At 32.2% G+C, this 63,391-nt stretch overlaps 3 protein-coding genes across 3 annotated transcripts; 2 read left to right on the top strand and 1 right to left on the bottom strand.

Annotated features, from left to right (window-relative positions):
* Nucleotides 1-3,720: 3,720 nt before the first annotated feature.
* LOC134689871 (proton channel OtopLc-like) lies at nucleotides 3,721-23,031 on the top strand. The gene is made up of 9 exons (XM_063549840.1): nucleotides 3,721-3,811; nucleotides 6,541-6,693; nucleotides 12,148-12,256; nucleotides 15,032-15,149; nucleotides 16,023-16,293; nucleotides 17,232-17,395; nucleotides 18,966-19,125; nucleotides 21,770-21,928; nucleotides 22,241-23,031. Exons 1-9 carry the CDS (start codon nucleotides 3,721-3,723, stop codon nucleotides 23,029-23,031), a joined length of 2,016 nt encoding a protein of 671 aa, XP_063405910.1.
* A 1,964-nt stretch (nucleotides 23,032-24,995) lies between these two features.
* Nucleotides 24,996-33,065, bottom strand: LOC134690904 (uncharacterized). The gene is made up of 3 exons (XM_063551067.1): nucleotides 32,369-33,065; nucleotides 28,161-28,310; nucleotides 24,996-25,238 (listed from the first exon to the last, which is right to left on the bottom strand). The coding sequence occupies exons 1-3, from the start codon at nucleotides 32,592-32,594 to the stop codon at nucleotides 25,078-25,080; spliced, it is 537 nt and encodes a 178-aa protein (XP_063407137.1). The 5' UTR covers nucleotides 32,595-33,065; the 3' UTR covers nucleotides 24,996-25,077.
* Nucleotides 33,066-37,196: 4,131 nt separating this feature from the next.
* Nucleotides 37,197-58,827, top strand: LOC134690903 (uncharacterized). Its single transcript, XM_063551066.1, has 4 exons — nucleotides 37,197-37,346; nucleotides 45,091-46,018; nucleotides 52,863-52,944; nucleotides 55,831-58,827. Exons 1-3 carry the CDS (start codon nucleotides 37,329-37,331, stop codon nucleotides 52,919-52,921), a joined length of 1,005 nt encoding a protein of 334 aa, XP_063407136.1. The 5' UTR covers nucleotides 37,197-37,328; the 3' UTR covers nucleotides 52,922-52,944; nucleotides 55,831-58,827.
* The last annotated feature ends 4,564 nt before the right edge of the window (nucleotides 58,828-63,391 follow it).

The following is a 63,391-nucleotide window of genomic DNA, read 5'->3' as shown; positions in this document are numbered from 1 at the left end:
GAAATATTATATACATAATGATAGTAGCAATAATTTATATATTTCAGAAACAAGGTAGATATCATTTACCCTTAATAGTTCATATGGTTCATACATGGGGATAACACAGGCTCAAGATCAGGGCAACCTCATTCATCCTAAATTCATCGTAAAGATTCTGGTGATTTTATGCCAAATTTTCGGGCTCTGTGTTTCCTTGAAAGGTTTGCGGGCACAACTGATAGGGCTCTCTATAGGCTTAAGCAGTGGTTTTCTCGCCCTTCGTTCCCATGGAAAATTTGAACTGCATCATACGTGTATTTACGTATACCGGCGTCACACATCAGCGTGTAGCACCGACATACGCCGAGCTTGCTTAAAACCATGTACGCTGCCAATAAGGTAGTAATTTTTAACGAATCCATTTTTTAATCCCGAGCTTTAAGCGTCTTTAGGGTGTACGAGAAACGTACATGTACATACACGTCTGTATTTCAGTTGTTGTATGTTGCTGCGTTACATATTCGTTTGATTTTTCGTTTGAATTGTTTTACATTTCTGGTATCTTGGCCTTTGATAGCTGCCTATATGAAGTATGGGCTTCATTCGTTGTTGAGGGCTGTACAGTGACCTACACGTATATGTATCATGAATATATCTATATTTGTTAATTTCTATGTCATTTTGGTCTCCTGTGGAGAATAGTTTTATTGGCAATCCCACCACATCTTCTTTTTTTATAATTATGGAAAGTTTCGCTGCCCTAAAATTGAGAAAGGAAATGGGGAATGTGTCAAAGCGACAACAACCGGACCATAGTATATATATACATTTTTTTGCAGTGGCCAGCTGAAGCCCACCTCCGGCTGTGGAATGATATCGCTACATTAAAGACCCATATATAGGTGGCCTCCGGCTATTGTCTGCTCTTTGATTGGTTGTTGTTTCTTTAACACATTTCTCTTTTCTGTTTTCAATTTTAGTGTTTTTACTACTTTTGGATATATATGGTCTTGTAAATTTACGGATATATCCCACTATATAAATATCAGAGCAAGTTTTGTTGAATATCAGAATTGATACTTTTTTCATACACCACGGGTGTGTTTTTCCTGCATGGAGTAAAATATTTCACCGATCGTTTACCTTTGCATTTCAACGTACAACGCGCGTCTAACGATTCTAGCGTTTCTCTTGCGTGCACATAATATACATACTTCAATTTTCTCTTTTCGTCTGGTGCATGTCGGCTTATACGTCAACGTGTGACGCCGGCATACACTTAATATGATAATATGTTGGAAAATCAGTCTAGAAGCGTTGCGATCCCGGTGGTTGTTTTTTTTTAATAAATATCACTGTTTAATCTGGTGTTGAATAACATTTATAGATGGTATAAAAGTAAATAATAACGTTCTAGATGAGGCCAACATGAGTCTTTTAGAAACTAGGCATATTTTACTGGCAAAAGAACAAAAAGCAAAAAGACATGCTACCTTGATGAATTTAGGTTCAAATATAATTGTTTTCATAATAGTGCTCTAAACTTTTACAATTTTGTCTTGTACTTCTTGTATCAGAAGTGACTATTCTTTTAATAAATGCCTAACCAGAATGAAAGTATTACTCCTGTGCGTCAATGTTATTTGCTTATTGGTAGCAAATGCGAACGCCTTGTATACGTCCAAGATCACCAACACATTGTAATAATTTCTGGAAAGTAAAGTAAAGATACATGTATTACTGTGAAATAGCGGGTAAATTTAAAATTGTTGACCACATTTGTTTATGTTATTTTGAATAGACGGAAAACATATTAAAGTCAAATTTTTAAAAGTTTAATTTTAAAAAGGAGTAAATAATGATTCAAACGTCGATGACGTCGCGGTCACATGAACAAATTGTGTCTATGAGCTGATAGAGAAAACACTTTCACCCAATCAGAAGACATGTTACATCCAATTATTTTGTTTTAGAGAAAACGAGGCGACTTTTTAATTAGGTTTCTACGCACAACGCACAGTGTTTTCCAAAGTCATACAAAAAGTGCTAATAAAAACTACACAATAAAACGCTCAAACGAAACTTGATTGATTGTTGGTTGGTTGCTTAACATCTACTGGTTAACTTCACATGCATGTTTTGAATTAAGAAAATAATGTTAAAATGTAAGGTCATGTAAAGTCATGTAGCATGTTTATGTGATTTTTTATTTCAAACACGTTATTCTAAATAGAAATGTTTATGTTTTATAAACAACACTTAAACATTTTTTGGGATTTGTTTCAACATCTTTTAACATGAATTTCTTCCCCGAAGACGATACAAAATATGTTGTTTTCATGTGTAAAAACTTGTTTTGAATACATAGAATACTAGTTCAGTTAAAAATGGGGGACGTCAAACTAAACTCCATATAAATGACCTAATTGAAAAACACAAAAAATACAATACTAACAAAGGACATATATATGCTCCTGACCTGTGACAGGCGCAAAAATTCGGACGCCGTGTTAAAAATTTAAACACAAGTAGCAATACGCATAGCTTTAGTAAAATACAGTTGAACAGAAAACCACCGAGTCGGAATAAGTAACTGAAGAAAATATGTATTACTAAAATGACATATATATACATGTAGGTCCAATGTGCTGGGCCTAGTATGTATACTTTCTTGTATAAATGTATGTACATATAATGATACACATGTTACGATTATAAATAGCTACTTACTTACTTTTTTACTTACATAGTCATATATAAAACTACCTGAAGGTCATTTTTTTTTAATTCTTTGTGGTATGAGGCAAAAAAAACACTATTAAGAAGGTTGTAACTTATAACACCTTAAAACTACATTTGTCTTGATGTTTGTGTGTTACAGTAAAATTAATGATTATGTTTACAACCTTAAGCGAATTGACACTCGTGACCTCGCTTTAATAACAAACTTGGTAAATTAACATAAAAACCAAAAATAATTGAGTGAAAGTAAGAAAAGTACATACAGGTTAAATTAACCGTGAAAAATTATGAGACTACGTCTTCATATAATTAAATTATCTCAGCAGGTTTGCAATACAAAAATGTTTCATAATTAGCTTTACAAGTGTAACTGCACATCCTATGACTTATCTTTTGACAAATATGCAAAAAGTGCAATTGCATAAAATATTTTATCATCCGTTTAAAAGCTTATGAAAAATATCTCTATATAATGAAATAATCCCAGCAGGTTTGCAATAAAATGAGATTCATTAATAATTTTAAAAGCCAACCTGCATTAGAAGATTTTACGTTTCATTTCTTTCTTCTTTTTTTTTTATAAATACCACTTGCATTTCTGTAAAATGTAAATATTAAATTTAACTCAAAAAATTTATTTTCAAGTTAAATTTCGAATAACATTCATATTTGCACATGATACGTTTTAAAGATTGAACAAACCAAGAAAACTAAATCATAGTAAGTATTTCATAAGTATTTGTTTTCAAGATATTTTTCAATCAAGTTTATATTTATTTAACATATACATCATATATGGGTCATTGGTCTTTTATTTTCATTTCTCCTCTCAAATATAATTTTACTGGATGTTTTCGTACTAGCATATTTTTGTTCAAGGTATTTTTCAGCTAAGTGTGTTTTGACATAATACTTCGGGTCATTGGTATTTGGACTATTCTTTTCATTTCTCCTTTCAAATTAGTATTGTACTGGATGTATTCCTTGCAGGATGACATGTCGTCGGAGGTAGAGGCTGACCAGATACCCATACGACGACAAGGACTTCGTCGATGCAGCAGTGCAACATGTCTTTCGGATGGAAACGGTAAGATTTCCAGATTTAGTTGAATGATAAGTTTTGCACTAAAATAAGGAGTAGAAAGGCATGGTATAATTACAAATTGGAGATATATCCTGATGGGAACAGTATAGTAAAATAATAAGTTGTGTACTAAAAACAACATAGAAAGACATGGTATTTTTGTCAATATATGAAATATCTGCCGAGACCAGAGGACGAGGATGTAAACGAATTAGATATTTGTGTCTACTTGAAACTGTATTTACTTTTAATGAAAAACGACAGTTTGAAACCTCAGTACTTTTGAGTGTTTTTCTTAACAAATAAGACCAAAATCTTTGGAAAAGTGAAAACCGATTTCAATGGAGGCTCACAAATTAGTGTCTCTGATGCATGATTTGTTATTGGAATTGTACGGAGCCCTGTTGGTCTCACACATATTATAAAGTGTCTTTTAAAGTCCTGTGATGACGATGTGTAAAGTCTAGCGCTGGAGATGCAAAGTCAAGCGCTAGAGATCTAAAGTCTAGCGCTGGAGATGTAAAGTCTAGCGCTGGAGATGTAACGTCTAGCGCTGGGGATGTAAAGTCTAGCGCTGGAGATGTGTAAAGTCTAGCGCTGGAGATGTAAAGTCAAGCGTTAAAGATGTAAAGTCAAGCGCTGGAGATATAAAGTCTAGCGCTTGAGATGTAAAGTCAAGCGATGGAAATGTAAATTCAAGCACTGGAGATGTAAAGTCAAGGGCTGAAGATGTAAAGTCTAGCGCTAGAAATGTAAAATTGTGTTTTATAGCGTGTTACAAATATAAGGATGTAAGAAAGGGATTTGATTTTACATCTCCAGTGCTAGACTTTACATCTCCAGCGCTTGAATTTACATCTCCAGCGCTTGACTTTACATCTCTAGCGCTAGACTTTGCATATCTCCAGCGCTAGATTTTACACATCTCAAACGCTAGACTTTACATCCCCAGCGCTAGACGTTACATCTTCAGCACTTGACTTTACATCTCCAGCGTTAGACTTTACATCTCTATCGCTAGACTTCACATCTCCAGCGCTAGACTTCAAATCTCTAGCGCTGGACTTTACATCTCCAGCGCTAGACTTCACATCTCCAGCGCTAGACTTTAAATCTCTAGCGCTGGACTTTACATCTCCAGCGCTCAGACTTTACATCTCTAGCGCTAGACTACATCTTCAGCGCAGGACTTTACATCTCCAGCGCTAGACTTTACATTTTCAGCGCTTGACTTTACATCTCCAGCGCTATACTTTACACATCTTCAGCGCAGGACTTTAAAAGACACTTTATAATCTGTGTGAGACCAACAGGGCTCCGTAGATTTGAACTAGCTGTCAGAAACTCCGATTACTCTCAAATATGCACTTACTGTATTTTAGTTGTTTGGCGTACAAGTACCCGACCATGTCCACTCTGTGTTTTTGTTAGGTGTATTTCCATTCAAATCGAGCCTTTTTTTATTTGTTTAGTTAAACCATTGTCACAGGTTAGGGGAGGGTAGATTCTGTATGTATGTGTCTGTCCTTTACCAAGGGCCTGTAATGGTTGTCGTATATTGCTGTGTTACATAATAGTACATCGTTTTTGTTCTTTGTGGATTTTTTTTGAACATAAATTAGGCCGTTAGTTTCTCGTTTTCGGATTGTTTTACATTTTTCATTTCGGAACCTTTTATAGCTGACTATGCGCCATGAGCTTTGCTCGTTGTTGGAGGCCGTACGGTGACCTATACAATATAGTTGTTAATTTTTGTGTCATATGGTCTTTTGTGAAGAGTTGTCTAATTGACAATCATACCACATCTTTTCTTTTATATTTATCAGTAAACCTGATACAAAACGTTGGGGAAAAGTATAAACAAATTTGGTTAAATTAATACTACAAAAAACCTTGACTACGTAATTGTCCATGAGCTAGTTGCAACCTCGGACTGTTATAATAGTATAATAGTCACAGTTGCAACTTCATTATAATTCAACACTTGAGCAATGTGTGTGTAAATCATCAGTTGATTCACGCAAAAACTATTTAGAAACTAAAGTTACAGCTCCTTCTGGAAAGGAAGATCATATAACATGTATAAATGATTTTGCAATGCTTTTGTGTCCCCCTTTTGTGTCGTATATAGCTCTACGGTTAATTATTCGTGTATTTATACATTCTTGCCCTAAATAACTTTTGGGTATGAACGTTCCTAGGCAGATAAACACAGAAAAGCTTTTCGGAAGCAGCATATTCATAAAGCGTAATTTTGGTATTCTAAATCTGTTTCTAGGTCACATGTCCGTCCATTTCGTCAACATCTTTCCCCAGTGGCACGCAAAACATCCGCTCTTCATTCCTGTCAACAAACTTTGCAGAACATTATTACCTAAGTTCATGATTGTAAATTGATCTCGGCGTAAAATGTATTGTAATGTCTGCAATTGGACGTTAGCAAACACTCAATTTTGTTTTCTTAAATCGATTTTTGGCTTTCTCTCAAAATATAGCTAGCACATTTAAATTAATCATAGGTTTTTAAATTAAAAAGATGGGGTTTTACATTAAAATGTGGGATCTAATATCGCCTTAAGCATTTTTTCTTCTTTTTTTTTTCTTTTTTTTTTTGGGGGGGGGGGTCTTGTTATCTTATGAGCGTGTTTTGCGTTAAAATAACACCTACATGTAGTATAGAAAATAATAACCAGTATCATATATATATAAACATATTTTTTTTTTTGCCTTAGCTTCTGATAAAACACCACTGGAACATCCCGATCTCATGAGAGTGAGACATCTGTCATTTATAAAGGGTACAATCAAACCTTGCTTAAAACCACCAGCTAAAAAACAGGACGGATCTGGAAGTATAGCATCACTGAGTTACTCACGAGGCCGAGGTAATTTATTATATTTTCAGTAAAAACTAAAAGTATAAAAGGGAGTATTTTTTTTAAAAATGGTTTCATATTTTGACTCGTATCGAGTGAGGGCATATTATTGTATGCAATTTGTCTTAATCAATATTTTTAAGGCAAGACTAGACATTTCCAATGACATGGCATTTTGGATTTTTTTTGTAGGCGCCGACAATTTTATCGTAAATTACAAAAGTGAGAAACCACAAGTATTGTTTAAATAAAGGAAAAACGTTATAAAAATTTTCTTAAAGAAAATCGAAACTCACAGTGAAACTACATTGTGAAAAAAAGAATAGTTGCTAGAACATATTATAAAACTTTGAAGTTATTTTTTCGATATTGGCATTATACATTTGGAAACGTCTACATTTTCTATTGTCATTTTAGTGCAAAGATTCGTTTCAAAAGGCTCAGGTAAATAAGCAAAACTGTTATGGTAATTTACATATACATGTAGGCTAGTTGTCTTGACAATGTTCAATAGTTCTTAGCATTCTAGATGTTACCGTAACTACATATGTATATGGTAATGTATTGCTTGCATGCATAATACTCCACTGTATCTGGTCAATCCCCAGTCTGATTAAAATATAACCTCTCAGCGCTCCCGTTTCCTGATGTCTTTCTTAAATTTAAAAAAAGAATGTTTTGATAATGGATATGTTTTATATTGTGATAACTATTGCAGCTATTTATTTCGAAAACCCATCATGCTAATGAACAACCTAGACAGCTGGTTCTTTAAAAAAGACATAGACAAAACACATAAAAAGCTAACTCACAAGACATATCAGAAAAGCGTTGAGAGGTTTGATTTTTACCAGACGGGTCTATCCCATTATATGTTTCTAGTAGTTATTTTACATTACACGTGCTTTGTTTTTTATTATATATCATCACGTTGTTTTATAAATGTTCCGTTTCATTTGTAAATTATGTGCTGTTTGCTATTGTTTTTGTTTTTTAAATAATACAAAACGGCTCTCAGAAAGCGGAAACTTTTGGTATGTTTGATAACTGTTTTATAAAAGTATATCCGAGGCAGTTCTTGTTCCTTATATACCTATATGGAGTTATTTTCTTTCAGAACGACAGGTCATTCTTTTTCAGAATCAACCCGGACGATACCATGTTTCAATGAAATATGCTCAAAGGCATAAAATAATAACCTGTGTGAGGTCATTATTTTCCTTGATAAAAATGCAATCTATAATTTACTTCAAATTTGCATTCGTCTGATAGTTTTTTGTTACCGGTTTGCATGGAAATTTATATTTTAAAGTTCAATCGATGATAGATGTAAAAGAAACCTGCATTGCCCGCATTATAATTTTAGAAACAAATAACGCGTGAAGTTTTGTTAATTTATCGCTACAATAAAGAAACATTTAATTATCATATATGTGCGATGAATATTAATATAGACTTTTATAAAGAAATAGCCAGATTTAACATATTGGTGTGTTAGATTTTGAGTCACACTCAATAGGTTGGTTGATTTTTGGTTGCTTGCTTAACGTCCAGTGGCATATATTTCATGCATATTCAGGACGATAAACGCTGAATAGGAAATCATACTGTGACCTACATGTATTTATTATCATCTTTGTGTCAGTTCTTAACTTTTTAAAATTTATGTATACCTTCTACTCTATCAAATGATCAACTAATAAGATAATCTTATATTCTATTGAATAACATTAACCTAACTCAGAAAAGGGTCGGGTGCGGAGGGTATATAATTATATCCTGATTATCTGTTAATAAATTGTATTGCTATTCAAAAGACTATTATCGAATGGTAACAATACATTTATGTCTTACTTCATGCAGTTACAGTAATATTTTTATTGTGTATGGGTAATATTTTTTAAAAGGTTTATATCTAGATTTACTAGTGAGTTTTATTTCACATTCTAAATGTGCCGTAGGGCGTAATAAAACCTGAACGCATTAGAAAGGAATATCCCACTTTAGTGTTGTCGGTAATATAGGATACTAAATTTTGCAAATCTTTATAAAAAATAATATTTTTTAACTGTATATAAGTCAGATAATGCATATTTTAAGGTTTTTCTTTTGGGGTGTTCTACGACAAGAAAAACCTTAACATATGCATTACCTATAACATATTCTCTTTGCCAGTTTATCTATTCTAATTCAATTACTATATGCAACAATAGTACAAGGGCAGAGTTGTTGTATACAAAATTGTATTTAGAGAAATGTAACTAAAGTCAAAATACAGACATTTTCTTCTGAACCAACTTGTGCATGTGTCAGATGCGAGTTTAGATATAGAGAATTATAAGATTCTAATGGATACATTGACCAACATTGAAGCATAAAAGCAGACTGAATTATATAAAACATCATACAATAATTATTTATTTGGAGGTTTAGATATTTCAGTTGCAAAAGGAATTTCTAGACAAACATTTACTATAGAAAGATTTCTGGTTTCCTATTGTTACATGTAGTTTTTCCGTTTATAGACGGTGGTGTATTTTCGGTCCCTTCCTGTTGTGTGTATAATATTTAACTTGTTGGCTATGTCCGTGTCTGAAGTGTTTTTAAGTTGTCTACTCTTTGGCTATGTCCGTGTCTGAAATGTTCTTTAGTTGTCTACTCATTGGCTATGTCCGTGTCTGAAATGTTCTTTAGTTGTCTACTCGTTGGCTATGTCTGTGTCTGAAATGTTCTTTAGTTGTCTACTCATTGGCTATGTCCGTGTCTGAAATGTTCTTTAGTTGTCTACTCATTGGCTATGTCCGTGTCTGAGGTGTTCTTTAGTTGTCTACTCGTTGGCTATGTCCGTGTCTGAGGTGTTCTTTAGTTGTCTACTCGTTGGGTATGTCCGTGTCTGAGGTGTTCTTTAGTTGTCTCCTCATTGGCTATGTCCGTGTCTGAAATGTTCTTTAGTTGTCTACTCGTTTGTTATGTCCGTGTCTGAAGTGTTCTTTAGTTGTCTACTCGTTGGCTATGTCTGTGTCTGAAATGTTCTTTAGTTGTCTACTCATTGGCTATGTCCGTGTCTGAAGTGTTCTTTAGTTGTCTACTCGTTGGCTGTGTCTGTGTCTAAAATGTTCTTTAGTTGTCTACTCATTGGCTATGTCCGTGTCTGAAATGTTCTTTAGTTGTCTACTTGTTGGCTATGTCCGTGTCTGAAATGTACTTTAGTTGTCTACCCATTAGCTATGTCCATGTCCGAAGTGTTCTTTAGTTTCTACTCATTGGCTATGTCCGTGTCTGAAATGTTCTTTAGTTGTCTACTCGTTGGATATGTCTGTGTCTGAAATGTTCTTTAGTTGTCTGCTCATTGGCTATGTCCGTGTCTGAAGTGTTCTTTAGTTGTCTACTCTTTGGCTTAGTCCGTGTCTGAAATGTTCTTTAGTTGTCTACCCATTGGCTATGTCCGTGTCTCAAGTGTTCTTTAGTTGTCTACTCATTGGCTATGTCCGTGTCTGAAGTGTTCTTTAGTTGTCTACTCGTTGGCTATGTCCGTATCTGAAATGTTCTTTAGTTGTCTACTCGTTGGCTATGTCCGTGTCTGAAATGTTCTTTAGTTGTCTACTCATTGGCTATGTCTGTGTCTGAAATGTTCTTTAGTTGTCTACTCATTGGCTATGTCCGTGTCTGAAATGTTCTTTAGTTGTCTATTCCTTGGCTATGTCTGTGTCTGAAATGTTCTTTAGTTGTCTACTCATTGGCTATGTCCGTGTCAGAAATGTTCTTTAGTTGTCTACTCGTTGGCTATGTCTGTGTCTGAAATGTTCTTTAGTTGTCTACTCATTGGCTTTGTCCGTGTCTGAAATGTTCTTTAGTTGTCTACTCGTTGGCTTTGTCCGTGTCTGAAATGTTCTTTAGTTGTCTACTCGTTGGCTATGTCTGTGTCTGAAATGTTCTTTAGTTTCTACTCATTGGCTATGTCCGTGTCTGAAATGTTCTTTAGTTGTCTGCTCATTGGCTATGTCCGTGTCTGAAGTGTTCTTTAGTTGTCTACTCGTTGGCTATGTCCGTGTCTGAAATGTTCTTTAGTTGTCTACTCGTTGGCTATGTCTGTGTCTGAAATGTTCTTTAGTTTCTACTCATTGGCTTTGTCCGTGTCTGAAATGTTCTTTAGTTGTCTGCTCATTGGCTATGTCCGTGTCTGAAGTGTTCTTTAGTTGTCTACTCGTTGGCTTAGTCCGTGTCTGAAATGTTCTTTAGTTGTCTACCCATTGGCTATGTCCGTGTCTGAAGTGTTCTTTAGTTGTCTGCTCATTGGCTATGTCCGTGTCTGAAGTGTTCTTTAGTTGTCTACTCGTTGGCTATGTCCGTGTCTGAAATGTTCTTTAGTTGTCTATTCCTTGGCTATGTCTCTGTCTGAAATGTTCTTTAGTTGTCTACTCATTGGCTATGTCCGTGTCTGAAATGTTCTTTAGTTGTCTACTCGTTGGCTATGTCTGTGTCTGAAATGTTCTTTAGTTGTCTACTCATTGGCTTTGTCCGTGTCTGAAATGTTCTTTAGTTGTCTACTCGTTGGCTTTGTCCGTGTCTGAAATGTTCCTTAGTTGTCTACTCATTGGCTATGTCCGTGTCTGAAATGTTCTTTAGTTGTCTACTCGTTGGATATGTCCGTGTCTGAAGTGTTCTTTAGTTGTCTACATTATCTTAGATCGTCAGTACATGTACATAGGCAATCATGACTCATCTCCTAATTGTATATTGTCTAATAGAAGTTGAAGTATTACCTTGTTAAGCCGATTTGAAAGTCTTAAATTATAATCTATTTACAATACGTATGTCTAAGACTTAAAGACCACGGTTAATATATACTAGTACTAATAATCATAATTAATTTTCAGTAACTGTTGACATGTATATACAACCAGATATAGTGACATAATTTATGTTTTATTTTTAGTTGTATTAATTTTACAAGCATTATAAATACGCAGTTGAAATTCATAATCAAATAAGGAAATAAGTCAACGATCAAAAACGAGAAAGCTACATGTACCAACGAAAAAAAATATAGATGAGATATACTAGTACATATACTTACCATAATGTTGTATTGATGGTTTAGCTGCGTCTTTTGGCTATTTCGGTTCGTAATTCTTATACATCCTCGGCTTTCAAATATTTAGTTTTTAACGTTCCTGAACGTTCATCAAGAAATAATCTACATGTATCAATAATTCAATATTCAATTAACAATTAGCAATAATTTCGCACTTCAACTGTTCAGGATAAAAGTAAAATAAAACATTTTAAATTGGTCTATTTGTTAACAATTTGACCAGGAAAGTCCCAAACTCAAGTAGCTAGACCAGTGCAAAATCGTTATTTTCTTATAGTATTAGACTCATCGATAATGATCTCTATATATATTTAACTACATCAAGTTTCAAAGGTTTCGTGAAAAGTCTGAAAATATTTTATTTTCAGAATCTGACAGCGATATGAATGACGACATATTTGAAACCGCCTCTGTAAGATCGGAAGATATCTTTCTGTCATCAGAACAAAAACAACAGAAAAATCAGTCTAGCTTGTTGTAAGTATGTATATATATTTATTTTGTATGTATAGGGCTAACATACATGTATTAAAACTTGTGTTTCGGGGCTAACCAATGCTCCTGCCTTCTACCTAATGCAAAGGACCGTCATTCCATGGAAATTTGTTTATAATCGGAACGAACCACTAATCTCAATTTACAACTCTGCATAATACAAAATTAGTATAACCAAAAAATCCAAACAATATTATAGGTTTAATGAATGGGTGTTTTTATAATGGCCCTGTAATTTGTCCAAAATCTGTAATGATGGTCGAGGAAGTCTGTAATGGCCCGAGGCACCGTTGAGGGCCATTACAGTGATCCGACGCCATTATTACTGACCGAGGACATATATGTAACAGGGCCTTTACAAAAACACCCATTGCTTAATACATTTATTAACTAACTGTACAAAAGTGTATGATTGTGTTGCTGACAACTTGATGCTCTTACTCTTAAAATGACAGTTTAATTTAATCACCATGATTAAGCTTTAAATATACCAAATATCCAAGATATTAAGTTGAAAGAAGTTATTTATTGAAAAACAGAATGAACAGTGACCCTTTGATATGTTATTTTATGTTTGTTGCTGGATACTAAATTATATTGAATACAAAAATGTATTATACTCTTTACAACTTAATTTTATTAACTTTATTATAAACCCTAACTGGGCTTAATACAGAAAAACTGGGTATCAATACAGGGCCATTACAGAAAAACAGGGCCATTACAAAAAAAACAGGGCCCTTACAGAAAATATCTTATTCTTAATAAACAGTCATTTTTGGCAATACTATACTTATAAAAAAAGAAGATGTGGTATGATTGCCAATGAAACAACTATCCACAAAAGACCAAAACGACACAAACATCAACAGTTATAGGTCACCGTACGGCCTTCAACAATGAGCAAAGCCCACACCGCATATAGTCAGCTATAAAAGGCCCCTATAAGACAATGTAAAACAATTCAAGTTTTAGTTGGTTAATAAATTAAAGAAATCAATGCTCCTTGTGGTCATATTGTTTGAGTGTTAAAATGTTGTCCGACGATCAAATTGTATGAAGCGTGAAAATCTTCGTTCAGGGGGTTATAGTGTTTTTATTTGACCTTCCATCAGTCAGTGTATCATGCAGTAACTCCCTTGTTTTCTTCAAGACATCTTCTTCATCTTAGTCGGATCCTGTGCAAACTAGGATGCAGCTTTACATTTTAGTCCAAATAATTATGACGTCTTGAAAGGCTATTATAATTTTTTTCTTTGACGCCTTACAAGAAAAAAATTATAATAGCCTTTCAAGACGTCATAATTATTTGGACTACTTTACATTTATAAAAACCGCGGATGAATTCTAATATCAGAAAGACATAAACAAATCTTTCCGAAGAGAGGAGGAAGTTTACAATAATCTAATATCTGAGAATACACCTGAACGTTTAATGTATTTATTTTTTTGTGTCCCATTTATGGTCATTATATTTTTTGGTCTGTGCATCCGTTCCTTCGTTCGTTCGTTTGTGTGTCCGTTCGTTCGTCCGTTTGTCCTGTTTCAGGTTAAAGTTTTGGGTCTAGGTAGTTTTTGATGAAGGTGAAGTTCAATCAACTTGAAACTTAGTACATGTACATTTGTTACCTTTGATATGATCTTCCTAATTTTAATGCCATATTTGAGTTTTGATCGCAATATCACGGTCCACTGCACATAGAAAATGATATTGCGAAATTGGCATCCGTGTTCTAAGGTTGAATTTGCGTAGTTAAAGTGCGAAAAAAACTACTGCTGTATTTAAGAAATAATTCCTTCGTGTCATGCTCTATGCTCATTTTAACATGGGTAGGCATTATATTTGTCGATATTTTACACTGAGCGTTAGCGAGATGTAAAATGTGGTCAAATATAATGCCTTCCCATGTTAAAATGAGCATAGAGCATGACACGAAGGAATTATTTCGATTCTAATAGGAAAAAACAGTATTTTTATAGGTCGAAGCGTACGAAAATACCGTAAAAATGTTTGGCTTTTCCCATTCCCTCCCCGATGAGTCTATGCATTACATTTTCATATTTGATTAGTTTAAAAACTACGAGCAGGTTAAATATATGTTGTTTTATAAAAATATATAATAAAAGTTTATGCTAACTGCTTAAATGTATACATTTTAAAGGATAACGATGAAAATAACGTTAATATACACAGTAAGTTTGTGCGCATGTGTCAAACATATTTTTTATGCTCATTAGAACACGGCTTTGTTTACAAAGCGTAATAAGGACGTCATATTAGAATCTGAATTTAATCATATACGGGTATCATCACGAAACAGCATGTATTATTGTATTATCGCTATTTTGTACATTTTTCCTTTGATCATTTATTGTGATAATTCAAATCATGCTACTCGCTTGAGATGGAATATTATCGCTAGAAACTAAGAACTCACGAGGCTTTGCTAATGAAATGGTCATGAAACTGACAACATCGTCAAATGTAAAATAGCGATAAACAGATTATCATTGGTGATCTCAACTCGATTGCTCGATCTCGTTGAGATAACCAACGATAATCTATAATTCTGCGCAACCTTTTCTCACAGTAAACTTGACCTAGTTCTGTAATTGTCTGAAACATGCATGTTATTTATAACTATATTTTAATTGTCTTAGAATCAAATGCACTTTGGTTTATATTCAAAGGCGTTCACCGACAAAATAACCATATTTAGTCAAATAATGTAAAAAAAATATTTCATATGATTTCAGGGACAGTTTTGTCTTGATCCTAAGCGGTCTGTATGGTATTTTGCTTGTTGTGATTGGTTCTGTCGTTCCTATTGCAGAAACTTTTGTTCATTCCTATGTTAGACATATCACCTTTGAGGTAAAATATACATTCTGTAATAATTGAATGGTATAAGATACGTTTGATGAAATAAGTACAATTTGAAAGTTAATTCCATTTTTTATATTCAAATAATTTTTATGTTTTGATAAATTAAATCAAGTTATGCCCTCAATTTGCATGAAATACTTGCTACTGGACGTAAAATAGAATTATAAACTTTTGATTTTCGGTTATTTTACACAGACAACATTCGTTTTATTTCAATAAATATGAAATTTCTAACAACAATTTTTGTACAATTAGATAATTAGTAAGCATTATGCAATATTCATATATTGGGGGTGGGGGGGTGGGGGATTCCATGATGCCGTTGAGACAAATATGCACGTCACGTGCTTTTGTGGTATGTTGTTGGTTTTATTTTTTATATATCTTATTTAACTGTGTACATATTCTCTAACTGTTTGTCAGACAGTTAATTGTACATTGTAACTTTGATATTTCAAGAACAGATACATGTAACTGTTTTATGGTTTATATGACGCATTATGAATACAGCGGTGCATTTAATACACTTACAAATCGTTGCATGCAAATGAACATAAAAGCGGATTGATAGGCTGATTTCAACTACTTTCTTCCCAAAAATAGATGAAATCAAAGTGTTTAAATGTGACGCAATGAATACATTTTGTAAGTCCACATAAGAATATATAAAGTCAATCAGTAACTCTTTTATTTTTAGTGGGACAATTCCGTTGTCAAAGTGAATCGAATAATCATGCATTTTAAAACTTTCATAGTGTGTGTACATGTAGTTAATTTTATATGACTTTTTTGTAATATTCCGCGCCTGAAGTGAATCCATAACTATACAAATGGATAATAAGTTTTTTTTTTTATTTGTAGGTATTTTACATATATCTGTATGCAGTCAGTATCTGCTTTATTATCTATATATACATGTTCCTTCTGCACGATTCTCCCGTAGCTGTTGGTAATCTCAAAAGAAGTTTGAGTGAGCGAGGCAAAAAACGTCTGGGACCATCATCTCCAGATACTGAAAATTGTCTGCCAGATACCTGGAGTCAGATCTCACGCAGTAAACGACGAAAAATTACTTTTAACAACACAATGAAACAAAGTGCTGCAAGTTTTTATCTTCGACTTGGTGCAGTGGGTAATGTATCTATTAATTGTGCAGTAGAAAAACATACATTTGTACCAATACAACTATCCAATGTCCCAAGGTATTCTTACTACGATCTGACTATCTTCCATTTTATTTTCTGGTTTGGTAATTATAACATCAGCCAATTACATGTTGTAAGATACAATCTTTAATTGTTGATAAATTGTATTGATCCGACAAAAAAACCCAGAGGAATCAAAACGTTTTTTTTAAAACAGAAAGTAGATCGTTTTTATATCCGTCAAAGCGATCACGGTAATGTTTCCAACAATGAGAAAATCAAGAACAAATATTATAGTAAGCTATGAAGGCCTCGACATGATAAATGTTTAAATTTGTACAAAACAATATAAAATGAAATAAACCAAAATAAGATATAATACAGCAACAAAAAACTTCCACTTAATCTAACTTCAGAACCGTAGCTCTTATGTTATTTTTCAACTTTTTGAGGACCAAAGGGCCATAGACAGTCCGCAAATAGTAAAAAAATGACATGTTGACCCAAGAGCTACGATTCCGCAGCTACCACTGAATCTTGACTAGTAATAGACACATTTATTTCTACTTCTTGTATTTCCTACCAAAATTTTCAATTTCATTTGCATTTTCAAAGTACTGCTCTCCCTTTCCAATGTTAAACAAAACAACATCAAAATCGTAACGTTCATTTTGTTCTTGCTGTAAAAATCTGTGATTCGTGCATTGAATGTTAATATTTATATCTGTTTCAGTGTTTGGAATAGGTTGTATGATATTAGAGGGTCTATACAATGTTAATATCTATCTCTATTTCAGTGTTTGGAATAGGTTGTATGATACAAGAGGGTCTATACAATGTTAATATATATCTCTATTTCAGTGTTTGGAATAGGTTGTATGATATTAGAGGGCCTATGCATTGTTAATATCTTTATCTATTTCAGTGTTTGGAATAGGTTGTATGATATTAGAGGGTCTATACATTGGACAGCTCCTGGAGATATCACATTCTAACGATCCATGTGCTGCCTGGAGTATGATTATCAGACCTGTCCTGAAACCATGCTTTACCTTTTCACAATTATTCTTCATTTTCAGAAACTCAAAGGTGAGCGATAGAATTGCATTGGTGGGGGGGGGGTCCGGGGGTTGGAACCCCCCTTTCTGGGCCGATCAAGCATTGGAATGGTAGAACATAGCTGGAACCCCCATTTTTTAAAATGGCTGGATCCGCCCCTGAATTGAGGATGGAAATGGGGAATACGTCAAAGAGACAACAATCCGAACAAACAGCACACAACAGCCGAAGGCAACTAATGGGTCTTCTACGCAGCGAGAAAATCCCGCACCCGGAGCTGGTCCTCAGCTACATTTTCTTTCAGGTAGACCTTTATTTCAGGAACTGTCATTGTTTTTAACACACTTGTGACACAGAGGTAAATAATCAGTGTTACTTAGAAGCTGAAAATATATTAATGAGAAACGGTGACAAAAACGTACCCAAAAGACTTTTAAGAGTTCTGTCCCTTAACTCAGGTTTACTTATGTAAAAGGAAAACAAATTAGACAAACATATGATTATAGTGTTTCCATACATGTTGTTCATGGCGGGGTTTATGCCTCTGTCGTAGCTGAGGCGGAGGGGTAATATCCATGTCTATCCGTCCTTTCGTCCCGAACACCCCAAAAACTTGTTTCTGTTCTCTAACTTTAATTTGCCTCAACCGATGTTATAAAACTTATTAAAAAATAATGCTTTTTACCAGAAAACATAGATCAAGTTCATAGTTAGGTTTGTTTGTAAGCCACCTACCAAAACCAATAACAACAACCACATAGTTACATGAAGGTCGTGTCACTTTTCCGTTCATGAGTTATGCCCCTTTACAAATATAGAAATCGTTTGATTTTTCGTTTCCACTCTATAACTTTATCTAGCCTCAACAAAATGTCGTGAAACCTATACATAATGCTTATTTAATATCACAAAACACGGATCAAGTTTACAATGGTTGGCGTCACTTTTACTATTCTGTTCCTGAGTTGAGGCCCTTTGTAAATTGACATTGCTAAATATATTGTGTCCTTTCTCTAACTAAGGTTTGCCCTCAGCAAATGTAATGAAACATATACAATGCTTTTTATCAGTTAAATAAGGTTTTAACCTCATCTTGAATACTGCATCTGTATGGTTGATTCAACACTTACGTACTTCCTGGGCGGGACGGGTATCAACATTCATCAGTGAGCAGTAGCTTTCAGTTTCGTTAAAATATTGATACCCTTAGCCTGTTACCTGCACGCGCGTACGACAAAATTAATTTTAAACATGCTAATTAAGGAATAAAACATAAAATATGTGTTTAAAAAATTAGTCATTTAGTATTGTATATTTCTAAATATGCAATGTATTAAATTTTTACCTATAATGCAAGTTTGTTCTGTTCATACATGGACTGTCATACAAGTGAGAGGTTTAGCTAGCTTTTAAGCCAGGTTTAATCCACTTTTTTCTACATAGAAAAAGGCATAATTGTACTAAGCCCGGAATATGACAGTTGTTTTCCATTCGTTTGATGTGTTTGGGCTTTTGATTTTGTCATTTGATTAGGGACTTTCCGTTCAGAATTCTCCTCGGAGTTCAGCATTTTTGTGATTTCACCTTTTACATATTACAGATGGTTGTGTATAAAGCTCGATCAATAGCAAGATTTGGCTTTATGCACATGGCTGCAACAAACATCTGTAGTTGGTTCAGATCTATTGTCATGGAAACATTGCAGTCCTTTGCAGAAACAATCGCAGAACAGAGACTGCAGAAACTAAAGCTTGAGCAAGGTAACTATAACGGTATGTAAATATATAGGGATTGTAAATATATAGGGATTATGAATATAGGAATTGTCAATATAGGGATTGTAAATATATAGGGATTTTAAATATAGGGATTGTAAATATAGGGATTGTAAATATAGGGATTGAAAATGTGGGGATTGTAAATAAAGGGATTGTAAATATGGGGATTGTAAATATGGGTTTTGTAAATATGGGGATTGTTAATATAGGGATTGTAAATATAGGGAAAGCAGTGGCGGATCCAGGGCTTACGGGGACTAGAACTTTCCCTTTTATTTTGAACGATCAATGTATTTAAATGGACATAAAGTATGAACACACTCTTTTTATCCTGAGTTGGGAACCTCTTTTTACAAATGGCTGGATCTGCCCCTGTGATAGTACCATACAAATTAAATATAATCATTCTCTTTAACACACACTATACCGGCTAAATATATCAGTCAGTAAAAGAAGTTGCATGTGGCTGATTTATGAAGGACTTGTGCACGTAGACCTCCAACATGGCAACAACAACAAAAATAACTCTGCTGATATTGCGTGACCGTAAACTGTGTAGTATACATGTAGTATACACAAGTAACATCAAAAATAAAATTTCAAGTTTAAGAAATACTTGCTGTTGAAAATATTAATTGCAATCAGTATGAGTCCTTATACATATATGTTTATAGTATATATCTGCTGTTACAAATGTATATTTTACTTGTTTTTAATTCACTCATATAATCAAAGCTTTCTTTAAAGCAACATCGATTTTAATCATATCTTAAGTACAAAAATATCATCCAACAGTATTACAATTTCTCTGTGTATATATACTCTGACAAAATATATGTTAGTACAATAAAAAAAAATATACACCTTTTAAGGTCAATGTACAGTAAATGGGCTATGTCATAATTTTTGTCAAAGACTCCTATTGATTATTTTCCATTATTAAAACGGTTATTTATGAATGAACAACATATCTTTGTGGTTTATTCCTTGAATGCCAACCCGACAATTTACCTGTAAAATTATGTTGGCGTTCAAGGAATAGGTGCAAGTAGTTATCACAACAAAAGTGCATGCTTATCAAAACAATTATGATACTAATTTAACAAATAGATAAATACAGGTAGCTAAATATAGTTCATGTTTGTTAAGTTATAAAAAATCATATTTTGCTGCTCCTGCTTGAACAAATATGGATTCTCTTAAAATGAAACTTTCAAAAGTGTTGCATCACAAAGTCAGGACTGTAAGGATTCCAGTTTACACAAATTCTACAATAGACTCTTTGGACTTTGAAGGTGTTTTTCTTCAATATTTCTATAGTTGTGTGTGCTGTAATATCCTTCCATATTGCTGATTAAATTTCTTGAAACTTTGTATATGTGTTTGATTACTATTTTTATTTCAGTTTGTTCAGGATACTTTTCTTGGTTATACAATTACACTTTTTTTTTTATTGTAAGTGATTCCTAAAAAAAAGATCATCTGAATTCTTTTTAGCATATTTCATGAAATTTTTGAAACTTTTTGTAGAGTTTCCCGCTTAGAAGTTATCAAATAACCTTAATTATTTTTTTAATTTCATTATTTGTACAACTGAAATCTTCATATAGTTTATATTAAATAATAAAATATTTAAATTGATATGGAACTAAACAAATCACTTATAACCTTTATTTAGTTTAAATAATTTTATTAAACTAAAATATCATTATTTTTTCAATATTTCTAATGTTAATATTAACATATATTCATTCCAAACATATTTTTTTTTATTTAAAGTAATGAAACATTTTAATTTTCTTTATTTCTTTAAATTCATAATAATTTTACCCCTAAAATTTTCTATTATTCCTTACGAGAAAGTGATAAAATGTTGCATTTCTCTAAAGTTCATTAATTATTTTTAACAGTTAAATACTTATAAAAACACCTATTGTTATTATATAAACATCTATTGAAATATTTTTGTTGGCATTCAAGGAATAGGTACCATATAAAATGTTGGCATTCGAGGAAGACACCATCTTTGTAATAAATTTATGGATTTGTTATTTAGAGATTTGATTATCTAACGACAATTCAAGGACATCTTTGTCATTTTTATACAGGTGCTTTCTATGAAAACGTTCACCTATTTTTTGAAAATTTCCTTCAGTAATATTTCAGAAAATATTTAAGAGATAAAAATATTATTCAATTTTTGGATATCCAGCTAAAGTTTAACAACTCAAGGTTATATGCATTTTTTTACCAAAATCTACGACTCCTATTTCCTGTACTCTTACCACAGGCACTCAGTCTTGTCTCATTTTTTTTCTCTATTTACCTTAATTCAACACTGTGTTATATATCAAGGTATATATCGACCGAAAAATTATGAGACAAGTGCCTATAACCCTGACCTTGAAATAAAATAGAAAACTATTGCTACAATGTAAGTTTGCACTTATCGTCCGCGATAATCATTCCATTGGCCTATTGAACAATAGTGTCAATTTAATCTGCATAAAATATCATCCTAATTCTATACTAGTATCAAATGTGTAAGTTACTTGTCCTGCTACTAACCATCACTGTATAAAATAGTAGTATTTTTTTTATGTTAATTTTTAAGACTTTATTCCAGAATCCAGCAACATGACCGATGTGAGTCACCAATCTATTCATATCAGACTTCCGCTTACTGAGTTTTCCTGTCGCTACAGTAACATGATAGGAGGGATGTTAATGAATTTCAGTCATTATCTTTATCCATTCTGTATAGAATATAGCGTCATTTGTGCAGGTTAGTGCATAGTTGTTGTTTTTTTTGTTTTTATCTAAATCGAGGTAAATTCTTCAGCAGAACTTCTTTAAGTGGGACTGTTATGTAACAGGTCAGTCACCTTCACTAATTTGGGTAAATGGCACTCCTAGTCAATCGAACTTGGAATCGGAATGTACAAATGTAACTGTGACAAGCATGGTTCGAAGTCAAAATATAAGTGCTGACATGACAATTATACAAAAAATGAACTGCTTAGACAGCACGACAAACGGCGCCCCTAATATCATTTGAAAATGATTATTTTAATATTTTTTTCTTCTTTTTTTTTAGGAATTTTATATGTCATGTGGAAAAACATAGGAGTGAAAGAGAAACTGGTTATCAGTGAATCGGAAGACAAAGAAGAAAACCGACAGAGACATAAAATGAGCGTGGATTGTTCGGGTTCCAGTAGAGGACTTTTTCTAGGAATATTTGTGTTCGTTGGCATGGTTTGTAGTATGATCGTGTTTTACGTCATCAGTAAGCATGACCCGGATGCAAAACATACCGCCATTATTGTACATTCAACAGAAATCATCATATTGTCTTTTGCAATGGCGGCAATTATTGGTGCGGCAGTGAGCATGCGCAATCTTCATTTTATTTGGAAGACAAAAGATATGCTTGAAGAGACACTAATTTTAGTATCAATGACGGGACTGTACATGTTTTCAATGTTTAGTTTAATCTCAGCGTTCTTTTACAAAGACACAACTAAAGGTGTTTTAATGATTATCGTTCATATCTTGATGATATGTGTTGCGACTGCGCAAACTATTTTTATGATTTTTGGATTACGATTATCTGCGAAAAATGTGAATCATGTTAAATCAAAACCAGGAAGAGAGTTTGTTACATTCTTATTATTGTGTAACTTTTCTTTATGGTTTATTGCGACGTTTGAAATTCAAAAAGCAGGACATAATCCGCAACAACTGGAGTTTTATGGCGCAAAAGCATGGACTATTTTCACGCATATCTCCGTACCACTAGGAATATTTTATTTCTTTCATTCTACTGTTTGCTTATCCCACATTTGGAAACATGCTTGGAAATTCAAAAAATTCAGCAAAATATGAATAACAAAAACAATTATACTTGTTTATAAAAAAAACTGGAGCATTTTATAGAAATATATATTTTTACGTTATATACCGTATTATGCTTCCTTTATGGTGTACCGTATCATGCTTTCTCTAGTGTACCGTATTATACTAGATTACCGCGCGTGTATGCTATAGTTTACAGTAGACTATACACCAACGTTAGTCTCACTCTTGTATATTGAATCGTACTTGTATATTACATGTATATTTAATGTCACTTTTTAAAAATTAACAATATTAACTTTATAAGGTGTTATCTTTCACGTTTGAAATAATAACATTTTGTAATGTTTGTGTCGTTTATAGCCTACTTATATTCACCGTATTAACAGTAACGGTTTGAGTAAGCTAATTGTTGAAAATCGTTTGCGTTTTATCATACGAAAACGTGAAAGATAAAAATATGTACAAACCCATATGAATCAAAACAAATTGAATAATAGAAACCAATCAACGACATCAACTGTGCAGTTATGTCTCATTTATCTATATCTGAGTTGCTTAATGTGTTCTATATAAAAATAAGAAGATGTGGTATGAGGGTCATTGAGACAACTTTCCATCCAAGTCCAATTATTGGTCAAATCATACGACTTTCAACACGGAACCTAAGCTCACACCGAACAGCGAGCTAAAATTATCTGAAAACAACGTGAATCCCCTAAAATCAAACAAAACTTTTGTCAGCACGCGAGAGAACAAAACTCACGCGAGAGAACAAAACTCGCTGGTAGATTAATCACTTATTTCAAAAGTGGATAACTAAAATATAGATGTTAGAATTTCTCTACGATGATTCCTGTCTAGAAAGTATCAAATGATAAAATGATGTAAAATAACAGATATTTAAGGGAAAAACTATTTTCTATAGTTTCAGCAACCTATGGATTACGAGGATAAGTCTCATCGCAAATATATGATTGATAATTGCTGTCAGTAAAATTGCCTTGTTACATTTCTATGGACAATGAAGCATTTCGAGCATGTTTTCAACAACACTCATGAATCAGGTTGAATGGATTTCATGCTGACATGTTGGCAAAAAGCATAAGGTGTTATTCTACAATTTATTGACAAAAATACATAATAATTGAATATTCAATACAACGGCGTAGAAACTTCTCAGTTTTTACAAACGCCATGTGATTTCAGTCCGCTGCATTACCGTATAAGTGTGTATATCCCCTGCATTACCGTATAAGTATGCGTAAAATGCTTACTAACAATAATGAAAAAAATACCCGTAAAAACATTTTCCTGATTAAAGGAGCAGTAAGAAGTTTTTTTAGTAGAATGAGAAAATCCTAAAACAGGACTGACTACTCTCTGGATTAATTGAAAATATTTGATGCGTCATTGTGTTTGTACATTACGATTGGTCGAAACAACGCAGGTCAAAACGACCTATTTGAGTACATTGAGAGTGTGTCCTGCAGTAAAATTTCTGAACTTATGGTTCGCATTATAAATGTCAAGTTCATTTGTTATATAATCTTATATAATGAAACTGCTATGTTTATGTAAATAATAGCAATTTTATATCAAGGGCAAAACGTAACGAAAGACTTCCTGCAGATTCTTAAATTCTAACTTACAAATATATGTTTACGCCGCTTTTATGTAGAACACTACACTGACAAATGAAAAACATCCAAGTTCAAATTACAATCATACAGTGAAACTTCATCGGTTTGTAAAAAACGTCATTTGGTTTCACAGTCTATTTGATTGTTAACTTAACATATGTTTTATACGCAATCTATTAGTGTTTGTAGAATTTTGTCAATGTTTATCATTACAAGTAAATTCTTTATTTTTTCAGTGCCTATTTGTATGCTGTTTAAAGTTACAAAAACAAAAATTACGAGTTGACGAAAAAAAACTAATCGCACTAGTAAATTTCTAAAATTGAAAATTAAACCTTAATCAATATAATATGCTGTAGTTTCTTTTTTCAACGCGGTTATGGGATTTGTCACGAACTGTTTCAAAGACGCAATACAATTCACTGTGTTAAGTTTACAGACAACATGAATTAATTATAAGAAGAATGGCAGCTACAAGACTAAGAGCACCACTGGCTACGTCTAGTCCAAATGACCAACTAAGGGTTGTTGCAGCTGTGTAGTAATCCATCCACTTCACTCCGTAAACAGTTGCTCCAGCAATAATTGCTCCGACTGAAATAGTGCAAAGTGAGTCATCAAAGAAAGTTAGCATAAACATGAACAGAAACAGATGCGTTTAGATATGACATAATTTGGGTTTGACTTATTTCCCTTTGACCGCCATTTCATATCTAGGTATTTGATTGTTTCATTTTAATGTGACTAACCTAATTGAATAATAGTTATACAAATAAGTCTGTAAAGAGATCCTTTCTAGAAAAGGGTGTTGAATCAAGCAATTCTGAACGAAAGAATCAAGTAAACAACTTATGAAGTGTAGCGCTTGATATAACTTGCAAATTGAATTTGACTGATTTACTAAGGAATATGTGCACATAGAGCTATCATATGGCAACGAAAGGGAAGTAACTCTTGTTCAAATAATGTCAAGCTCGGTAACTTTTTAGAGAAAATACATAATTACAGACAACTGAATACTTGCAAAAACATGCAAAGTTCAACGTTTGAATATCAAGTACAATACAATCAAGCTCTAAATCGACAATATCTTTAAAAAAAAATAAACTAAATCGATCGGAATACATGTATGCGTGAAATACTTGCCACTGGCATTGAAGTTGTCAATAGTCGATCAACTATTTATGTAAATTATGTATGCATGAAGATATCGAACACAAAAGCTAACATCCTCCGGATAAGATTTGAAGTTTAAATTTGAATCTTTTTCTATAACATTTTGATAAATACTCCAAATGTTTTGTAAGGTACGACATTAAAAGATCGATGTAGGATAAAAACTTTAAAGAAAACTGAAACCAAATAGTTTGGGGTGTGGAGGAGAGGTCAACATTGCTGCAAGTTTTGTTAATCCAAAATCGATTTTACACATATCCATAAAGGTAAATCATTTTTTCCCAAATTAAGTTAACATTGATGTCCGGAATATAAAATAGTATTAATGAAAATTGAAGATGTATAACTTTAAACTATTTATACATCGCATTCTAACCACAATTTTATAAGCATTAAATAATCGAAAAATGGTAAAACATGTTTGCTCGTGATTAATAAAGTTTAAATGGGTAATACAATTCGGATCTATAAAAGGAAAAACACCTTGTAACTTCATGCTTGTAAATATGACGACGTCGTACACCACAAAGTAATGACGCGTCATACATTTTGTACATGTGTCTATTTAGCCTAGTCAATCTAGCTCCAAAATCACTCAACCTCCAACTAATTGCAACACAAGCTTTTTTTAGTGAAAGTTATAATATATACTTGTACTAACAACATACTAAAACTATACATTGATATGATTTGCGGAAAAGGTTATTTTGGGTGAAATATGTGGTTTTAAGAGAAAAAATGCTGAAAACTGGAAAACAAGAAAAAATATTATTTAGACTTAAAGCTTGTGGAAGACAGAAAACCTAATCTTAATAGACTCTAAAGTAGTCCATTAGCTATTATTACTCATATTGAAGTAATTTTGAGGTGAAATGAGTGATTTTTAGTGAAAAAACGTCGAAAACTGGAAACGCAGAAAATCTCCGTTGTTAATGGTTAATATTTTGGAAATTGATCTGTATAGAAAAAAGAACATACTATTTTATGTTTATTTTGTGAATTCCTTTAGTTATCAGTATTAATATTTGTGTAATTTAGTTGAATATAAATTATAACTTGAGACAGAAAACTGAATAACTGGAATTGAAAAAAAATCTCGGTTATTGCATGGTGGTTAAAACTTTCGAATTGGGATATAAAAGGTAAAAACTTTCTGATGTTTATCTTAAGAAGTCCTATAGAAATTAGTATTAAAAAAAAATCATTTGATTAGATTGAATTATAATGCTTGAAATTCCTCAATCGTACGCAGATCCTCAGTAATTTCTTACAAAACATCATATTCGTTAGATTACATTAAAGAGATGATTATTGTATATTAGGCATGCAAGATAAATTCAATGCATATATAAAATCATTGTCAATTTATAATAACTTGTTTTCTTGATGTAAAAAAATACGTTTTGAAGTATTATGTTTACACATAGTTTTGTCGTGATCTGTTGTCCATTGGCGGATCCAGGGGGTGGGGTGAGGGCGTGTCTAGGGGTTGGAACCCTCTCTTTTTCGACGATCAATACATTTGAATGGGAGCATATAGTTGGAACCCCCCTTTACTCTGGGTTTGGAACCCCCCTCCCCCCTTTCCCTTTTTCTGTTGCCGAACAGCAATTATCGTTACAGAGAGACTCAAAAAGAAGAAAAAGGATATGTTTTAATATTTTATTTCATTCCGAGAACTGATTTTTTTTTAAATCTTCCTTTCACTCCGTACTACAGTATAATTAGTGTTCGCTTTCGTGTCCTTTGTAAGAAAATTGGCAAATGAGTATTTATGAGAAATCCATACTTGTGAAACAATTGAGAATTAATGTTGCATTCTAGAATGTTAAAGTTCAATGAAGGATAAAAAAACTTAATTAAAATAGTTGGGGGTAGGGGGTCAAATTGCTGCAAGTTTTGTTTAAAATGACATTGACTTTACATATATCCTTATTGATCAATAAATTTGTTCCAAATAAAGTTAAGAGGGGGTAGGGGGGTCATTGAAAAAACTATATGAATTAAAGTCCTTCATTGTCCTTTTGATATCGTCCCTAAGATCGATTTGAATGCGTTGTCTATTTTACCAGAACATTATTTTTTTATGGTGTTTTGTTGTCAATGGAGACAAAAAAACAAGGATATAACCCCACCCAAGCTCAAGACCGCAATAAAGATAAAACAAATATGACGATAAAGCCAACAATGGTCTGCGATTATAAGATATAGGAAGGTGTGGTGTGAGTGCCAATGAGACAATTCTCCATCCAAATAACAATTTAAAAAAAAGGAAACCATTAAAGGTCAATATACGGCCTTCAAAAACTATTTAAAAAAAAGATATTCCGAAATACTTACATGCAAACAGTTGAAAGCCAATTATGACATAAGCTAAATATTTATTGGATAAACAGCAACTGTATATCGAAAATAATACTATGGCAACAATCAGGGCAACCAATCCCGACATCTGTAAAGACAGGTTTACCAGGAAATCATCGTAAAAATCTGAAACATAAAGAGGATTTGTTGAAGAATGCAATACGTATCTAATTAAGAAACTATAAAAGTAAAGAAGTCATATTGTTTTACATTGTCTTATCGAGGCCTTTTATAGCTAACTATGCGGTATGGGCTTTGTTCATTGTTGAAGACCGTACGGTGATCTATAGTTGTTAATCTCTGTGTCATTTTGGTACAAATGTATCTTGTGGACAGTCTTCTCATTGGCAATCATACCACATCTTCTTTTTTATACGTTAGATCAGAAGTTAGTAAAGACTCATAGAAATGCAACTCTACTCAATATTGTATATTATGTCTACTGGTTTTTGACAAATGCATTAAAACGGTTTAATAAGATATAAAATACAGCGGCTATAATAAACGGGAATAAAAAACAATGTCTTTCGGTTTTCGGCTGTCCGTTCCTTAAGACTTTATTTATTCAGAAAATTTATTTTCTTGAATATTATACATTCAAGTACACATGTAATATGCTTTTATTCCGGCCATACATAAAACGAAGCGAAATTATCAAATTAAATCTCGATATTAACAAAAATTTGCCTAATAACTGCTATTTCTTATTTAGTTATAAAATTTATACATTGTACCTTTATCATTCATTCACTGAAAAGGTACGAAAAATCTAGAAAAATCCGTGTTTTTCCGCAATATATTCTATATTCTATTTCTTTAAAATCTGCACGGTATATTTCTTGTTTTAAATTTATTTGCTGTACTTAAGTATTAAAGATTTGGAAACACGTTTTTTTTCTAATCAAAGTGTATGTTTTATTCTACAATTTAAAGACATACAATAGTACACAGATAACTTGAAGTTTAAAATTGGAGGAATTTTAAATACCAAATAAAACACTTAAAAACTTGAAAAACATAACATCATATAACTATAGTCTTATCGTGCAAAAGCGACACTTAGACATTTTATTTAGTTTATATTTTGAGTTGTTTTATAAACTTTAAAATACAATGTAAACAAAAAGGTCTTGGTTAGATATACAATAAAATTGAGAATAGAAATTGGGAACGTGTCAAAGAGACCCGACCAAAGGCCAGAAAACAGACCAAGGTCACCAATGGGTATTCAACACAGGGAGAAAATACAGCACTCTGAGATATACTCGAAACTAATACTGTTTTCAACTCTTGCAAAAAATAACCTTATATATACATGTTACGAAAAGGTATATTCACGACGCTGAGGTTGACAAATTACACTTTAACTGTGGGGACTGTGTCAAAACACAAAAGATATTACATGTGTAAATATTTCGGCGAGCCCTTGCAAATATGATAGACCTTGCACACAATCTTAAGTATTACAATCTGCTTTATACCTGCTCGTAAAAAATATATGCACCGGTCATTTTCATATAGTTATGACGAGCACACAAAGAAGTATATGTATTTTGATCCAGTTATTTGCCACCTAAATTTTTATCTAACGGAGTCTGTTTTAAAACACATAAACATGATTTTTTTACAATTTAACTTGAAAAATGTAGCATTCTAGTTTAGAAATTTTTTACTCCCGGTCACATAGCTTCGAGGGCATGTATTTTCTTCCTATATTTCTTTCCAACTTTGTCCTAATTTAAACAGTTTCTGCTCAATTTGTTTTTTCTTTATAAGGTGTATGTGACTGATTGACTATTGGTTGCATAAAGTCCAGTGGCAAATATGTAATGCCTGTTCAGAACGATAAGAGGTTTGTGTAAAATGTGACTCACTACTCATCAGTGGAACATTCCTGCAGAGTTTCAAAAGCATTACATATTGACTTTGCATTTACACCTTGACACCACCTTATGCAGATATTTTGTATTTTATAAATTCCTGGAAAGTGTTGTTGAAATTCGCCAACCGTTTCATAAGAAAATGACAATAAAAAAAAATTAACACCGATGACCGATGGGTCTTTCCTCTATTTAAGCTAACGATGCAAGGGGTTTCCTAAAAAAAATTATAATGGCGTTTTAATAGATGTGTACCTATTACTACTCTACGGAGGTACCAGCATTTTTTTTCAGGGAGAGGGAGGGGGCTAGGGTTAGATTTAAAAAAGGCATCATCTAAGAGCTAAACCACTAGCAGAAAGAAGAAAATGTAAAAACATAATTTGCGTATATCAGAGTGACGGGTATATGTCGAACACTATAAAGGCGCTTCAAAACTTTCAGAGTCATTGGAAGCTGATGGAGACACCCGAGAGAATAAATCAATCAGACTGAAGACCTTTGTCTAAGATTAGTACAGCGATAGATTGGTTTTTTTTTCAGGAACTGTAATACAACAATAAAACTATTATCTAACTGGCTTACTATTTACTAGTATATATTATCAATCTAGAATCGAATGAAAATGTATAACTCTCAGTCCCCCTATTTCTAGCCCATCCACTCTTGCACGCGGACACCTTTCATGTCGTATGATAGCCATCAATATCACAAAAGCAATTGTCATAATATTAGGATGTTACATAATGATGTTCTATATAACTGTGATTTGAGGATCATCAAGACGCACATGATCTAATTTTTATCTATAATCAATGTTTTGACACCGTCCCCAAATTTAAAGTGTAATTTGTCAACCTCAGCGTCGAGAATATACCTTTTCGTAACATGTCTATTAAAATAAGGTGCGTCATCTTAAAATATAAGTTTTCTCATTTCACATGATCTTTATAACTTCTCTTATAACAAAACACATATATAGTGTAATCAACAAAAAGTGAAGATATGAACTTAATGCTTAAGCAGTCGATTTTGTATGACAGACATTTCGTGATTTTTATTTCCTTTTAAATACGCGTTAAATGGAAATGCGCACAAACGTAATGCATCGTTTGCACGATACTTTACAAAAGCGTGCACTTCAAATATAAGTCACTACGTAAAAAGACTTTCATTGTGACTTTTTACAGTATTGTGACTCGCTCAATTTATTTTAAAAGAGAACGAGTTCGGCATAAGTCAGAGATTTTGTCTCTCCTGTAATGATTTTGTCTCGTATGTATTTTTTGTCTCGCCTTCAGAACGAGAACCGGAAACCGGACTTCTTTGATTGTTGCAGATACGTTCAAATTTGAGTTAACTTACATACAATATCTATAAACAGCAATTATTTGACAGACTTTCATATTGACAAATGAAAATCCATTTGAAAATTAATTGAAAAATGTGTTTTCGTTTGATATCATTTTAAAGGGCATCATTATTTATTTATATATCAGACTTTAATGTGACAACGTTGAATAGCTTCATGTAAAGTTATTCTGAACGATATACACATGATTGTATAGATGTATCCATGTTTGGTTATCAAAAGGATATACAGTAAAATTCTAAAGAGTTGAAATATAATTCTCGGTTTACATTCTACAGTTTCAGTTTGTGAAATCGAAAATGAAGTTCATTCAAAACCCCCCAAAATATCACTTGAGGACTAAAAATTCTTAATCGAACGTATGATTTTTTTTCAATGAGCTAGAACGTATTACTGAACAGTGAATTGGTTAAGGTTCATCTGTAATGTAGTCGCATTTGCTTTTGATAATTTCGATTTGTGGTTATATTAATAGCATCTCATTTCTTAATAGCTTTTTAATGATAGTGTACTAGCTAATATTGTGTTTTATCTACATGAATGTTCAACTTGGTACATGTGTACGATGATGATGTAATATAAAGGCAGACAACAATTCTAAAACAGTGTTTTAATAAATTTAAAAAAAGAGGACTGTTTACAAATGTAGTTGTTTTTCTGCTTTAATGGTAGATTTTGCGTATAATTGCTGTGTGTTTGGGTTTGTTTTTGTGATATCTCAAAATATATTTAATCCGGTTGCATTTTTGAGCATGGTGGTGTTCGACTGTTTTCTGCTCTTTGGTCGGGTTGTTTTCTCTTTGACACATTCCCCATTTCTATTCTTAATTTTATTTGAAAAAATTTGCATTAGAGGCAAAATAACTAAACTTGTATAAGAAATATATTTGGCGGATGTGGAAAAAAAACTGAAAATATACATTGTATCTTACCTGTTCCTTTATAGGCACTGAGAACATTTGATATCGAGAAACAGTTACTTATATCATCTTTACACTGAGAAAACAGTCCAGCAAAGTCAACATCAGGATTATTATCCTGCGTGTTCCAGTACGGAGTGAAAATGGCAACCAGTCCACATACTAGAGCCACCCATGTAACAATATATGACACCCAGGATATGGGCGTGGAATCACAACAACATCCTCCACATGCCATCTTCTGATAGTTTATTTGATCTTAACACGGTAAATTACTAAACTCGTAGAATTCTAGACCTATCCGTCTTCAATTCTGTCCGCCTCTAGAGGAGGTAAATGTGAGCGAATATAACAACCAAATTACTCAAAACTAACGGTTCTCAACACGATTTTGCGTAAATAACTTAACGATTTCGATCCTTTGACGAATCTTTTTTCCTTTCTAATATGAAGTCCCACTACAGTGACTTTAAGTTAATAAAAGTAATAGTAATATACTTCAAGTAATTATCACTTAAATAAATATTTTTCAAAAGGAGAAAATATGACAATTTAAATGCCTCGGATCTATACGTTATTATTTCTTCTCGTAAAATCTTAGTTCTCTTTTATATATAACGTGGGGTCATAATTTAAACGGAATTCGTGATAATGATTTTAAGGTTAGAAGCTACCTGTATACTAAAATAAGAAATATAAGTAATGTTGACGTAGATAGATCTAGTTTTGTTAGAAAATCACTAAGATATAAGGAAAACATACTTGTTCATGTCATAGGATAGTTCCGCAATCTAATTGGGATTATTTGAACAAAATAGAAAAGAACTAAAACTTATAGCGTCATACTTTATAGATAAGATTACAGTTAAGTTTATTATACGTGATTCACAACAATAAAATACTCCAAATCGGCATGAATGAAGTTCAATGTATGATATGTAGATATAAGAAGATGTGGTATGATTGCCGATGAGACAACATTCTACCCAAGTCATAACTTGTAAAAGTAAACCATTAAAGGTCTAAGTACTGTCTTCAATACGGAGTCTTAGCTTACACTAAATAGCAAGCTATAAGGCGTTCAAGAATGGCAAGTGTAAAACCACTCAAACCAGGTATGCTTAGTTAAAAAATGTCTCAATCAAGTTCGAATTTCAGCACCGATCATCTATTTTTACGCGATTTATGCCCCTTACAAAGAAAATTATATGAACATTGCAAAAGAGGCCCCCTTACTCCTTCATATCTTGATTATTAATGCATTTTCAGGAATTGTGTCCGATGGAAATTAAACTATATGGAAATTTGCATTGTCACCGCTTTTACTCTCCATATCTTTTCAAATTTATGTTAAAGTTTTATCAGAAAAATTAACGTTTCGAACTGTTTGTTTTCAAAATCAATGCCAACCAATAAACTTTACCGGCTTTGCTCATTGTTAAAGGCTTTATACGGTGACATATCGTTTTTAATTTCAGTCATTTAATTTGGTCTCTTGTGGGAATATTTTTCAAAGGTACCAGGATTATAATTTAGTACGCCAGACGCGCGTTTCGTCAACATAAGACTCATCAGTGACGCTCATATCAAAATAGTTATAAACCAAACAAATACAAAGTTGAAGAGCATTGAGGATCCAAAATTCCAAAAAATTAAGCCAAATACGGCTAAGGTAATCTATGCCTGGGATAAGAAAATCCTAATAGTTTTCGAAAAATTCAAAGTTTTGTAAACAGTAAATTTATAAAAATGACCACATAATAATTGATATTCATGTCAATACCGAAGTGCTGACTACTGGGAAAAGTTTCTTAACGGCAATCATACCACATCTTCTTTATTATAATTATTAACTCAGCAAATGTTAATACGGAAAACTGTGTCGTTGGAAGACTGTTAATATCAAAATCAGAGTTACAAGACAGAAATGAGATATACTAGTACCTATTTTACACACATTTGAGAAAAAGTAAATTATAAGCTATCGTGTGTTTTCGCTCATTTAAGACTTAAAACAACACAGCCTTACTTGAAACTAGGTAAATTGACAATGTCCCATCTATCTTGTACCAACATTAAGAATTTATTAGATATTGATATTAAGAAAAGAAACAATAAACGTTTTTATCACCATAAGCTCTCAAGAAAAACCATCAATATTTGATAATTCGATTATGGATGACTGAAATATTTTATGAATTTCAAATGAGTTATTCGATTGACTGTGATTGTTGAAAATAGATGTCAATAAGAAATCGCATGGAAATCAGAAATATCAATTACTAGTATTCGAAAATAAAAGAAGGAGTGATTCTCGCGAGATGGCAATTTGTGCAGAGTAAGCATACGTTTCTGCCCTAAGTAGAGATTTTGCAAATCCTGTTTTCCAAATGTAAGTATTCTTTCCTTCTTAATTATTCAGGTCCAATCAATAAACATTTATCGATATTTACTAATTTAGAAATCGATAAAACAATAAGATGGAATAATTGTCATTGATGAAATAAAACAATTGAAATACGTCCAATAATTATACATGTCAAATGTATAGTACCTCACAAGATTTGGTTTTGTTAGGTTGGCGAATCTGGCCTTGAAATAATAAAATTGACTTTTTATGAACAATAACAGGCATATCGTTCATATTTCGAGTTCATTAACTCACGGATTTGGTATGTGTTAAGTATGAATTATAACAGCAATGGAAAATGCTGATCTATTTGAATCCGCACAAGCTTTACACATTGCGTAGACATGCGTACATGTATACTATTATACTGATATATTAATTGCCATGTTTCTTTTCAAAGTAATAACTTTTTCAAAGAATGAAAATGCATGATTTGAAAAAGGTTCTCAAACTTCTGAAGCATGCTTGATTTCATTTGCGATAAACAACCCTCTATGTTATGAAAACGTAGTGGAATTTAAGTACATGTAAAAACTACCATATTGATGAATTCACAATATTAAGAGTGATTTTATAATTTCTGAATGATTTTTTTATTTCAGAGTCACTAGCTTGTTTCCGTTCTTAACAAATAAACAATATTATTGTTGCGTAATAACATCTCATATTCTGACTTAATACACTAGGAACTAATTTATTAAGGTAATAAGGTAAAGGTAAAACAATAATGATCTCATCATATTATTCAATAACAACGACCAGTCCATAAAAAGAATGTAAGAGGTTGGGGTTAATTGGGTAGTTTTTTTTTCTTCACATTGACAAATGCCGTTTGGTTGCCTATAATTGCTTACATCCACTTCATTTGAACTATTATTTAAGAATTGAATGCTTCTTTTTGTAACTTTGTTGGAGTGTAAAAGCGTTGACCGAAGTAAATTTTGTATAAAGCGCGGAAGCGCTGCATTCTAAAAAATGTGCGCACGGCCAACGCTTTTACAACCCTATGCAGTTACAAAAAGAAGCATTAAATATTAATAATTACATTTTTTATAACTAGGACCATGAACACACGAATAGCACGTGTTGTGCAGTTAGTCAAACAGAATAACGTATTATAATGAAACTTGCATGTAATGTAATTATTAGTGGATATGTGTCTCATTGGCAGTCGCACAATAGCTGCAATTTTTATAGGGAGAAAAATGGGTTTTTAGACATTTTTTTTTGTAACTACTTGAACACAATAATTCCGACTTTCTGCCAATAATTCAAAAACCGAATATTGTATTTGTTAGCATTTAGAATGTATTTGGCTTCTAATGTCAACATTTATTTTTACTTTATACATATTTTTTTCTCATAAATTCAGAAAGACTTGATTTATAGAACGTAGATACATAGCAACATCTTATTTCTAAATAGACCACGCCAAACCTATCCATGTTTTATAACGAACTTTCTTTTTATTTGAAGACAAACGTTGATGCAATGTTAATGTATTTTTAAAATGCTTTAGAATCCAAGGAGCGACAGATACAACAATACCACCGGTTCCCACACTTTACACAATTCCGAAATATAAAAAAAAATCATAGAAAAATAAAATATTACTTAATGAGAAACACTATCAATATGGGGTATCAATCCATGCCACAAATCAGAACATGTACACCAGATACATGTACATGTACAGAACATGTACACCAGATACATGTACATGTACAGAACATGTACACCAGATACATGTACATGTACAGAACATGTACACCAGATACATGTACATATACAGAACATGTACACCAGATAACACACAAAAAGCAAAGAAAAAAGCGCTTGTATTGCTGTTCTTCATCACAAAGTCAAAGTCAGGGTTTCAACACGGAGCAAAAATTTTAAAGTACTAAGAACATTCGATACCTTTCTTATATCTTTCTTTTATCTTTTGTTATTTTTATATCACTGATTATAATACGTGTGTTTATCTATTTTTCCTTAATCAAAACGTGTTTCTCTCCAAAAGTAATATTCCATAGCGACTGTTAACATTTATTGTTGTCTTGATTACTCAGATGCATATATGAATATAGCATGTATAGCTACATGTATGCATTTAAAGCGGCGGCATGATTGAGACTACATTCATTGTTGAAACTATAGTACTAATTATTGTTTTACAATGCGAGACGGTTGAACTTATTTATTTGCCAACAAATGAAAGATCCAACATCTTTACAAATAGCTGACGGCTATATACGACTATTCTATATGTACATGCTTTATGGTCCGAAAATAATGTAAACAACCGTGCGATTAACATATGAAAGATTTAAATAGCAAAAATTTTAATTTTAAACGAAAACCACACGGAATTCAAATTTACTAGACCGTAAACTTCTTTTTATTATCATTTAAATACTTAAAGTTTTGTGTAAACATTCTTACATTTTAATGTGTATTGCATGAGTTTGTGTACAATATTTATGCAATAGAGTAAAATAACTGTAAACGAAAATTCAGTGTCAGCTACATGTACGTGAAGGTTTTTCATAAAAAGAAAAAATGCCGAAATCATCGAAGGTAAGTGATTTATAAAATACTTGTACATGTATGCGTACAAATCGTGCACATACTGTGTTTATATAATTATAAATTGCACACTCCATATTCGTTCATTAATTTCTTCGTAACATGTAAATGTTTTTTCATGTTGGCTCGAAGATTTCAAGACGGAATTAAAGTTTCCGCGCTCGTAGTATGACATCGCCTTTGACTGTTAGCGTATGAACTACCATGTTAATGTCCGCGTAACAATCTAGAAAAGTAACGATTACAACCATTAGTACCAATGTTGTTTACGCTATGCGCCGTGTAATATTTTCCACTGGACAAAAAAGTTTATCAATGGCTGAAGGACTTCAATATCTATCTGTATCATCAATCAACTTTTAAAAATGAAAGAATATATAGAATCATAGATAAATAAGAACGTGTTTGATGTGTATTAAGTACAGTTCATTTTCTCTTTAAAAATTAGTCTTTGTATGATTTTTACGGAGAATAGCACTGTCTATTTTTCATTAAGTTTGTAAAATGATGTTGTTATATAAAGTTACAAAAGCATCAGCATGTATATTGGAAAATACCTCCTCAAAAGTAAAACATTCCCCACCAAAAAAAAACACAGCCCATACACCATAAGAAACAAAAGCACAGCAAAGAAACCAAATAACAAATATAAAAACACACCAACATTACTGTAACAACAAAATACACACAATGAATAATCTGAAATTCGAAAGAGTTGCGTCTCTTTGAACACAAAGATAAAAGTTGAGTCATAATATAGACCGATTCATTTGCAAATTTTTGTATTGCATACGTCTTAGAACTATTTGTGTTTAATTTATTCTCTTCTTTCTATTTTCCTTTTTACAGTATCATATGAACCAATCATTATTGCCGTGTTGACGAAAATCCCCGCGTTAATAAATTTTACGGTATTTACAATGTACAGGCCTCATCCAGTGGCGGATTCCAAAGGAGGGGGTCTGAGGGTTTGAACCCCCCTTTTTGGGGTTATAAATGCATTTGAATGGAGACATATGTTTGACCCTCCTTATCCTGAATTGTGAACCCCCTTTTCAAAATGGCTGGATTCACCCGTATTAATTCATCTGTACGATTTGTTACTTCAACACCATTGAACATATTACTAGTATAAACATCCTCCTTTCAAAATTTGATTTGGTTCAAAGGTAAAAAATATTTTCAAAACATTGTGTTTGAAATACTCTGTATATATATCAACAGCTTATTGATTTCTTATAAAAAAAAGGATGTGGTATGATTGTCAATGAGACAACTCTCCACAAGAGACCAAAATGACACTGAAATTAACAACTATAGGTCCTATATGTCACCGTACGTTATTTGTTTTATGTTGAAAGTTTAAAGTTTACATTTGCTAATCAAATTTTTGATTTTCTTCCGACTGTCACTAAATCCTTCGCAAAAGTGGGTCTTCCGTTGTAGAAGTGCATAGCCAATTCTGTTAAAATAGAAATGTTGGATAAACAATAAGCTTTTTGGCAGAAAATCACATAAACAAATTTTAAAATTCTTAACTTTAGTTAGTATTTAAAGTTATCTATAAAAAAAAAAGAGAATGTAACATATTGGTTTCTTATAAACAAGAAGATGGGGTATGGGTGACAATGAGACAACCCTCCATCTGTCAACGTATATTTGTTCCACCTAACAGAAGTTCCAGTGGAAACTTTATTATAAACAATGTCATAATACCTGTACCTGTCGGAACAAATATTCTATACTATTTATTCCGTTAGGAACATCTGACTGTAATATTTTTTCCTGTGGAAATAATATTCCAGAATAGTTTTTTCATTTGGAACTTATATTATGAAGGAACTTCTATTCCGTGACACACCCAAGAGACAATGTATAAAGAGTTAACAAGTTCCTTGGCTCACACCAAAAAGCAAGCTATGGAGGACCCAAAAATGACAACAATTAAAACAAGAAAACCAACGGTCTAATCTATAATATATTATAGTTTGAAATACTGAATGCATGCATTATATAGACAAGTGTATCAACATTTATTCTACGAAAAAAAACGGAAAAAAACCCAAGCAAACAAAACAGTAGACACTTTGAATTGAAAATTGGCATATCCTCTTATAACTAAAATGGTAAGACCAGTGTTGAAGCCATTATCATATATTCATACAGCTTTGTGGGAAAGCTAATATAAAGTGTTATAATTAATATTCTATGAAATTTTAATAAACAAACAAATATATGAAAGTTGGGTTATACTCTTACAACTAAAATGGTAAGACGTGTTTTCTTCATTTCAGTGTCCTATATGTTAACAGCTGTGAGAAAAGCTCATATGGGTGTTATAATTAGAATTAAGGAACTCTTATTGATATACCCAACAGCTAGATATATAAATAACTATGGTTTATGACTTCAAATAATAAATGATAATAAATAAATCATACTACTCTTGTATCTTCATTATATATTTGTAATACCAATATAAGTTACTTGTAACAATACATGAATCATACATAGTTGTGCAAGAACTTAGCTTTGGTTATACAGGATAATGCTTTATGGAATTAAAGATTGATTCATTTTTTGGGGGATTATGGATACTTATCATCAGAACATATTAATGTTGACAGCATATTTGATAGGCATATTTAACTGTGGAAAGTTCAATCTATGGACCTAACTAACTCTCTCACAGTAAGAACACATTTGTAAAGTACCATTGTTCAGTTCATTTTAAGGTGGTACCTAACACTACAGGGAGATAACTCTGTAAAATCAGCATAACGTTTTAATTACGTTGTGCTGTAAAGCAAAAATTAAGCTTCTCAATGATCAAAAATGGAGTTTGTCAAACTACTATATAACCAGTGTATTTTTTTTGACAAAACGGTTGGTTCAAAATTTCTTAAAAAAAATTATATTTTTGCTAAAGGGTCAAAGTAAATATTTTGACAAAATTTTATGAAAATTAAACGATCCAAATTTATTTTAGTGAAAGTGTTGGGTACCACCTTAAGTAGGCTTCTCAATTTGTATTTCACATTTGAGACTGCTTTGATAAGTCAAGATTTCATAGTTCTAGAATTCCTAATTCTCGTAAATAATACATAATGAGATACAATTCCTTCATAATTGTTGTAGCAGTTAACCAGATTACTACTCTGGGACATACAAATGGGCAGGAGACAATTTAACCATCAACGGACACTTTAACTTTTACATTTTTGAATATATTATTACTATATGGAAGAAACATAGAATAATATTTCATGCATACATGTATGTATTACTGAAGAAACTTGGGGATAATACTAAACCAAAACATTTGAATAAGAATATATAGTATTTTTCTTTACTGAAGAAAATTGTGGATGATACTAAACCAACACATTTGAATAAGAACCTATTGTACTTTTTGAAGTAGTAAAACAGACACAAATAGTGCATAAATATGCAGTACTTGCAATACAACTATAGAAAGAAATAGTTGCATTTGTATCGATTGTGTTCAAATATGTCTTCATGTTGCAAAAGTCGCCCCTGGATGTAATTAAGGAATTTATGTTTAAATTAATTCCTCATCGGTTGTAAAAATTCTCGCTATTCAAAATGTCTTCATTCGGCAAAGTTATCACTACAAGAATGGTCAGCTTCATATTCTCAAAGAAATTGGAGATACATATTTAATATAGTGGAAATAGTGAGATGTTTGTTTATGCAACTGAAATGAATCATGGAGAATGTGTAAGTGTTAGTACTTTATGGGGTTTAAGGATTTAAAGTAAATGGTAGCTCCTCTTTTAATTTTAACGAACACCGAAACAGAGGAACCGTAGTCTGCTGGCTTCAACAAAGAAACGTCACACGTACTCAACTTCCGAAGCAAGGTTGTCGACTCTCCGAACTTTCCCGAACTATACCGAGCTTTGGTTATTGCCTGGAAGTTGCGTAATCACTGTTTCTGTTTAATTTAGTTCTGATGCGGTATAATAGTGTATTAAAATGTTCTACGCTTCTAAGTTGAATACATTCTTGTCACATGAATGCCTAAAAAGGTTATTAAAACTGCGTATTACGTTTTACATATAAATTATTTATTTAAATTTCTCATTTCGTCAAGGTCTAAAGCTAAACATACTAAATTAGTCGTAAACAAAATGGTACAAGAAAAATAAATTAACCACAAACAGTACCACGTTTCTACGATAAGATACAACAGAATATTGGTCAAAACATTAATATTTCAAAGAGTTATCATCAGCATGAGAACTACTATTAATAAGCAATTCAAAAAGTCACCATTTTAATCCTTCACGCCATGATTGACGGTTTGACAACGTACAAACTTTTGGGCCGACGGAAGTACGCAAAGACGATCACATAATGGATCTTGCTGTGTGAAGTATGTCATAAAAATAGTATATAGAACACATTACCAAATGCCCCGTAAAGTGAAAATTGAGAGACCTTATTAAATTTTAAGAAAAAGCTGGGGTTAAAACATATAAGGGACATGAAATCAGAATGGTTGAAGAATATTTTCCCCCTAGTATTTGAAAACAAGAATCGAAACAAAAACCACACATATTCAAGCTTTTTTGACAACATTTAATTTACATGTGCATATTTGAATTATGTAGTCGTAAGTTAAACACAACTTCGACTTATTTGCTGGAACAGTAAAAAAAAAAGTGTGATCGTCTTTACTTTGCATCTAATATTTGCTACTGAACGTTAAGCGTAATGAATTCTAATTGACTTCAGTTTCTTACAAAATTCTTAAATTCAGGAATGCAAAACAAAGGCATCTGACAATACTGTAAATTCCAAATTATTTGTATTGATCAAAACGATGCCGTGTTCAAGTAGAAAAACTCTTCGTCACAAGTCAAGATCAAATGCTATAAACTACCATTATACTGCGTCGAATTATGTATTTATGCTGATTTAACATGTACATATTTTATATATCCGTTGTCATTAGAGATCTGTCACAGAAAGACCATCATCGATTTTTACCACTTAACGAGAAAGAGAAAAAAAAAATGACAGGATATGTATGAGAGGCTTTCAGCTATGTATATAAAAAGAAAAATGACATATCTCGTTACGCTTTGTCTATGTCAAAGCATTGTTTCGGCTTAATATAAGTATGCATAATTCACCTCATCATGTTAATCAAAAACCCGCGATATTGCGTTGTGAAGATTGGCTTATAATACGTTTATCTTTCATTTAACATTCGTCTTTTTTCACAATCTGAATCTATAAATGTTTACATACATTTGTTCGTACATGTGCATATCTTATATCATTCAAAAATGTTAAACACGAGTTTGATCTATTCGATGCGAAATGGCATATCAGGGGTGGATCCAGCCATTTAAAAAGGAGGGGTTCCTTACCCAGGACAAGGGGTGGGGGTGGGGTTCCAACTACATGTCCCCATTCAAATGCATTGATCGTCCAAACAAAAAGGGGGGAGTCCAACCCCCGGAACCCCCCTCTGGATCCGCGCCTGCATATATGCAGTTTCCCCCATATGGTATGAAATTTCTATTAATGGTACAAATCAACGTTTTATTTCGTTTGTTAAAAATGATAAAATTGCATATCAAACGTCAAAGTATTGTTTTAACTTAATATACAAGTATACATAATTCATCCCAGTGAAACGGAAATCAAATATTAAATCACATAACCCGCGATATGTGTTTATAATTTATACTTGTATTTATCATAATAAAAAATATTGTTTACACTAACCCGCGATAATGCGTTATAAAAACTTGCCAATAATGAGTAAATCTTTCATTTTGTCATATGTCTTTCATCATTATTTGAATATGTTCAAATTTTACATACACATTTTTTCCGTTGGTGTAAATAACTTTTAACCTTTAAGTTTTATCATATTAAGGACAATGTGATATGTATGTAGTTTTCCCATATGTTTCAATATGCTGTTTTGAAGTAATGCTAACAATGTATAACTTTTTAGTTTTGGGTTGTATGCAAACTATGTGACCATCTACTGTATTACTTGACCTCCACATAATTTACTAGATTAAGGTTTCAGTGGACAGAAGCTACTTCGAGGGGTCCGGGGTCCCAGCTGATTGAAACTGTTCACATTGTTCGAACTGTTAATAATCGAGTTGCATTTCGAAAATTGTTTAATATTCAACATAACATCAAGAATGAGTTCGGTTGTCTAGATTTTTTGAATCTGTTATGTTCTTTTTAAAAGTCACCATGCCTATTGTGCAAATGCGTACATTCGTTTATCTTGTGTCTTTTGTTTATTATACTGTCTCTGTCGCTTATAGGGTGAAAACTAGAATTGCAAAAATACTGAACTCCGAGAAAAAAAAATGTGGTCCTGAATCAAATGGCAAAATCAACATGCATATTTTCAATAATTAAAGTGCAATTCGAGACATGTAAAATGTATGCAATGTATTAACATTCTTCAGCAAGCATTAGTTACACCGCCAACCATAAACACCCTTTATATACGGAAATATAAATGGGTGGAATGGATTTTGTGGTATGGAATACCGTTAGCTTATAATAGCAATGTTCGCATCCCAAATCTGAGCATTGAACGTATTAAACAGAGTTTTGTTTGCAGTTAAATATTTCGATAAAAGGTGTGTTGTTCCAGGTAACATGTACACCGATTTCGTTGCCTCAGATGCCGATATCAGGGTTTGTACTGAATATATGTTACCTTTTTCAAGGGAATGGCTGCAAAGTACAATTAAATTCAAAAAGTTGAGAATAATTAGTGTAAAAGCATTTTGATGTTTATTAATCTATTGGTTTTGGGTTTGTTTTTGTTTTTTTATCTTTTGTTGAATTTTGGTACCTATTTTTTCCTTTATATTTCTGTTGTATTTGTTTATTTTCTATCAACATATAAATGTTCACCTTTTAATGCATACGATTCAGTCGTTATTTGTTTTATAATTTACAATTTTATCGTATCTCATATACTTTCTGAACTTCAATGCCAAACCGTTATTAATCCAGCTTGACGTTTTACAAGTTAATTACTTTATTGCGTGTATTTGATACTACCAGCAAATTGATCCATGGAATTTCATACACCACTGAGCAATATGGCATCCTTTACAGGAATGCTGCTCGTCAAATCATTTGCTAAATTATTCAACACTTTTACTATTTTAGGAAATGTTTTAACGATAATTTTTTAAAAACATTCATTAAATATGCCTTATAATTGATTTTTCCCCATCAACGTTGATGTTCTTGTTGAAACACACGTACAGTGTAACCTGCCTTATCCGACACCTCAGGATTCCAACATCCTGCTTTAACCGATAAATCAGTTATGGTAAAAAAAATGCGTATCCTGGCAGAAAAGAAATCTGAGTATTCCGAAACCTTGATAAACAACCCTTTTCCCTAGTCCCTCGGTGTGTCGGTTAACACAGGTTTCACTGTATATCAAAATGTTTGTTTGCATTAAAATAACAAATCTAAACAACCTACACTTATAGATTTATACTTATTATTTTTTGTAAATAACACATCACTATGAATGCAGCATCTGTTACATTAACTTGAATGAAAAAGTTATTTACAGTGATGAACTATTCAATAGTATGACTGATTAAAAGTGTAACAATAACCGTGTTGTATTGTAAAGTTCATGATCCTCTAAGGAAAACAAATCATATGTTGTAAATACAATATCATAAATGTGTTTCAGGATAGGAAGTCTGGAAGAACAAATAGTGATGAAATAAAAGCTACCAATGAATCTAGTTTTAAAAATGTGCAGGGGAAACCAGAACCAAAATATGAGGACGAAAAAGACCCTACTACTTTAACATTATGGAAGAAAGCAAAGATCAGAAATGCAGCGGTTCAAGCTATAACTAAAAGAAACGAAATGACAGATACAAATAGAAAACGGCAAAATGAAAAGGTACAAATGCATTCATCTGGATCGCGTGAAAAAATGCAGCAGCAGAAGCCACGTACACAACGTGACAGAAGAGACAGACGATCTAAAAACGTTACAGATAATGCAAAACAAGCAGAACTAAAACATATCAATGGGTTGTCACAGATGTCGTCTGATAAATTCCCGCCACAACCTAACACTACGCAGCGCGTGGTATACTTTCAAAATCGATTTATCATTCTTGATTCAGCTGATCATCATACAGGGCCATCTAATTCGACAATTAACGAACATAATAATGACAATGATACTAGTGGAATAAAATCAAGCAAAATGGATGCTATGGAAACATCATTTTCAAAAATAAACAGCACGACAGACTCAAAAAATAAAACCAATAGGAAAGAAATTGAAATGGATGCTACTTCAGTGACAATGGATGCTCGAGGCATTGATATCATTTTAACAGATCCTGATAATAGTTCAAAACAAATAAAAAATATGGATAGTTTTAATACTGACGAGGCGAAAGAACGAAATACAATTTGGAGAAAAATAAACCGCGTTCTATTAGATGATAGAGTTAAAGCCAGCAATGGTCAAATTGTTCTAGAAAACAGAAATCCAGAGGAATATAGGATTTTAAAGAAAGTGCTGAATATATTGTTTTTGACAATTGGAATAACGTTGTTTGTTTCTGTGATTATTGTGGTGATATATGCTTTCATCGGTAAGTATGTTACACATATATAACTATAAACCAATACCAGTAAATAATATGTGTTTGTAGCTATTTATAGAGACATCAATATATAATCTGTGTGACTTTTTGTATCAGCTTTATGGCCATTATTGGATTAGTTTATAATTGCTTTTTTCCAACCCGGATCGCCTATTTACATTTAACATTATTGAGATCATTTTATATAATAACTTGTATTAGCCCACTTGTTTAATCAGATTGAATAACAATGAATGGATCAACATTGAATTGATTAACACAGACACAGTGTTTCATTAGGGTTAATATAATATAAGGTTATTCTAAATTGTCAATCTTTGCTTATATCACAGGTCAACATACTTTACTGATGTACAACACTATAATAGCAAATGCATTTTGAATAAGAGAGTTGTCTCATTTGCACTCATACCACAGGCGCGGATCCAGAAAGGGGGGGGGGGGGGGGGGGGGTTCCGTGGTTTTTTTGGACGATCAATGCATTTGAATGGGGACATGTAATTGGAACCCCCCTTTGTCCTTGGTTAGGAACCCCCTTTTTTAAAATTGCTGGATCCGCCCCTGTACCACATCCTATATCTAAAGGAAAAACCAAAAAGAATTGAATGAATAAACTTATTATAGATACCAAAATTAAAATTGTGTATCTCTGACGCACTAAAACTCACTACTAAATGAGACCCCATGTGAGGAGATGGAAAGCAGCTCGTCATTTGTGATAAGCCACTATCCAAAACATGGCTTTTAAATTGAGTAATTTTGCATCTCTTTGTTGTTCGAAGCAATTTTCTATTGAATTGTTTAGTTTTGTTTTAATTATATGCTAGTTAAAAAGTTGCGCGTTTTTTTCAAAGTTTGATAATAAATCGTACCCTGCTCATTAAAGTGTTTTAAAAATAGATATCAATATAAAACTTCTATTCTCAGATAGGGTAAATTGGATCAGAAAACAATTACTTTTTTTGCAAAATATACTTTTAGGGAGACCCAATAAACTATGTTTCAGTAAAAGTGATAAAAGCGTTGTTATGAAACATGTCATTATCTTTCTTAATCTATTATTGATAAGTAGAATCCATTAAACAATGTTTTATTTTCTGTCAACATAATCTATCGTTCAATTACGTTTTTATATTAACATTGATTCCAAAGCAGTCAAGCCAGTGCGGTATGTTGGTAGACTTTCTTTGCAATACTTAAGTGAATATATAACTAATGTGTTTTAAATCAATAAAAGCATATAACGTCTTCTGAAAATAATTTTGAATTTAGCAGATTTCTGTCATTTATGTTTACTTCGAATTGGTTTTGATAGCTTTTTTGTATTGTCAAACTTCACCCAGTGCTGATTATCTCGTCTAAACATAAAAAGAAAATGAGAAATTTATCGATTAGCAACTTTTCAAATCTGTTACAAATGTAAGAGACACTGAATAATCAAATAAATGTAAATTTGACATAGTATTATGTTGGACATAGCTTTACCCAAATTCACCCAGATTTACCCCCCAAATCCCGAAAAAGTTGTGGAACAGGCATTCTACTGTAAATATTAAATACGATTGAAGAGTACCTGAATTAGGACAGTGGTGGAGTAAAAAGTAAAATCACAAAAATACTGAACTTAGAGAAAAATTAATTCGGAAAGTCCATAATCACATGGCAAAATCAAATAACGAAACGCATCAAAAACGAATGGACAAGAACTGCCATATTCTGACTTGGTACAGACATTTTCAAATGTAAAGTGGTGCATTCGGGAGTGGGGTTCCGTAATACCCCTTTTTATAAGATCAATGCGTTTGATTGAAGACATTTAGTTGAAAACCCTTCTTTTTCGGGGTTGGAACCCACTTTTAAAATGGTTGTATCTGCCCCTGGGGTTATGCATGTTCGAAGACGCCGATCCTCGGGTAACCTGGTACAGCTATTAAGCAATACCACCTTAGAATGAACTACACAAATCAGTGTAAATGGTTTCACTCATAAGATTAAAAAAAAAGCTAACAACAATATAGACCGGACGTTGGAAAGTAGTTACACATTCATCAAAACAATTCCAAATGAAATTCATATAAACAATTACATACAACAACACTTGTCAAATTTAAAAATAGGTATAGGGTTTAAAAACTATTCATTCAACCATTTCTTTAAAAAATCTACATTCCTCTGTGTGTCTGTTTTCTAGAACTATTTGACCATTGCTGGCTTTAAAACCGTATACTTATATAATAAGTATAGATTTTTTTAACAAAATTTAGGCATCAACAATAACAATGAATAGCTTATTATTTTACATGTCAAAGTATAACCAATAAACTATCTGACTTGAATATTTAGATTCAAATTCAAATTCAAAATCTTTAAAGAATTCTTAACCTTATGGCTCATCAGTAAATTACAACAACAGTATTTGCATATAGATTGACGACCGTACGCAGAAGGATATCTTGGCAGAAATAAATTGCAAGTTCATTGCAGAATCCCCAACTCTGAAGTCAGTTATCAAAACTAATTTAATTTATACCATACCGCTTATACTATTTCATGCTACCACTTGGTCGATAACTCTACCTGGGGAACTGTTAGTAACCGAAACTATCACCATCAGTTCAAAAACTTCAAATATTGTTTGAATGAAATTTTTGAAATCTAAATTATGGAATATATCTTCACCATGCTAAAAATCTGATTATTTGTGCGAATGTGGCAATATTTTAGGTCCATTCTAGTTTGATCCGCTCAATCAAAGATTAGATTTCGAACAGCGCATTTGTCAAAATTGTTATATTATATTTTTTATAAATGTTATGTTGATTTTAGAAAGTTTTAAAGTGAGATGATATTGGATGACTTTGTTATTCTTTTAAGATAGTTTACGCTATATAGCATTTAAACTTTTTAAGTATTTATATATATATATATATACTTAGATGTATATAAATTTGTTCAGTTTTGTGAAGGTAACTTTGTTTGAGCATTCTGGACGAACCAAGTAATTTTTTTTTTATCAAGTATTAGTTTCATACGTTCTTTTACGTATAAACTGCAACTATTACCTAGAGCAGTAGAACAGACTGAATTGCAATTCTTTATTCGGAAAGCTCCCAAAAATAGTTCCACTTATATTCACAAGTTTATATATAAAATTTAAGTATACCAGTTGCTCTTTTCAACAATGACTATAAAAGTACATGTCATATGCTGTTTATACAATTTACATACTACTAGTATATAAAAGTCGCTTAACATACTCATTCTAACAAAATATGTAAATAAACTTAAACAAACATGGAATGGACTACATATCAATTTGGTGTCCTCCTTATACGTAGCTATGTGAACAATATACATATATTTATATTTAACATGTTGAATACTTACATTTCAATCGATTTATGACTTTTGAACAGCGGTTTTACTACTGTTGCCTTTATATATGTGACAGCTGTTACTCTTTATATCATAGCAAGTCGATTAGAAGCACTTGCTCTTCATATATAGCTCGAATTTGTTTTTTATTCATTTATTATAAATTTATTTACATCATTGTATAGTAATAATCACTTTGTTAACATATTGTTGTTTTTGTATTGTACTGAAAATGCTAAATTTGAGATGTCTAACCAGGTTTATGTAGTACAGGATAATATAATAAGTGCATATAAGCAGTTGATACGATTACACGAAATAAGGTTCAAATGTAGCAGAATGGTTATAACTACATAAATACAGTTATACCATGACGTCTGGTGACCTTTTTAAAATAATTACGAGCAACTTAATAACCAAAGATAAAATGGAATTTATAACATGTGCACTGAAAAAGATGTATATAAGTTGCCCCTGGTTGCAGGAAATAATTCCAGTCTTACAAATAAATGAAATTACATTTAAAGTAAACGTAGTCCTGTCTAAACCAATCAATTCGGTACATGGTACATGTAACAGTAAAATCTAATTGAGGTTGACTTGTACAGCTATTCATATAACATTGTTATTTTATTGTTAATATCTAATGATCTCTAATTTTATGCTGTACTTGTTTTATTTTTAATCGCCTTTGATATACTCCACTAACAATTCCGGACATGGAAGCGTTAAAACTCCGGACCTTGAATCGTTAAAACCGTTGTCATGGAGTGTGTCATACTCCCTTAATTAATTATTATTGATAAGCAGATCAGGAAAACATCACTTTATATTCTGTCAACATCATAATCTACCGTCCAATTAAGGTTAAATTGCTATCTGATACCAAGGGAGAACTAGCAGTCTGTATAATTTTACCCCAGGAATAGATTACCTTAGCTGTATTTGGCAAAACTTTTAGGAATGTTGCTCCTCAATGCTTTTCAACTTTGTACTGTTTTGGCCTTTTTTAAAAAACATTTTTTGGATACGAGCGCCACTAATGAGTCTTTTGTAGACGAAGCGTGCGTCTGAAGTATATAGAAATTTTAATCCTGGTATCTATGATGAGTTTATTTACACTTCTTTACCATTGTTTTAGTAATGAAGGTCAAACACATTAATATAAATGTTATCGTATATACCTTATCAAAGCAGTGTTGTTTTTTCAACGTTTTGAATATGTTTTAAAATCATTTTATGATAAGATACCTTCCGATTTGAATTTTCTTTGCAGTTTGGTTGTTTTGTTTTTTTAATTACCCCTCTGTTTGAAATTGCTACCTATTATGTTTGTTTGTTTTATTCACAAATTGAACTGTAAATACAATGGAATTTTATGCGACTGCCAAACAAGTTTAACTAGCTATACAACAACAAGTTTAATTCAGTTTTTTTCTTCATAAGGAAATGTCTGTACCATGTCTGAAATATTACAATTGTTTTTCATTCGTTCGATGTTTTAGAGCGTTTTATTTAGCCATATCATAAGTGAATTTGCTCTTGGAATTTCTGATAACTTGTAAATTGTCTTTATATTTAGTTATTGTAAATTGTCTTTATATTTAGTTATTGTAAACACCTCCAGATATCACTTTTATTCCTCTAATGTTCTTCTATCTAAAAATAAAACTTGATGATATCTGCACGTAATCACAAAAAATGGATAAAGTAAAATAACAAAAATACCGAACACAGAAGAACATTCTGACCGAAAAGTCACTAAGCAAATGGCAAAATCAAAACCTCAAACACATCAAACGAATGGACAACAACGCTCATATTCCTGACTTTTTCCAATTGTGCACTTTCTACTTAAATTGCTCTTTTTCACAATATAATGTATCAATAAATTATGTCCTTTTAAACACAATGTAACATGACTATATCATATCCAGAGTTGTGATTATGCTATAAATGCATTGTATTATCAAGTACACTCCTAGTATTTATTGATTAGTCAATTATGGTAATATCATATAGTTATTATCCTCTGGATCAATTGTGAAAGCAATGGTATTAAAATTTATGACATTTATGACAGTCGTAACAACACCATGTAAACATATACTCAATGTATCTATCTGCAAAGCCGTGTTGAATTATTCTATAATTGTATTTTGAATTTGAACTTTGTTTTGCTCTCAGTTTCTAGACGGTAGAATGTGTTCGTCTCTTAAAACGTCTTTCTTAACAAATAGGGGTTATGCGTGTTGGCATATATATCTTGGAGCCAAATTGCGAGGTATCAAACAAAATTAAACACATGGCTTATATTTTTAAAAGCATTCCTTACAAAGCAGTAAATCATCTTTATCCTATGAATAGAACTGAAATATTGATTTTTACGCTGTTCATGGAAAATCTAACATTTGATACACATTTTGTTTCGAGTAGATCATATTATATTTCAAGCAAATTAAATAGCGAACTGATTGAAAGAACTTTGCACCATCTTCACTGCGAAAAAACATCAATTGAACAAGAAATAAAAAAGTTCTTAAAATCAGAAGGTCATTTTTGTGTAAATATCTTGATAGATCTATAATGCATAACTATTAAATATATATAATATGACTATAATGTATTTTTTGTTGTTCATATATTTGGAATAACAACATTAACGGTACCAATTTTCTTGCACCAGATGCCAATTTCGACAATACATGTCCCTTTAGTGATGCTTGTGGCTAAAATATTTGAAATTCAAAGCTTATATAAAAGATGAAGAGCTATAATCCAAAAGGTTCAAAAAGTATAGCCAAATCCGTGAAAGGAATCAGAGCTTTGCATGAGGGAGATACATTCCTTAATTTATAATAATTTCTAATATTTTGTAACAGCAAATTTTAATACTGGCTACTGGGCTGGTGATACCCGCGGGGACTAAAAGTCCACCAGCAGAGGCATCGAACCAGTGGTAGTAATACCATTAGCGGTACCAATTTTCTTGCACCAGATGCGAATTTCGACATTACATGTCTCTTCAATGATGCTTGTGGCCAAAATATTTGAAATTCAAAGATGTATAAAAGATGAAGAGCTATAATCCAAAAGTTGCAAAAAGTATAGTCAAATCCGTGATAGGAATCAGAGCTTTGCATGAGGGAGATACATTCCTTCATTTATAATAATTTATAATATTTTGTAACAGCAAATTTTAATAACAAAAACTCCGTATTTTCATGTCAGTACCGAAGTACTGGCTACTGGGCTGGTGATACCCTCGGGGGTATGGAAGCTGTCATTTAGATAAACATAGATGTGTGTGTTTCGTTTTATCTATATGGTAACAGTGAACCGTTTATTATTAATCTAAGGATTAAGAACGTAAAACTATAGCGACATGTCAGATTTGTATTTAAACGTCAGTTTAAATAAATGATTTACTTATTTGTATATGCTATTTCTCTTACAGTTGGAGATGAAAAGACTGACACTGATCTATTTATAACGACCACTACTGTTCCTCCTTGAAAGCAGCCAATCGGTTATCTTAGGTAAGCATTTTCATGTGATTTTGTGGAGTACAAAAGACAAAAAGACAGCTACGGAATACAAACCATAGCAAAGAAAACTAAAGACTGAACAAAACAATTCGCATATTTGGTGTTGCTCGTGTACGACATTATAGCCCGAGAGAAGCGAAGTATTAAAGGGTCATTCATACTCGTCGAAAATACACACATAACGCTATGGCAAAAAAAGATGATGAGATAGTTAAACAACAATACTCTAAACACAACACGAAAAGCTCTTAATTAGGCAACATGAACTCGTTCACATAATTAGATTTGTCTCAGATGCTCCCGAATCCGGTGTTCAAGAAAGGTAAGCAGATACTGCTCCACATGTGGCACATGTCATGTTGCTCATGTAAGTACACGTCCGGTGATAAGTCTAATTCAGTTGGTCACGTTCGGGGAACGGAAGCTGGATAGTAGTTACATAATTTGGAACATCTCCGGCGTCATTTGTGAAACAGATATTTTCAAACGGCCAACCATATCCTGGTGACGTCTGAAAAGTTTATGACGGGATGATTTCAATTTCACATTTTGTAGACACCTGAGCGGGAGCCCTCCATCCAGGAATGCACGCTAGTAGATACAAACCCTGAAATATGGTATCAACTGGAAGCTATATTCTTCGGGCGGGTTGCTGGAATTTTACTCCATAAAAAACTAAGAGTTTGAAAATGGGAAGCTGAAATCATCTGTTTTATCGATTTTTTTTTTGTCAAACGACCTCCATTGCCAATTTCTAGATGCAATTGAAGATATGAGACTCAACTTTATCTGTTGCATCCTTTATCTTAATATTGTTGAGATAGATACGTTCAACATAATCACAAAGTTTTGAAATTCAAAGTGGGATAACATAATTTATATAGCAGAAAGCTAAAGGATGCTGTTAATTTCTTTTCTTTATTCTTAAGAATTTTCCGTGTAAAATCACTCTGGTCTGAATGAGGGTAATATTTGATATATACGGGACTAAATGATGAATTTGTATGTTGTTTTATTTCTGTCATAATTCCTAGACTCCGTAATCATGCACATGGATTACATAAATTACAACATTGGTTCACTCTGGCTTGGCTTTGGAAGACATAATAAGAACTTAATATTATCATTTCAAAATACCTCCCTAACTGTAAGCTGGTGATCATACGTTTCGACAATCAAATGAATTCCAAACTCTTTGGTCGTATGACGGTTTTTATAGTTTACTTTCAGAAATTTCGTCTTTTCACATTTTGCCTTGGAGAAAACATTTATTTTACAGACGTGACGATTCATATTCACATTTATTGAAATAAATACGTACATGTATTGACTTCTTATTTACAACCATACAGTATTTAGGTGCACGAATGCATGTAAGAATTTCAGCAATTCTGAATGATGATACATATAGATTCTACCACTGCATCGAATGTGATGCGATATTTATCCAGTCGAGACAGTTAAATTCTAAAATATTTAATATTAACTGTTGAGAGTGGATACATATTGTATGGACGAGATTTTGTGGTGGAGTCTGCTTCTCTCTTGATATTTTTACGATATCTAGCAATCTTAAGCGTTCTTTTTGAACGACATGCTAAACATATGTATTCTTTCTACTTGACGTCATCAGGCATGGTCGTATTTTTCGTGACGTCACAGTTGCAATTTCAGAGGAAAGCAAGAAAATTTGACGTCATAAACGAATTTTTAACCAATAAATAACTGAGATCAAACCACACGATGATAGAATGAGAATAACCAACAGGAAAAGGATAAATCGAGTAAGAATAAGAGAAATCTGTTTACAAAAGCAAAATTGGAATCTTTAAATATCTTTTAGAAGGATATTGAGATTTCTTTTGCAGTAAAATGGTAGTTAAAGTTTTTGTGTGGTTTTGTTTTATTTCGTTGATATAAAAAATACGTCCAATAACCGCTTTGATCATGAATATTCTCACTGAAGATACCAACGGAAACGCATGTCATATAAGTATATATGTACTGTTCGTGTGGTACATGTATCTTTATATAACAAATCAACATATTCTGTCCACAATGCTGCTTCAGATAATGAAAGTTCAATACAAGTGAGGTCGCAATGAGTTCAACATATTGCTGTAAAAAAATATTTAGATTAATATTGATCGATGTCGAAGTTTATTAAATAACAAATATAAGACACAGCTAAGAGACAGTTTTACGTACTAATACAGAAGAAGCCGAGTGGAGCATCTGCGGTTATTGATTTTTATCCATGTCTTGTAATTAGTGTGACGCAAGATTGCCTAATGAATATTTTCCTTCCTACGGCTTCGAGGTTGTGTACAATTTACACATTATTTTCAATTAGACGTTGTAAATTCAAATTACTACAGGCTTTTGCATACTTTAACGCAGACTTCAATGTCATGAAAATATACATTTCCTTATTCTTTGTACACCTGGTTCGGAATTTGATTTGATACATTATAAAAAAATGTATTCTTTTGGACATATATATGGAAGGGTACAGGATTAACAGAAATAAACAGAGCATATTGCTAGAATGGCTGGGAAAATATCGAATGCTGACTTAATGCAGGCACTTTCAATTACAACATTTTGGTTTGAACAAAAATTTGGACTCGCAATTGAAATTACCTCTTATGTGCCTGTACATTTTATGTTTATTGCTAATTTTCATAAAATGAAATCAAAACCATTTATTGGCCAATTTTGTACGCTAACTTGCCATAATAATTAAATAGTATTTGCAATATAGTATGATCATCAAAACCAACTTTTTGATATTCCAGAAAAACTTAGAAAAATTCTTGAAGCACATGGTGCTAACACAATGTCTCTTGTATAATAATGTCCATTTGTTTCTTTTAGGTACTTATCATTCAAGAGACTTGAAGGTGATTGGAATACAGAAATTCACAACCAAGATGTGACAGGATGATGGACTGAACGACAGATGTGCAATCACATTTGTATGTTTGTTACATCTCTCACGAAACAGGAATTCAATTTGGAATATTTAGTAAATTTGTATTTTAACATTCATATCTAATCATGTATCTTTTTGAACTTATCGGTGAGATATTACTTATCCAAGTTTATATCGTTTGATCACAAGCCCAGTAGTCAGTACTTTGTGTGCTGACACGAATTGTCCTTGATATGGTTATATTTATAAATTTACTGTTTACAAATTTTTGAATTTTTTGAAATTCTACGGCTTTTCTACCTTAGGCTAAGATTACCTTAGCTGTATTTGGCAAAACGTTTAGGAATTTTGGTCCTCAATGCTATTCAACTTCTTACTTTATTTGGCATTTTTATTTTTTTTGGGATTTGAGCGTCACTGGTGAGTCTTTTGTCCTAAATTTAGTCCTGGTATCTATGATGAGTTAATTGATACAAAATTGTTTTCCAACATATGATTCTTCTAAACGCAGTTTCTACTATTTTTATAACCATCAGTAATTTTGAATATCTTAATTGCACAAATACAGCTGACAGTTGTATAACTGTTGTTGAATAACATTATAACATCATATTTTCATATATAAAGTTATCTTTTTCATCAATAATGATTAACTAGGGCAGCTATCCATAACACATTCCCAATGGAACATTGTTGCATCATTTCTTTAATATAAAACAAGATGTGTGCAAACAAAAGGCTATACATGTATGTGATTAAATATAAGCATAAGGTATTTCAATTACATGACAATAAGTTATAACCCTTTTATGATTAAACTTTGTTAAATTTTAAGCTTTTAAATGAATTCAAAACCGTTTCAGTCATTAGAACTTAATGTTGGTTTGTATAGATATACGGGATTAATATACTGTTCCTTGTCTTATTCCATCTGTGATGACAATAATGTACAGCTCATGCAGTAAACTCGGAAAATCTATACCAAAATATTAAAATAACAAAAACAAAGTAAAAGGGAAATTTTAAAAGTCCTTTATCGAATGGCAAAATCAAAAGCTCAAATACATCAAACGAAAGTAAAACAAATGTCACAATCATGACTTAACAAGGCATTTCCTTATATACAACGTTAGTTTAAAAGAAATATATTTTCATTGTATAACTACAGTTCCATTGCATGCGGTATCTACTTAAAACCAATACTGATCTTTTTATCATTTGTTACGTATATCAATTCAATTAAAGATAGCATGTCATTATATAATTATTCTCAGACACATCTTTAATTATGTACACACAGATTTTCATGTAACATGCAAGAAAGTCAAGCTTTCAATAGAATTCATTACTGGTTCACGCAGGAAACAGAAACTTACTCTTTTATTATGCTATGCCCATTTAATTAAAAAAAAATGAAATTGCTTATGAAAACATTTTTGAATTCATTTGTTGGTCCTACTTCTAACTTTATTTTGCTTTTTTAACTTAATTCGTGTGTCATTTTTTAGTCATTTATAGACAAAACGCGCGTGACGCGTACGACAATTTGATACCTTAATGCGTTAATAATGTAACATTGTTTTAGAATTGTGATTTTCATTTTCCTTTGATTATATTCCTATGTTGTTTTGATTACAAAACAGTAACAAGCCCAGTCACAGAAGTTTGATAGTTCATCATGTTTATTGGCTTAGACAGGTTTAATATGCTTACAGTCGTCTATAGTTAACCTTTTGTTTAGCATAATTCAAATTAAGTAAATACAACGATTTAAAGAGTTAGATCACGGTTATGAGGGGCTACACCTAATTGTATTGGCAAAAATGCTTTAATAATTATCATTAGAATGTTCTAAGTATTACATATTTGTTTTGTTTTATTCAAATATAAATGGGTTTTTATCAAAGGAATTGAGAGAACCGCTTTTTACACAGGCATTACCTATTTGAAGAGTTACCTTCAGTTCCGTTAACCTTTTCAGATTGACCTTCTTTTATTTAAAGAGTTATTTTCTTAATCTTGTTTTATCCTCTTATATAAATGTCAGATCAAAAGAATAAGATTTGAGAAAACTCATAATGTATTCTTTATAATTACAAAAAGTATGAAAAGCAAAATCAATGAAATGATTGTATTGAGTTCTATTTGTAAAACAATCAAAACTATGATTATGAGTATTCATTGACATTATTTGACTTAGTTGACCACAAATTGATTTGTATATCATTTTAACATAGATAACCCAGAGGCGGATTTAGGGGAGGGGGTAGGGGGCCGGGTTGCTTATATAGATAATCTAAATTTTGACAGGAGCGGGCCCCCTCTTAGACAGTCAGTGGGCTCCCACTTATGAAAATTTCTGTATCCGCCATTGTAACAAGGTGTTGTTGGTACTCATACATTCTTGACTGTCAATATTGTAGCTATAAGCCTTTTGGTGAATGTATACCAAGACAAGCGGTTCGGACATATTGACTTAAACATTGATATTTTCAGGTTGTTGATAATTTAATAGGAAAACCAATATAAAGTAGAAGTGTTGATTAATCTTATAATATATTTTACTTAAATTTGCAGTCGACATATTGTTTTGATGAAATTGGATATGAATAAGAGCCATAATCAAAACATTCCGAAGGTCGTGCAAAGTACTTTTAGTATAATACACCTTGTATCGTATGTTTTGGTTAAATCTACCTCATTTGTGAAAATCAATATTACGGTCTCAAAATAAGCTATATTGAAAGCTTACTGATGGCATCGTTTTCACTAAATGCACAAATGTATCAGAACAAAAACCAAAAAAATGTAATACTGATGTCTGATTAACTAATGTATTTTTTCAATAAATAAAAGATGCTTATGAATTATTACTCAATGGATTTTTTTTTTTTTATCTTATTACATTTTAGAACATTCTCTCTTAATAAGAAACAATGCTTGCCAATCAATTTCATTTTTTAATATTGAATTATTTTGCTGCCTTATAGTTATTGTATATAATTATTTGTCATAGTCATACACTATACCTAATTTTTATTTTAATAATAAAACATATAAACCATTGTTGACGCTTTTATTTATATTTTGGTTTAGGAGCGTGCTGACGCCCAACACCGGATGTAGGATTTTTGTCGCCATTTGTAGCCTTCGGCTGTTTCAATCATTTGTTTGGGTTGCTATCTCTCTGACACATTCCCTAGTTCAATTCCCAATTTGATTACATCAATTAATTTTCAGCTCTCATGCTAACAGTACAATTTGCCTCTTTTTCATTAATGTTATAATCTCGACAGAAAAAAGTTTTATAGTACATTGAAAATGTAATACGACCAGTGACTGTTGCTGACAACTGAGATGTAGAAAGTAGAATAATGTATAGTCATCAACATCGCGTAAAATATAACATCGAAAGCGAATATTAAATTAGTGTTGGACGATTTCCATCTGCATATTAATTTCTACCGGTAGAAAGTAAAATTATAAGATGTGTGTTTTTTTTAAATCGACAGATATCCCACAAAGTTCATATAACGTGAATTTGACCAATAATAAGTTATAATATTGCCAATATCAACAAATGAGCAAAATACATGCTTTATATAGTCAGGTTTTATACATGACAAAATGTAAAACAATTCAAACTTACAAAAACAAGCGTCTTATTTCATGACAAAACGAAAAAAAACGAATACTGATATATGACAGACAACCACTAACGAAGACCATGGAATGATTCCAAAAGATGAAGTTGATTTCATTCCTTCGAAAATTTTACGGATGCCATTACGAGTTGGTTGACCGTTATGGAATATTCGTTTTACAGATGATATAGTATAATGTATAAAGGCAACAGTAGTATACCGCTGTTCAAAATTCATTAATCGATAAAGAAAAAACAAATCCGGGCTACAAACTAAACATGCTAAAGCTGAGGGAAACATATCAAATATACGACACAACAGAGACACAACACCGAAAAGTAAAACACACAGAGACGAACTATAATGTAACAATGGCCATTTTCCTAACTTGGTACAATAGTACACAAGACAAAACATGAAAAACAAAAGAATAAGAAACACGATCACCACCAAAAACTGGGAATGATCTCAGGTGATCCGGAAGAGTAAGAAGCTCCTGCTCCACATGTGACATCCGTTGCGTTGCACATGATATCATGAACTCGGTAGATAGTATAATTCGGTAGGTCTCATTTGTGAAAATATTTTCTGTCAATAAAAACAAGGTCAAGGTTTTCCTCATCATAAGTTGTTCACATCAATAATCTACAAATCGACATCGGACCAAAACTCCGTGTAATTGTTCAACATCCCCATTTCAATCATACACTTTCCAAGAACTGAGGTAGCAATACACAGTTAGGAAAAAACCTTAAAATTGACACTCATAATTTTTAAACACCCCCTTTCCCCTCCTGTCTAACAAAGAAGGCTTTATATGTGTGTTATGCATGTATATACTTGTAGAAAGAGAATCTTCCATAGATTTGATTTCTTATGGTCATAAGGGTGAAATATAATCCCTTTTGGGTGTAACCATGGCAGCAATCTGCATTTCTTAGAGACAAAATATAGCAAAAAAGGGGGGTGAACATGTCACAAAAGTCTCCAAAATTTGGTCTAAAGGAAAATTTCAATGAATTACAGTGATACCTTTCCTGAATCCATAGGTTTATATCTATCGAGTGGGCCAAAAAAAATCATATGTCTTCCTGCTCGTTTTTCCATAAAATTGAATTGAAAAGATCGAGCGCAAAATCTTTGTTGATAAACACTTCAATAATTTATGGACCTATGAACGGTACGGATAGGAAAATACGGACTGTCAATCATTGAAATGGCCTATAAAACATGTTAAAATCAATCTAAATGTTCATATAAACCCACTAAGAAGGCTATATTATTCTTCAATTACCTAAAAATCAATTTTATTGTACAAAAACTTTCATATTTAAAAAATTCACAGGGGCCATAATGCGAAACTAAACTTCTAACTGTGTATTGCTACCTGAATGTTATCGATACTTTTGAACGGGACAAATTCTTTTTTATTTCTGAAAGGATATCAAAGTTAATCCTAAAAAGTGTTTGATCGTGTTAATATAGTCTTACAAATGCATATATCAAATTGGAGTTGAGTATATGATCCTATCTTATACATGGTGCTCTCTGTTAAAATCCCGAAACCGAGTCTATTCTTAACCAGCATTTTAAACAATTGCGTATCAAAGAGCAAATAGAATAAAAATCATACAAAGATTGCATTCAATTTGATGGACCAGCAAAACAAACACTTTCATCTGTAAAGGATCTAAACAGTTCAAACTGCATTATTCAATCCTCTTGTTACTATGACGAAATTCTGTAATTTGATTTACGAGCCATAATCTATCGTCATGCCAATATATTCCTAAAACTTTCAGTTTTACTTCGATTAACAAGAAAATAATCTTTGTAACTCGTCTATAAGGCGTCGTTAGATTTATGAATACATTGCTAATATCAATACACCTTAAGATACATGCTAGGTTGATAGACATTCCTCACGATTTTCATATCTGAGAGTCAGCATTATTTCAACAATTTCAAAAAAGCTAGGAAATCAAATTGATTTATTGTCAGGAGAAAGTTCTTTGTGACAGGAACAATTTGTGGTATTGTATAGCAATCCTTACTGAAAAACTTCCATAGTTGATGTATCAGTGAAAAAGAATTTCTAGAGAAAATCAATAAGTTATTGCAATGTTTGATACAGCCCAGTGTTTTATTATTTAAGATTATTATCTTATTAATTCTACATCAAATAATTCTAGAATGAAGAGGTTACTTTAATGCACGAGGAAAGGTCAAATTGGCGTTGGGTACGAAAAAGAAAATTACAGCCAAATTAATCATACATGAAAGGCATCAAACAGTGAAAAAGTTTTAAGCCGTTTCATTGATATAATTCGGTATCTGTACACGCAAGTATGCTAATAACGTACAGATTAGTCAGACTTGTTACAAGTATCATAAATAAAAATTATTAGTTTATAAATAAATAGCTGATGTCTGATGAACGCCTAATATTACATGCATGCTAAAGACAATGATATATGTATGAGGTCAGATATTATGTGTCGCCTTCTAACAAAGAACATTAAGGTTGAGTGTTAGCGTGCTAGCACAACAGGTAACACACAGAAGGTCGACAAAACTATCTTATTCTCAGTCTCATTTAGAGTCTCAATCGACCAGCTGACTTTTACTAGTGACACGATCAGCAGAAAAGCAACAACCGTAGTATTTTACCTTTTATAGCCTTTACCAAACGCTGATCAAACACGCAAACTTCCGATATAATACCGTATCTTCTTGTGTTTATAGAAAGAATGCTAATTTATGATATGAAAGTTTGAACTAACCAATTAAGAATTAGAATGATACCAGGGGTTCGATAATGAGAAGTTCAAGAAATAAAATTGAGAATGGAAATGGGGAATGTGTCAAATAGACAACAACCCGACAATAGAGCGGACAACAGCAGAAGGTCACCAACAGGTCTTCAAAGACTGGCAACTTAGTGCAAAAAGAAAAAAAATGGAACGAAAACCAGTTCGTGTCAGCATAATGGCAGGAAAACGAAGACTAAGTATTGACATTTAGACAAATAGCAGGAGCGTTCTTAAATTTTCTGGAAAGATAAGAAAAACAGATTGCGAAATTAAGCTACAGGAGATATACTATTAACATGTGCTCTTAAAAATATAATTCCAAGATTTTTTATTTGACTACATTTTACACTAATGCAAACTATTAACTTATTATCTTCAGTTACGGGTGACACTTTCCCTTGAAGGCATTCAATACTTAATTCTTTAGAGATTATGAAATGTTTGTTACTAATACATAATTAACGACGTCGCTTCCTGATATCATATACCGTATCACAAATTGGTATTGATTAGTCGCTGCTGAACTATTTAGTCTGGTAAATATGTCTTTGATGTTATTGATAAAAATGACATATGCTAAATACCTTTGATTTAATCAATTACAACTGGAAACATTCTTGACAGGTTTCGCGAAAGTTTAAAGAGAACTGCATGTAACAATTTTTGTTTATAGATTCATATGTTTTATGAAGAAAGAAAAATCATCATAGAAACATGCACCAGTTGCATAGTTTTACACTACAGTCACAATTGTCGTTTACAACATACTCATCAATGTCGCCCGAAAAAAAGGGAAATGACCAAATAGACTTAAGACTCGAATTCCGAAAACTTTTGCCCAATTGACCATTTCGAATTATCCAATAAACGCGTATTCTATTACAGACTATAGGTACGCCAGGAAAACTACGATTTCCCTCCGGTTGCTTTGAAAGCAAATGTGTTGGCAAACCTGCAAAGCACCTTAAGCAAGTATATGTTGTAGTAAAAGCAAATACATAAAGTGTACCATTTAATTCTTAATTAGTATCATTGCGCTTTTTATA

This window comes from Mytilus trossulus, chromosome 11 (genome assembly GCF_036588685.1).
Source record: "Mytilus trossulus isolate FHL-02 chromosome 11, PNRI_Mtr1.1.1.hap1, whole genome shotgun sequence".
In the NCBI taxonomy this organism is placed as follows: Eukaryota; Metazoa; Mollusca; class Bivalvia; order Mytilida; family Mytilidae; genus Mytilus; species Mytilus trossulus.
Note: the sequence above shows the minus strand (reverse complement) of the source record. Positions and strands in the feature narration are given on the sequence as shown.

What these genes read in the sequence shown, in the direction of transcription:
- LOC134689871 (XM_063549840.1), top strand. Translation starts at nt 3,721, where the DNA reads ATGTCGTCGGAGGTAGAGGCTGACCAGATACCCATACGACGACAAGGA. An exon ending in AAAAATCAGTCTAGCTTGTT is followed by an intron (nt 12,257 to 15,031) that starts GTAAGTATGTAT and finishes ATATGATTTCAG; the next exon opens with GGACAGTTTTGTCTTGATCC. An exon ending in TCTTCGACTTGGTGCAGTGG is followed by an intron (nt 16,294 to 17,231) that starts GTAATGTATCTA and finishes TATCTATTTCAG; the next exon opens with TGTTTGGAATAGGTTGTATG.
- LOC134690904 (XM_063551067.1), bottom strand. Translation starts at nt 32,594, where the DNA reads ATGGCATGTGGAGGATGTTGTTGTGATTCCACGCCCATATCCTGGGTG. An exon ending in CAGTGCCTATAAAGGAACAG is followed by an intron (nt 28,311 to 32,368) that starts GTAAGATACAAT and finishes TTTATGTTTCAG; the next exon opens with ATTTTTACGATGATTTCCTG. An exon ending in TGGCTTTCAACTGTTTGCAT is followed by an intron (nt 25,239 to 28,160) that starts GTAAGTATTTCG and finishes GCACTATTTCAG; the next exon opens with TCGGAGCAATTATTGCTGGA.
- LOC134690903 (XM_063551066.1), top strand. An exon ending in GGTGATATATGCTTTCATCG is followed by an intron (nt 46,019 to 52,862) that starts GTAAGTATGTTA and finishes TTTCTCTTACAG; the next exon opens with TTGGAGATGAAAAGACTGAC.